This window comes from Hypanus sabinus, unplaced genomic scaffold, assembly GCF_030144855.1.
Source record: "Hypanus sabinus isolate sHypSab1 unplaced genomic scaffold, sHypSab1.hap1 scaffold_698, whole genome shotgun sequence".
Lineage (NCBI taxonomy): Eukaryota > Metazoa > Chordata > Chondrichthyes > Myliobatiformes > Dasyatidae > Hypanus > Hypanus sabinus.
The window spans coordinates 22,762-94,850 of NW_026781550.1; the positions used below are offsets into that span (position 1 = coordinate 22,762).

A 72,089-nucleotide genomic window follows, 5' to 3' on the forward strand; every position below is an offset into this window, starting at 1 on the left:
ACGCCACCTACCTAAGTATCATCTGCATGGTAGGGGATTAATTAATTTCCCATGGTAGAGGATTCTTGGACAAGAGGGCACGACTTCAGAATTGAAGGACGTCCATTTCGAACTGAGATGAGGACAAATCACTCTAGTCAGAGGATGGTAAATCTGTGGAATTTGTTGCTACAGGCAGCCATGGAGGCCAAGTCAGTGTTTGTATTTAAGGAAGAGATAGAAAGGTTCTTGATTAGTCAGGGCATCAAAGGGTATGGGGTGATTCAGGGGAGTGGAGATGACTAGAAGAATTTGATCAGCCCACTGTTGAATGGTGGAGCAGACTGGATGGCTCAAATGGCCTACTTCTGCTCCTATATCTGATGGTCTTATGGATTCACTCATCCATGTGTCTCCATCTTTTTCCGATTTTCAAAATGTATGTACATTTCAATATCTTAAACACATGGATTCCTGTAGATGCTGGAAATCCAAGGAAACACACACAGAAAATGCTGGAGAAACTCAGCAGGTCGACCAGCATTTATGAAATTAATCAACAGTCGATATATCGGGCCGAAACCTTTCTTCAGTTCTGGAAAATTACGGGGAAGACACCAGAATAAAAGGTCATGGGGAGGGGAAAAGTGACAGATGAAGCCCGGTGAGTATGAAAGGTAACGGGCTGGTGAGGAAGCAATCTGGTAAGAAGAGGCAGTGGAGCAATAGCGATAGAGTTCCTCTTGTCCTGCCCTACCAGACAATGACACTCTGCAATCAACATATTCTGCTCATGCAAGCGGGCAGTTCGCTCCACCTTGTCCATGGAGTTTCACAGCATCGATGTGTGTCGTGAGGTCTACAAAGTCCATTCTGGTGTTTCTGCCCACGCCAATCTCTTTAATTCTCTCATGTTACAGCAATGAATTTTCCTGTGATGGGGAAATATCTCTGTCTATCTGTGCTTCTGTCCATCTATCTATTTTTCTATCTTCCATCTAAGTTTCTGTCAATTTCTCCCTCAAAAAAATACATACGTTCACAGGATCACTCACACACACACACACACACACACACACACACACACACACACACACACACACACACACACACACACACACACACACACACACACACACACACACCACGGAATTTCAATTTCTTTGTCCCAATGGAACTTCATTTTTTTGGTCTTTTTGATATATTCTGTGCTTATCTTTTCACTGCTCACCGCACTTCAGGAACTCAGGAGTATTTATTGAAATTCATGCAGAAGCACCAAATGGATTTTAGTGAGAATTTTGAAAATGTTCCCCAGATTAGGCCGGGTCAGGGTTGCAGGAAGCAGAGATCCAGGGGAACTTGGCTTTGTGGATACTGAGATGACCTGACCACAGAGGCAGAGGGTGCTGGTAGAGTGAGAAGCGTATTCTCTCTGGAAGCCGGTACCCAGGACTGTTCTGAACAGATCTGTTCCGACAACCCTGTTCATTGTGATTTTTAATTCACTCGGAAAGTGATGCGTATGTGGATGCGGGTTCATTTGCAGCATTGAAGAAAAGTTTGTCTGGGTAGATGGATGAGGGAGGTATTGACATCAAGAGTCTGTATGCATGTGGACGGGTCCAGGCAGAGAATGGCACAGATTAGATGGGCCGAAAGCCCTGATTCTGTGCTGTAAGTGAATGAATTACATTGCGCGTCCCACACAAGTGCATTTCGCAGATTTAAATTATTCCAATGAAATGTTCTAAAAAAAACCCTGCAAATACAAGAAACACACAATGGATGAAGAACATCGGTGGAGACGAACGAAGTTAGTGCTTCAGCTTCAACACCTTGTGTCAGAATGGCTTCAAACAATTTCTGATGTGATTTCAGGTCTCCAGCATCCTGAGTGTTTCTTTAATTTCCAGCTGCTCACAGACAGACGACAGTGAGTGGGAATTCCCAAACATAGTGAGGATACAGAACCCAAGGTAGATAACCAACGATGCAAACACTGAACAGCTCATTCCAGGTACTAACAGCCTCTGTGTATTGAGATTACCTCGCAGGTCTATTCGTTCTGTCTGCTCTTTTCTGCCTGTGGACGTTCAGCCCCTCTAACCATCAACAAGTTGTCGGCTTTCATGTCATTGCACTCTCTATAACAAATACTCTCTAACCGTTTTGTTCATCCTCTATGGAATGAATTTCCGTCTTCTGCAGCCCGGTGTTGCCCCAAACACTCACCTCCCACCTCTGTCAGTATCTCCACCTCCCCACCTCCCACTCACCTGGATCCACCTCTCACTCCTCAGCTCTTGCCCCATCCCCACCCCTCACCTCTTTTCTCTGACTATTTCCCGTCCACTCTCAGTCCAGAGGGAAGGTCTCGGCCCGAAATGTTGACGGTCCATTCCCCTCCACAGACGCTGCCTGACCCACTGAGTTCCTCCGGCAGTTTGTTCTTTGGTCTGCATAACCCGTGTTAGTATGGGTAGCGGGATTTTACACCATATTCCAGGTACAGTCTCAACAAAACACAAATAATTGTCACTTTGTCCGGACCATTGGCCCCGCTTGCAGGGCAACAGTCTGCCGGTATTTGCCCCTCAATGTGGTGAATCCCTCTGCTCGCCACCACGGTGGGCTCAGACATTTCCACAGATGAGCTGCTCCTGTCCCCACCGGGTCAAACATCCTGTCCGCCCCCTCTCACACCATCTTCATCCTTTCAGTAAAATCCACCTCTCCCTCCCTCCCCGGGGAATCGGCATCAAACCGACGGGCCGAGCGGTCTCCTTCTACCTCTCAGAGATAAATCAGACTCTGGCCGCAGGAGACGCTTCACAAACGCCTCAACTTCCCTCGGAGGGAAATGGAAATAAATCAGAAAGCGGACATTTCCTTTGAGATTTGTTCCGCCCTGTCGAGATTCCGGTTCCGCAGCGAGAGACGAACTCAGCGGGGTAACGCCCTCTCGGCTTGTCCACTTCCGCAATTGGGTGTAACCAGTGATTGACATTCCTGCGCGCCAATGGGGACAGCGCAGCTCCTGACGCTTTGTTTTTCAGCTGTGATGGAGGGGGTGGTCACGTGATTGGTAGCTCAGCCGTTAAATGATAAATCATTGAACTCTCCAACGCGTGGGTGACGTAGACACCGCGCACGCGAGGGCAGGTCCCGATGTGGGGAGCTCATATGTGACGTCGGACTCGTGGGGGGGGGGGGGCGGAGCTGTGTGACGTCACCCGTGGCGGAGCGCTCTCTTTTAAAAACACCTGAATGGACGTTTCTGATGATTCCAGTGGGACAACAACATTAATCACGGGGTTCGTCACTGAATCCAGTGTTGTGACATGTATGTTATGTGTCCGGCTGTGCCGTGTTGTTGGTGGAGTGGGCAGCGCGTTGTTTGTCTCGATTCGGGTCACAACACCAGAATTGCCAGCGGGGTCCACACACAGTGTATTAGTCAACAGAAAACCTTTCGTACCTGCAGTCTTTGTCCCCCGGTAAACTCAACACCCTGACACTGTGGACCATAGACACCCCTTCCTCTTTAAAGTCATTTATTCACTCAGACTGCTGATCGCTGAGAGGAATTATATTTATTGTTCATTAAAGTTCCCCAGTCTCGTTTGGACGGATACGAAGTGGAGTTTGGGGTGTCACAATGAAAGGGCCGGACGGCCGAACTCTCCCCGTTGTCCAAACATCCTTCCAGGTGAGGCGACACTTCACCTGTGCATCTTCGGGGGACGCCCGTTGTGTCCGCTGCTCCCGATGTGGCCGCCTCTACATTGGTGACACCAGCTCCTCCGCAGTTGTGCGGGGCAGGGTTGTTTTTTGGGGGGCGGATCGATGTTATTGTTCCCTTTTGTGCGGGAGGGGTGGGTTTTGGGGTTGATGATCAGGATGTCGTTCTTTTTGATGCGGGGGGTGGGGTGGGAGTGTGATTTTTCTCTCTGAACGACTTTCATGCTCTTTCTTTGTTTTGTAGTTCTCTGGAGAAAAAAAAAACGCAAGAGTTGTTTATGGATACCTGCTTTGATAATAAACTGACCTTTGAACTATCCTCTCCCAGCGGGACCTCCCGGTGTCCAAACATTTTTATTCCGATTCCCATTCCCGATCCGACGTGTCAACCCATCCCCTCTTCTTGTGCCAAGTTAAAGCCACCCTCAAGGTCCAGGATCTGCACCTTGTATTCCGTCTGGGTAGCCCTCCCCCCAACCTGATGGCATGAATATCGATTTCTCCTCCCGGTGAACAAATCTTCCTCCCTCCCACTACCTCTGACTTCTCACGACTGTTGACTCTTTTCGATAGATGCTCCCGGGCCTGCTGACTTCCGCCACCATTTTGCTTGTGTTCCTCTGGATTTCCTGCATCTGCCGACCTTAAAGAGCAACCAGGAGAAAATCTGCAGATGCTGGAAATTCAAACAACACACACAGAATGCTGGTGGGACACAGCAGGCCAGGCAGCATCTATAAGGTGAAGCACTGTCGACCTTTCTGCGGTGTCCCACCAGCATTTTGTGTGTATTATCTGCAGACTTAAACGCGTTTGTGATTTGCCTCTCCGTTGTCCCTCACGCCTCCGATCACAGGAGGCGCTGCAGGGATCGCTGGCCACTCGTGGCGATGTGCAGACCTCCGGCCCCTGGTGTCGCTGTACGGACCTCCGGCCACAGGCGACGATGTGCAGACCTCCGGCCACCGGTGGTGCTGCGGAAAACCTCCTGTTAAACGCATGCGCAGAGCTGACTGCAGCTGTTGTTGGGGGTTCTCCGACTGGAGCGGAAGGTGAGTCGGGTCTGATCTTGGCGGATTTCTGTAAATTGGGGGCCGGTTGCATTGGGAAAGGGCCGGGACCGAGATCTGCAGGACGGCTGGAGCAGGGTTGCAATGCCAATCTTTTAGCTGCCGGAGCTGTACGAGCGGTGATTGATAAGTTCGTGGCCCAAGTTAGAAGACCTAAAGTTATACAGCTCTCGGTACATGTACGTGCAGTTCAACTTCCTTGCCCCATTCATGTGATGAGCACGTACACAAATTGGGTGTATGTGTGTGTATATATATAGGGCTTTTTATAATGTCAAACACTATACAAATATGAAAGAAATATATTTGAATTCCAGAGCTCCACAGAAATACGGTGATAGTTAAGACATAACAAGATTATAGCCAATCACTGCATTTCAGTATATAACTGGTACAATGAAACATATAACACTTAATTTAATAATACGATAAAGTTTGCACAGTTGCATTCACTAATAATCATAAAATATCATTCTCAAGCAAGTGGAGTAAAGAAAGTTGTTTGCTTAGAAGCCATAGGGTTGTTAATAAGAAAAAAATTACTTTTGTATTAGCAAGTAATCCACGGACCACCACAGTCACAGCTCCAGGATTTCACCAAAAACGATCAGAGATCTTAATGTTATTAGTGGCATTTCCCCCCCATCCACCAACCCCTATCCCCCAACCCCCATTTCCGTCAAATTCCCTCAATTTAATATGCAGCCGCTGTTAAATTCCGCGTTAAATTTTGACTTTTTTTTTACAGAAGTGCTGGAGTGGTGCTCCGGTGAGCTCCGGAGGTGCTCTGCACCCCTGTTTAGATCCAAGTAAAATGGACCCGGGGATCAAGCTGCCCCGGTTTATGAGGTGTTGAGCGAGTATTTCTGGTCTGGGATCAAATGTTTGTTTCTGGAGTTCCTTTGGAAGCAATGCTGCTAATCTGAGGAGAGAATGAGTTTGTATTCCATCCCTCACAAGGACAGGCTGTGAGTAAATGGGCTGTTCTGTGTTTGAACCAGTGGAAATAGACCTGGGGGGGGGGGGGGGGGTTCAGTGTTCAAACTGTGTTTGGGAATTCCTCCTCGCTGTCACCTGTCTGTCAGACAGTAGAAATCAAACAGAAACTCAAGTTGCTGGAAATCTGCACTAAAAATGATAAATTCTGAATCCATTCTGACAAATGATTGTGAACCTGAATCGTTAAATTTGTTACTCTCCCCACAGCAGTTCCTTACCTTTTTAGCGATTCTGGTGAATCCAGTTTCTTTTTATTCCATTCACTCTGGAGTGGTTTAAATTTCCTGATTGTCTGTTATACTTGGGAATGTGTTCCGTGCAGTTGTTGCTAATGAGATTCACGTGAATAATCTCAGGTATGATCGGCTTTATGTATGAGGAGCATTTGATGGTTATGGATGGGGCTGTGCTCAATGGAGTTCAGACGGGGCGAAAGGGGAGGGGGTGGTTAAGTAAACCTACCGAATGCTGAAAAGCCTGGATACAGTGGACATGAAGGGGATATTTTCCATTAGACGGAGAGTCTGTGATCTGACAGCACGGGCTCAGAATAAAGATGCTTCCCTTCAAAACTGTGATGAGAAAAATATATTCAGCCAAAAGATGTCTGATCTGTGGAATTTATTGCCGCAGAGGTTGGTTGAGGCTGCCTTTTGGGTATATTTATGGCAGAGATTAATATATTGATGATTGCTAAGTAGCTTCAGGGTTACAGAAGGAAGGCAGGAATATGGTGCTGGAATATATCTCAGCCATGGTTGAGTGGTGGGGCAGACCAGATGGATCGAATCACCGAATTCTGTTCCTGCATCTTACATCTTACCATGACAGAACGATTACTCCTTCCTATCCCATATTAGGTTTTGTGACGTGTCAGGGACAATTACAGATTTGTTCAGTGATATTGTTATATTTGTCTTGAATATTTAGATTTCAGTGAGCAGAAATATTTTGTTCTCCTTTGTATTGTTAACATGCTTCGTTATCTTTCGTGTTAAAGTTAGACCTGCGGTGAGAGATTTATTGGAAGAAAAGCCCACAAAACTGGAAGCAAACCACGACTGTAGACGAGGGAACAGCAGCGAGTGAACCAGCCCGAGGACTGAGAGCACCGACTGGAGAGAAACCCTTTTGACTCAGGGTTTCCATTGATTCAGTCAGGAGCAAGTCTGGTGAGTCTCATTTACTCAAACACTGGTCCTTTAGACATTACATGCCGTATATTCCAGAGTATAAGCCGACCCCCATTTTCAAGGTTAAAAAAGGGACTTTTTCATGTTACCTTTGTATAAGCTGTCCCCTTTTATAAAGGTTTTTGATTTAACCAGAAACAATCACAAGATCTCACATGCCTGTACTCAGCTTTGCATGATCCGGAACCTGAAAATTTTGTGAACCGGTACCTGCTAAGAAAACAGGCTTACACAGTGAAGAGCATTATAAGCAAATTCTTAATAAATAAATCAGAGAGGAAAGTTTTGGATTAGGTCTCCAATGGTGAAGAAGCCTCTGAAATGTAACCCTCGCGAAACCATTTAGCACCCATCGTAATCTCGTTAAAACATAACACGGGGTGGCGGGATCAGTACGTGCAATCAGTATTGAGTTTGCAACCGCCATGTACAAAAGATTAAAACGAATGCGATGTGATGCTGGCTTCAAGCTGAAGGTTGTTGATTTTGCTAAAGGAATGAATAATTCTGCAGCTGCTAAGAGGTTTAGTGTAAACGAGAGAGAGTGAGAGAGTGGAGAAAGGCAGAGGACACGCTGAGGGAAATGCCAAAGACGACATGTGCAAACCGCAGGAAAACACGCCAGTGGCCAGAACTGGAAGAAAAAGTTTTAGAGTGGGTGAATCACCAGCGATCATCCGGATACATTGATACCGGAGAAATGATTCGAGTTCAAGCGTTGAAATGGGCCGAAAACACTGTTTGGTCAGCGAAAATTTCAAAGCTACGCGAAGTTGGTGCACCCGATTTATGAATAGACGCGATCTTGCGTTGAGACAAAAAACACAGATTGCTCAGAAAATTCCCGTGAGGTGTTGTTGTTTACGTTCAAAATCGCTGCCGGTTGCTTGACGTGGGTTAAAGAGGTGTGGCGTCGACGTTCCGAAGGTTTCGGGAAGGAAAAGTCGCTGCTTGTCTGGGACGTGTTCAAAGCGCACTTGTCAGGTGAGACTAAAGCAGCATCAAAAGCTGAAAACAGGGACATTGCAGTCATCCCCGGTGGTTTGATCTCCGTGCTCCAGCCACTAGATGTGAGTTTAAACAAACCAAAGAATTCATGCATTGAGAGTGGAACGAATTTGACTCAAAAACAACCAATAAATGCGACCTGTCTTCCCTGTATTCATTTTTCCAAAGTTGGCACCCTCTGGATAAGCCGACCCCCTAATTTTAGGACCAAATTCTCTGCTTATACTCTGGAATTTACAGTGTCTGCCCAGGAGTATCAGTTCAGTCTGTCAGACCCAGTTGCAATAATGTACTGTCAGTGCCCGAGCTCTTTAAAGTCTCTCACATTCCCTCAGTGTTTGCTCATTTGAAGAACTTGCATCTTCTGAAGTAGCTTTTGGTCGGTTCTGAGTGTGGAGAGGGAAAGAGGGGTGTTTATATTTACTATCTTGCAAAAGGAGGTAATTGTTTACAATTACTTGCTGCAAACTCGCAACCCATACCCTGTACATTCTCAACCATATTATTGACATAGATGACAAGTAGCAATGGGTGTCACCCTGGGGAGCTCCAGGAGGCACGGGCCTTGACTCCAATAAACAGCCTCCCATCGTCACCAACACACACAAAATGGTGGAACACAGCAGGCCAGACAGCATCTATAAGGAGAAACACTGTCGACCTCTGGTGCTTCCCCTCTCCCCCTTTCTTTCTCCCTCGGCCTCCCGTCCCATGATCCTCTCCCTTCTCCAGCTCTGTATCACTTTCACCAATCACCTTTCCAGCTCTTAGCTTTATCCCACCCCCTCTGGTCTACTTCTATCATTTTGCATTCCCCCTCCCCTCACTACTTTCAAATCTCTTAGTATCTTTCCTTTCAGTTAGTCCTGACGAAGGGTCTTGGCCCAAAACGTGGATGGTGCTTCTCTCTATAGATGCTGCCTGGACTGCTGTGTTCCACCAGCATTTTGTGTGTGTTGTTTGAATTTCCAGCATCTGCAGATTTCCTCGTGTTTGCTCCCATCATCACCATCTGCTTCCTACCATCGAGCTGTTCCCAGACTCTGGGCTCTGTGACAAACACAATGTTAGCAGCAAGATTCGACAGTGATTAATATAAAGAGAGATCTGTTGCTTCTTGAAAGCTGTCTGATGCAATGGACCAGACCCTCCCTTGCTTACAACTTAATCTCCCCTCGGATCCATCCTCCTGGGTCACATTGTGTCCGACAACCCACATCCCCAACCTCCCTCCACCCCATCGGTAGCCCCACAACTTTCCCACCATTTACCCCACACCCGTACATGTGGACAGATCCTCGTCACCGACATCCACTCTCATAGCTTGGGGAACCACAACGAACTGATCCTACATTCCCGGCCCAGACGGTGCAGCCGTCGTAGCAACAGGTTGGCCAAGTAGCAACAACCACTCCGACCCTCGTCCCTCCTCGAGAACCCGTCTGGTAGGGTGTGGTTCCATGCAGCTGCCCTGTTCTTTCTCCCGGCAGCCAGGGATAGGCCCTATTTCCACAAACCCATTAAGCTCCATTTAGTGGTCCAGAGGTATCTTAAGTTTGACTCTTTGTATAGTTACTACTTCCCACTTGATAGGGTGCACTCTCATTATGGTCAAACCAACAAGTAGTACTAGCCACTGGAGATGTAACTCTTATCCCCGGCCATCGCTTGGAGGGGTCTTGTGGAGGAGATCTACGTCTCCAACCCTCAAAGCAACACCATACCCAGTCTCATCTTCCAGACCTGGATATGGTGCAATTGACAATGCTACCATTACGGCTATCAGAAAACACCGGAACTGAATTTTGCCGCTGCTTTCCGATGATGGGTGCAGTGGAACTGCTGTTTTATTGCAAGTTCTTTATAGATTTCCTCATTTATTTTGGCCCATTGTCCTGGCTTATTTCTGGAAGTCCACAGTGAGGAGTTATTTAGCAATATTTTCACAACAGTCATCGTGGTATTATGAGTTGTAGGAACAGCTCAGCCTTCTGGGCGGAGATGGCCGCTTCAAAAGAGGCCTGCTCAATTACACTGGCATGCAAAAGTTTGGGCACCCCTGGTCAAAATTTCTGTTACTGTTAAACGAGTAAATTTTGAACTGATTTCCGAAAGGCGTAAGTTAAAGATGACACATTTCTTTCATATTTTAAACAAGAAAGCTTTTTTATTTCCATTTTTTATAGTTTCAAAATAACAAAAAAGGAAGAGGGCTCGAAGCAAAAGTTTGGGCACCCTGCCTGGTCTTTATTTAGTAACACCCCCTTTGGCAAGTGTCACAGCTTGTAAACGCTTTTTGTAGCCAGCTAAGAGGCTTTCAATTCTTGTTTGGGGGATTTTCGCCCATTCTTCCTTGTAAAAGGCTTCTAGTTCTGTGGATTCTTGAGCTGTCTTGCATGCACTGATCTTTTGAGGTCTATCCACAGATTCTCGATGATGTTTTGATTGGGGGACTGTGAGGGCCTTGGCAAAACCTTCAGCTTGCACCTATTGAGGTAGTTCATTGTGGATTTTGAGTTATGTTTAGGATCATTATCTTGTTGTAAAAACCATCTTCTTTTCATCTTCGGTTTTTTTACGGACAGTATGATGTTGGCTTCCAGAATTTGCTGGTATTTAATTTAATTAATTCTTCTCTTTATCAGTAAAAGGTTCTTGCAATTAAGGGAAGTACAGTTCTCAAACCAGGCCGTGATGCAGCCAGTCAGGATGCTCTGAATTGTGTTCCTTTAGAAAGTCCTTATGATTTGGGTCCCCATCCCAATCTTCTTCAACCGTCTGAGGTGAAAGAGGCGCTGTTGTGTTTTTATCACAACACAGCCAGTATATGCAGACCATGTGAGATCCTTGGTGGCGTTTATGCCATGGAACTTAAAGTTGCTCACCCTCTCAACCCCAGATCCATTGATGTCAGTAGGGGTTAACCTGTCTCCATTCCTTCTGTCCAGATTCCACATGAGCTGAGGACAGGGAATTATGATATTCTAGCCATTGTTGGGACTTGGTTGCACCCAACAGTCTGAGCGATTTAGAGGAACAGATTTGTAGAGAGATCGCAGACCATGCCAAGAAACAAAGGTTTTAGTAAGTGATTTTAACTTTCCATATATTGACTGAGACTCCCATACTGTAAAAGGAATAGATGGGGTAAAGTTTGTCAAATGTGGCCTTAATCAGTACCTAGAATTCCTGACGTTTAAGTGTGCAATAAGCTGTTAGGAAATGATCCATGGCTGGTGACAGCAATTAGAGATCATAATGCCATGAAATTGAAAATAAATAAGGAAAAAGAGAGTTCTGGATCACGGGTTGAGATTCTCAATTGGAGAAAGGTCAATTTTGATGGTATCAGAAAGGATCTGACAAGTGTGGTTTGTGACAGGCTGTTTTCTGGCAAAGGAGTACTTGGTAAGTGGGAGGCCTTCAGAAGTGAAATTTTGAGGGTGTAGAGTTTGTATGTGTCTGTCAAAATAAAAGGTGAAAGGTAACTGATGCAGGGAACCTTGGTTCTCAATAGATATTGAAGCCCCGGATATTTTGTTCCTCTAAATGCCTCAGACTGTTGGGTGCTGCCAAGACTTATTAATGACTGACTCATTAATGATCATTCTATGTCCTCAACTGATCTGACTTGTTTTTCGGTCTTCTGTTGGTTTCTCAAAGCTTCCCAATTGTTTTTGCTCTTTTGTTTGCTCTCTCTTTGGCTTTTATGTTGGCTTTGGCTCATTTCAGCTCTGGTCGTGTCCTCCTGCCTTTCCAATGCTTCCATTTCTTTGGGATGTATCGATAACTCAGCTCCTGAATTGTTCCCAGAAACTCCAGCCATTGCTGCTGCGTTGTCACTCCTACTTTTTCCCTTCCATATATATAACCATATAACAATTCCAGCACGGAAACAGGCCACCTCGTCCCTTCTAGTCCGTGCCGATGCTAACACTCACATAGTCCCACTGGCCCGCACTCAGCCCATAACCCTCCATTCCTGTCCATATACCTATCCAATTTTACTTTAAATGACAATACCAAACCTGCCTTTACCACTTCTACTGGAAGCTCGTTCCACACTCTCTGAGTAAAGAAATTCCCCCTCGTGTTACCCTTAAACTTTTGCCCTCTAACTCTCAACTCATGTCCTCTTGTTTGAATCTCCCATACTCTCATTGGAAAAAGCCTATCCACATCAACTCGATATATCCCCATTATTTTAAATACCTCTATCAAGTCCCCCCTCAACCTTCTACGCTCCAAAGAATTAAGACCTAACTTGTTCAGCCTTTCCCTGTAACTTAGGTGCTGAAACCAGATAACATTCTAGTAAAGCTTCTCTGTACTCTCTCTGTTTTGTTGATATCTTTCCTATAATTCAGTGAACAGAACTGTACACAATACAAAAGAGCCACGAGTCAGCAACTGTCCCTTGATTGGGAGAGGACAATAGATGGAGGTTGCTTTGGACCAGAGCCAATGACCAGGTGTTAAAGGCCAGACAGATGACCTGCGGAATGCGACGTTTGAATTGATAAGGAATGGATATAAAAGTGGATGCCTTGTGGGTGCTGGGGGTGGTAACTTCGAAGAATAACCATCGCAGACACAAGCGAGAAGAACCCTGCGTGAAGCACGTGGAGAGGGCGTCGGGACCACGAGGAGCAAGGAGCGTCTGGCCAGCGTAAATTCCTCCGCCCGGGTAATACCTTTGATATTCTTTGACTATCCAGCAGAGTCAGGGGTCCTCAGCAGGTTTGCACACAAGGTATTTAGTGTATGACTTCAAGTATCAGTTAGTTTGAACAATACAGGTAATTGTCAGTAAATACAGAACTCTCTGTGCCTCACTCAGAATAATTGGAAGAGGTAGAAGCGGTATCTGTCTCTCTCTTTTTCAAACAGAATTGGCGTCCCTGGGTGGGCTCGAGGTTAAATCTCTTGTTGAGTCAGCACGGGACTCGAGCCGGACCACGTGGGTGAGAAATAGAGAAATCGGGGCGGGGTAACTGGTTGGTAGAGACCCAGGATGAAGAATTTAGGGAAATCTGCAAGTCCGAAGGACTTGGCTAGCTTTGATCGGAGGGAATTCCTCCAGAAGTACTTATTGGGGAATAGCCAAAATACGGGCTGTGTGCTGGACACACCAGCGGTAAAGGCGGCGAAGTGTTGTTTAGAATTGCCCGAGGAAAATTGTCGGACAAGGAATTTAAGCGATTACTGAAGCCAGTAGCAGTTACCTGCCTCCCTCAGGAATTAATAGGAAATCGGCAAAAAAAGCCGACGCTGAGAGAGATAAGTTAGCAGACGAAAACAAAAGAATCCGAGAGGTGAAAGGGGAAAGCCCTAATGGCTGCTCGGAATCTCCCAGTATCGCGCGATCTCTTTCCTCCATCGAGGGTCCAGTGGCTCCAAGAACTCCTGCCATTACTCGGTTCAGGCGGGTCCCTTGCCGAAATTCTCTGCTCCCCTTCTCTTTTCTTCAATTATCCATTCTGGTACTACATTCTCTCTCGAGCAAATCGCTTCCCCGTCCTTCCATTTCTCCATGTTCTATTCCCCTCTCTTATCAGATTCCTTCTTCTCCATCTGTTACTTTTTTTCAAATAACAAATACAAAGTATTTACTTCATCCCTCTTCCTCACCCACCCATCTAAACGCTCACTTGGCCACAAATATCACGTACCAGTCTCTACTCAGTATAGCCTCCCCCACCGTCTTATTCTGACATTTTCCTCCTTCTTCTCCAGTCCAATTCGCAGCTCTATTTAAAATGGCCTCGACCCGAAACGTCGACTCTTTATTCACCTCCATAGATGCTGTCTGAACTGCCGAACCCCTCCAGCATTCTGTGTGGGTTAACAAACTTTCAGGTGAGTGGACAGGCTACAAAATATGAAAGTAATATGTAGGGCTTTAATACAGATATAGTTCAAATCCCTTTTATAAAGCAATTTGTCCGCACTTAATTTCCGAGTGTCCCTCATCCGATCCAGAATATCCACTCATTCATCGCCCTCGCAGTGACGTTAGATTAGATGCGGCGAAGTTCTCATGTTTATTTCACCCTCCTCCCATCCATGGAAAGGATCTCATCTGACTTGCGGACCAGACACCACAACACCATCAGTCTTGCAGAGGTTCCCTGATCCCGTTGGTCCAACACACTGCACAGTGGTCAATTGAGTTGAGTTGCAAATAACAAAAGTTGAGTTTCAATTGGAAATGTTAACAAAAGATCATATTTAGTTTTAATTTAAGCACGTCATTTAAATAAAACAGGATCTGGAACTGTAGCAGATTTCTGATCTAATTGTTTCAATTGTTTGGCTAATTCAAATCTTTCTTTATTAGCTTCATTATTAACAATCGCAGTATATGAAATCATTTGTCCTCTAATATAGGCCTTGGAAGTATCCCATACAGTACGAATTGAAGTATCATTCTTTTTATTCTCTTCAAAAATCAAAATAATATGCCTCTTTAGAAATTAAAAAAAAATCCTTATCAGATAACAAAGATGTATTAATACGCCAAAATGTGTTTGCTTGAGGACGACCAGGGAGATTTAAAGACAGAAATACAGGAGCATGATCTGAAACAGCATTCTCTTTATATTCACAGGAAGGAACTGATGAAATCATTTGACTATCAATAAAGAGTAATCAATCCTGGAATATGTATGATGGACATGGGGAAAAACGAGTACATCCAATCTAAAGGGTGTAAGAAACGCCAAATATCAACAATACCACATTTCAATAAAAAAAATAAACAAAAAACAAAGCTGACTTATTAAGAGACGCTGGTTTAGAAGATGATCGGTTTAAACTTGGGTTTATCCAGTAGTTAAAATCTCCTCCCATCACCAAAGAAGAAAGACTCAGATCTGGTAAAGACGAAAAAAAAACGCTGAATGTATCCGGATCATCTACTTTTGGGGTATGCACAATGGCAATACGATTACTTTATTACTTAGTTTTACTGAAACTATAACAAAACGTCCAATCGTATCAGACACTACTTCATGTTCGACAAAGGAAAATGTATTGCCTATAAGAATCAAATTCCGCTAGATTTGTCCTGAAAAGACGAATGAAAACAAAGGCCGTTCCAACGGCTAAAAAACGTAGATGATCGCATTTGCAGATGTGAGTTTCTTACTAAAATATAATAGGTTCTTTAAATGCCCCAATATATGCAAAAATCTTATTACGTTTAACAGGGTGATTTAACCCCTCACGTTAAATCTAAGTAAATTAGAAGTTTGGTTCATTTTTATTTTATTTAAAGGAAAGTTTAAAATGTAAGTTAAACCAATCCATAAACCTTGAGAAATGGCAAGCAAGCAACAAATTAGCTAACAAAAAATCGAAAAAAACGTATAAGAAAAATAATCATGCCCCGCCCACCTCCCAAGAAAGAAGACCGACCAACAGATGGCCAGCATCTACTACTACTGACAACCCTCCCAAAAAAACCTTGTGATGGCTCCAATTAGTTTCAATGTTTTTTAAAATATATTTCAAACTTGACGAAAGAATATCCAAACAATTATCGTATAACAAAAATACAGTATTAAAAATACAAAAGGAAATTAGTTACAAATGTTTACCAAAAGTAAACCCTAGAATTCTTCAGACAGAAAGTCATTGAACATTTAAACTTTTATCTCCATGGGAAAACAGGCTAAGCAGTTAGCTTTCAAATTAAAAAAAAATCTTTCTGCTGCGATTCTCGAACTAAACCATTCGAAGGATCGATCTTTAGTGAGATTCTCAGTCAAACTGGGCAGCCATGGGACGGGTTAAAACCCTTGTTAAAAAATTCCAACAAAGCTGCTTACACTTAGCACGTTCCTGCATAAACTCAAGCAAATCGTCTTCGAGAATCTTAATATTCCAACATATAACGAATCATGCCCCTACGACGGCATTTGAGAATTAATATTTTCTCATTTAATCTTGACACTTCATGTAAGGACAAACTAAACAGCTAGCGTTCGGATTTAAAGAAGAAAAAAAACACCTTTGTGTTTCAGCACTCGAACGAAACGATCCCAAAGATCCATTTTTGTGTGATTCTGAGTCGAGTTGGGTAGCGAAGGGAATCCTTGTTAAAAGCCTTCCACAATTCTATCCACAATTCTAATCTTACCTTCTTACCAAGGTAGACAATCATGCCTCATCGTCGAGAATCACATGTTAACAGTTCCTTTGTTGTAAACTCATGAAAACAGATTATTACTGATCTTGGTATATCTCTGTTATGAGTTCTAAACACGGGATACCTATGAACTTGATCAATCATAGGCAAAGACGCCAACATTTCCGGAAGGAGTACTCGTCGAAAGTTTGCAAAGAATTTTTTAGGACGATTACCTTCTGTTAATTCTTCGAGACCCAGAACCGGTAGGCTGTACCTTCTAGTTCTATTTTCCATGTTGACAATCTTCTGTCTTAACTTTCGTTGGACGTCGATTACTTTTCATAAATCTTTTGCAGTTCATCCACTTCCGTTTGCAGAAACGAAAACATTGCTTCTTTACTTTTATGCGTTTATCGTGTTCATTAACAGATGGTTGAATAGAATTCAATTTACCATCCATTACTTTAAATTCACAGCTGAACTGTTGAAACTTCTCAGAGGCTCCTCGTTTATTATTTGCAGCAAATCCACAATAGAATCCAGCGAAGCTGCGGATCATCCTTTTTACTACCTCTGTCACTCGTTGTAGCCATAATGAAAAAAATATCACACATAAAAAAGAAGTTTCAGGACAGGTTGGAAATAGTATGATAACTAGATTTAGAGCATCAACAGATTGCTGTTACTCCATCAGCCACCACCAGGAAATCAGAAACTGCTGATTTAATGGGATTCTCACGCACGACGGTCTGTTTAGAGTTTATCGAGAAGGGTGAGATAAAAACCATCCAGTTCTGTGGGTGAAAATGACTTGTAGGGTGAGAGGTCATAGGAACATTGGGACTACTTGGTGAAAGAGGTGTATGCAGTTCTGGTCGCCCATTGCATTAAAGATGTCGAGGCTTTGCAGAGGGTGTAGAGGAGATATACCAGAAAGCTGCCTGTATTAGAGAGCATCGTCTACTACGAGAGGTTGAATACACTTGGTTTATTTTCACTGGGGTGGTGGGATGACGTTTAGAAGATAAAGAAAGGCATGGGTAATCCGTGTGTTTCCCAGGATTGTAATGTCTGATACCAGAGGACGTCCATTTAAAGTGGGAGGGCGTCATTCCGAAGGATATAGAAAGCCCAGGTTAATTGCACAGACAGTGGTGTGTGCCTGGCACAGGCTGCCCGGAATGGTGGTAATTGTAGATAGGTTAGAAAACTTTAAGAGATGATTAGACAGGTAGAATCAGCATAAAGGCAGGATATCTCCATTGTGTAGGCGGAGGGTATTTGGTTAATTGACCATTTATTGACTGACTGAATTGGTACGGTACATTGTTGAGCGAGAGGTCTGTGTTCTATATTCTAAGAGATTAAAATAAGAGTGTAGTAAAGACTCCACTGCCGACCATAACTGCATTCGACTGTCCACTGTGTCGGTAGTCAGGGGATATCAGTCGGACGTCTAGCCGCGAGGAACTCCCTCAGACATTCGTATTTGAGGCGAGGTTGGGGGTTTGGGGCTGGGTCTCCGATTCCAGCCTCTGCTCGGCCAAGGCCAGATGAAGCGAAGTGAGGATGGAGCGCCTGAAGACCTGGTGGAATTCGCGGCCAACGAAGACATAGAGAAGCGGGTTGAGGGCGCTGTTGAAGGAGGCCAGGGCAACAGTGAATAATGACAGGTCCGGTGGAATCGGTTTCACGATTGCAACGAGGTTGCAGACAGTGTTCGGGATCCAACAGATCATAAAGGTGATGACAACGGTGATGATGAGGCAGACAGACTTCTTAGATTTTACGAACCTGTTCTCTTGCAGCCTACAACCAACCAGGGAGTAGCTGGTGATCATAATTAGAAGGGGAAGACCGAAGATGAAAACAAACCAAAATGGCTGCAAGACAGTCAATTCCTTCTTCCAATCCTGAAGCAGGAGGACGGGCTTGCACATGGCGAAGGCTAGGATCCAGATTGCGAAGCAAGCCCCACGAGCCCATGTGAGGCTCAGTTGTTGCTGGAACCACGAAGGCCGAGTAATAGCCAGGCAGCGGCAGATGCTGATCAGACATAACAGATAAATGCTGGCGGTTGCGTTGAGGAACGTCAACGTCCTAATAAACTCCATGGAAAAGTAGGCGTTGTCCCCAAAGCAGATCAGGGAGATGTTTGCCATTCTGAAGGGAAGGGTGAGGCAATAGATCAGGTCAGCCAGAGCCAGGTTCAGGAAACACACCGTGTGGACCTTACTCTTCATCTTGAAGCCCGTCACCCAGATGACTGCGCCATTGCCCGGGACGCCCAGTAGGACGGTGAGGGTGAAGATGACCATTGACACGACGGAAGGTGCTCCCCACTCCATTCTGTTTCCATCGGCCATGGAATTGTGAGAGGAGAGATTCCCAGCGAGCGTCGAACTGGTCATTCCTTCGGAGAACGACATTGTCGGATCTGGTAGATGAGATATCGTGGAAGTGAGAGGGGTGCAGAATGGAGAGGTGGCGAATTCAGGAGGAGGTGTGAGAGCGAAGAGGGGACGAGAGGATGAGGAGCAGAGATGGGATGTAACACGGAAGAGAAACCTGACAGAGCGCAACGGCAGTGAGGCTGGCGGAAGTCTGCTGCAGCGCAGAGACCACAGTCGTCTCGCATTCCAGGCCACTTAACCCTGACCGGCATGTCCCCGATCTGTCAACGACCATGTGATGTATGGCCGTACATTAGAGAAAGTCGCGCGCGGCCGATCTCCATTAAGGAAATGCACCCGACCACTGACGTATTGTGGATCTTGCATCGGCCTCTACAGCCCGCCGAGGACCCAAGGATGACAATTCCTTAGAAGAACATTCTACTGGACTGGAGCGATCAAGCTACTACCAGTACTAGTTCTTGCTCCCGTGAACGTGCCGGATTCCCGCGGGTGCTTCGCTTTCCTCCCACATTCCAAAAACGCTCTGGCTCTTAGGTGAATTGACCTTATTGATCTTTCCTGTAGTTAGGCTCGGGTCAACCAGGTAAGTTGCTGGGCACTGCGACTCGTTGGGCCGGAAGGATCTATTACTGCACGGTACTTTAGTAAATTGATGTATTGCACTGTCGCCAAAGGACAAAATTATTTCATAATATACTGTTTGTGAGTGACGATACACCTGACTCTCATATGGGTTGTGGACCGAAACTGATAAGGGGGCAGGGAGAAGGGAATCATGCTTGGAGGAAAGGGGAAGTGAATGCGAGGAAGCGGAAAGCACCAAAGGGCGATTCTGTAAGGACAACAAACTATTTGAAAATCAAATGACCTTCCCTGTTGTCTCAGGTCAGCGCGTGTTTACATCCGTGCTAGCAACCGCTCCCAATACCGAACCTGGCCATCCTTCTCTGGTACCAGTCCCAACTCCCTCCCGCGGCTCATCACCCTCGCCATTCCCAGCATCCTTTACTTCCGCCCGCCGCTCTCCGGTCTACGTTGACGACTATAGTACCCTGGAAAGTTCGAAGTCACCTTCACTACAGAAATGTGCACAGGACGTTTGCACGAACATAGAAGAATCCAGCACAAGAATACTCCACAATATTGTACCAAATCAATTAAGTAAGTAAGCACATGGCCTACGTAACTAATGGCGTCTGCTAACACAATGCCCATTTCCCTCACATTCACGTTCCCATCCAAGCGGCTCTTACCATTCTCAATGTATCTGCCTCCACCACCACTCTTTCAGCACATTCCAGGCACCCACCGCTCTATGAAAAAAAAACTTACCTGCACGTCTCCTTTCATCTTATCCCCTCTTACCTTAAAGGCACGCCTTCTGGTACTGGCCAATTCAACAGTTGAAAAATAGCGATACTGACTGTCTACTTCATCTTTTCCTCTCATCATCATATAAAGGATTTCTACCACTATCACCGTTACTACCATCACTAGCACATCACTAGCAAATATTACTACTATTACTATTGCTACAAGATCACTACAGCAACAGGTCCTTGGCCTAGAAGGCCATGCCTCCCATTTCCCCGTTTACACCAATCCATATGATGTTTGTCAACTCCACTGGCAGCCACGTTCAAAGTGTCAGTTCATAATGGACAGCATGGTAGCGCAGTGATTAACATGACTCTGATGCAGTGCCAACAAGCCGAGTTCATCTCCCGCCGCTGTCTGAAGGGAGTTTAGAATTTGTCCCCGCTATTGCGTGGGTTTATTCTGGGTGCTCCAGTTTCCTCACACATAAGATTATAATTCCGTAAGATATAGGAGTAGAACTAGTCCATTTGGCTCATTGAATTTGCTCCGCCATTTTGTTTTTCAGTCCCAGTCTCTTCCCTTCCACTTGTTTCCGAGCAGGCACGGACCAATCAAGAACCTATCACCTACATCTTAAAATGTACATAAATGAATGTCACAGATTCACCAATCACTGGCTACAGTAATTAATCCGAATCTCCTGTTTAAAAGGTCAGCCCTCCCTTCTGAGCCTCCTAGCCTCCCACAACATAGGAAACACCTACTCCACATCGACTGCATTGAGGCCTTTCAACAGTCCTCAGGTTTCAATACAGTCACCTCTCATTCTTCTGAATTTCGGTGAGTAGAAGAGCCGCACCATAACACGTTCCTTACGTGATAAGCCTTTCAAACCCAGAAGGCCTGCGACTCTGGAGTGTCAATTGATCACACGGGTGTAATTGGGCGGGGCGTTCTCGAAGAGCCGGAGAGGTTTGTCCACGTGGTGTATCTCGGAATCGAATTGGCAATTAGAACAAACTGTTAAAAAACTATCCCTTATATTCGACTTAATTCTCCTTTCCTCAAGATAAATACATGCCTTTCTGTTAACGTTGCTCCTACCGTGGGAAAGCGATTCTGTACACACTATCTCTGCATCTGTTATCTTAATTTATTTTGTCAGGTCATCGGTCAGCGTCCTTCGAACACATAAAAAGACAAGCACAGCCTCTGTAATCTCTGAAGTTCTCCTCATTGAACTGCATATTGACAATCCCACTGTCCTGCCTTCACTGGATAACTGAGTTATCTCTGAAAAAAACACCCGAAAGTAGGAAGTCCATGTTAATTCCGGAACACAGCCACGCTGAAGAACCGTGATCAGACGCCACTCTTCCAAATTAATATAAAACCCATGGAAATTCATCTCACCTTTCCCTGGAATCTCCTGCTCCGTCACCGGTCCTTAGTGGTATAGAATACTTGCGCTCAGACCTTAAATTCGACGGTGGGATTTCCTGCGTGCTCCAGGTACATCAGGGAGTTGTGTCTTGTGGGGAATTTGGATGCTAATTTAGCAATGGTGGCGGTCTTAATTCCGAATGAGCCGAATAGATGAGTTAGTCCACCTCGGTAGAAGTTCCAAGAGGCTCGATATGAGGAAGTTGTGCTGATAGCATCAGGAGATAATACTCTGCTCAGAGAGCTGTGAAGAAACAACCATTTCCTTTTATTTTTGAGAAGTAAAGTAGATAAGGAGGCCACGTGGTTAACTTCTGAAGTTAACCCTATGAGGTCCATGTGACTTACCTATGTTCTGAACTTTGAAGTTCAACGAAGCTTTCTCCCGAGGAATAGTGAATCAACTCACTTCATGCTGGTGTCTTTCACAGTGAACGCTGATGCAAAATACTTGTACAGGTGTTCCGCCGTTTCCATATCCCCCATTGGTATCTCTCCAGTACCTTTTTAGAGCGATCCAATATTACCTCTCTCGCTTTATGGCTCTAAATAAACATTTAACATCCTCTTTAATATTATTGGCTAGCTTACCTTCCTATTCCATTTAGAGGTTCTGAACTGCTATTTAGTTGTTCCAATTAGTTTTTAAAAGCTTGTTAATCATGTAAAATCTACCAATTCTTTTTGTAATATATAGTCCATTATTGGGTTTATGTTGGCTCTAACTTCTCTTCTTGGCCGGTTCGCCTTTAGAATACTTTTCCTGTTTGTGATCTAGATATGCTGTGCCTTCAGTTGCTTCCAGAAATTTCAGCATTTGCTGCTCTGCCATCATCTCTTCCAGTGTTCTTTTCCAATCAGTTCTCGCCAACTCCTCTCTCAATACTCTAAATCCCTTTCTCTGCTGTAATATTGATACATCTGCGTTCAGCATCTTCTTCTCCGACTAAAATCTTTTATATTATGATTACTTCCACTTTGGGGTCTTTTACCTTAAGCTTTCCAGTCAATTCCACAACTACTTCAACCAGGGCCTCTTGCACTTGCAGGTCCATAGTTCTATCCGCAATGATTTCAATTCACTTGTTTTTTTTTTTGCCAACAGAGTAACGCCTCTCCTCTGCTTTCCTTCCTGACCTTTCGACATATAGTGCCTATTCTTGGACTTTATCTCCCAGCTGCAATCTTCATTTTTCCACGATTCATTAATGTCCACACCAGCATACATGCCAATCTGTAACTGTGCTACAATACATGTTCATCTACCTGATTCCCCACGCTGTGTTAATTAAAATATAATACCTTCACCCTCTATTCAACGTTCTCGATTTTGTCCACCTTTTACTTTGTGACTCATCGTGTTGACAGAATTATTTGCTGTCATTAGCCTCTCCTTGTTAGGAGCCTCAATATACATTAGTATTAGTAAACTAACTGCCTCATATTCAGCACGATCTCTCTTGTTCCCACTGCCCTGCCAGAAACATTCCCGAACAGCTTCAGCGAACCCGCCCACCTGGATATTCAGGTTTAATCCGCCCCTTTTGTACAGGCCTTACGTTCTCCAGAGTGGATCCCGATGATCTTTAAATCTGAATCCTTGCCTGCTCCCTACAACAACTCAGCAGCAACACATTTATCTGGCAATTCTTCCTATCCTCACCATCACTGGCACATGCCAGAGCCAGCGATTAGTACCCTGGTGGTCACGATTCTCAGCTTCCTACTGCGCTGACTAAAATCTGTTCAGGACTTCCTCACGTTCTCTCCTTAGTCCACGGGCAGCATTCATGTTCAAGGACCCTTGCCATCCAGGCCATGCTCTCTTCCTCTGCAACCATCGGGCAGGAGGCAGGAGAGCCTTCGGTAGCGCACCACCTGTTCAGGAGCAGCTATGACCCGTCGGCCATCCCAGACTGCTGAACGAGAGAAGGTAACTTCTCTCACCCAACACTGAAAAGATCTCACAACCTACAGACTCACTTTCAAAAACTCGATACTCAAATTGTCAATATTTATTTTTCTTTTTCAAGCTTTTTATTAGTTTTCAAACAAACATAAAAAGAAAAATATCGAATACAGAGAAGTTGAGAGTACATAATTGATAGGCTAGAATACAAATGCAATCAGTTAATAATTCAAATATATTAACCTCCCAAACTTATAGTATGTTACAAAACTGGAAAGAAAAAACAAAAAAAAAAACTAACCTCAGCGACATGGATTATTGTATCATATGAAATATACACAGTAATGTCAATAAATCTGCACCTCTATCCAAATAATTAAAGATGATAAGAATAAGGTTTGGTAAAGGTCAGATTAACTCATAAGAAAATGTTGAATAATTGGTCTCCAGGTTTCTTCAAATTTGAGCAAGACGTAAAAAATGACATTTTTATTTTTTTTCTAAACTCAAGCAAGAAATAGTTTGGGAAAACCATTGAAATGTAGTTGGGGGATAACTTTCTTTCCAGTTCAACAGAAAAGATCTTCCAGCCATCAATGTGACAAATGCAATCATTCGCCGAGCTGAGGGGGTAACCGACTGTTATCCACTATTGCTAAGCCGAAAATTGCAGTAATAGAATGAGGTTGCAATTCAATATTCAAAACTGTTGAAATAATGCCAAAAATATCTTTTCCGGTAATTTTGAAAACAAGGGTAAGACCAAAACATCTGAGTCAATGATGCAACTTCAGAATGACATCTGTCACAGTTTGGATTAACATGAGAAAAATATCGAGCAAGTTTGTCCTTGGACATATGAGCCCTATGTACAACCTTGAATTGTATTAAGGCATGTTTGACACAAATAGAAGAGGAGTTAAATAACTGTAGAATTTTATCCCACTGCTCTGTAGGTAAAGAGCAATGAAGTTCTCTTTCCCATTCCTTCTTCATTTTATCTGACATCCATGGTTGTATTTTCATCATCATATTATAAATGACGGCTACTAAACCCTTCTGACAGAGACTCAAACCTAGAATTTTTCGTAATATCAGTTGGGTATAAATTCGGAACGGACTGTAACATATAATACAAAAAAAAATATTTGTAAGAATTTAAAAATGTGTTCTAGACAAATTGTATTTATTGGACAACTGTTCAAAGGACATAAATCAATTACCTAAAAATGAATCACGAACACATGTTATACCTCGGGTTTTTTATAGTTCAAAGGCTTGGTCCATAAAAGACGGCTGAAAAAAAAAGTTATCTATAATAGGGCTTCATAGGATGAACTTTTGCAAACCAAAAAATTTACGAAATTGAAACCATATTCGTAATTTATATTTAATTATAGTTAGTTATTTGTTTATTCAGTTTAGAAAAAAAAACAAAGGGAAGCGAAGATCCTAAAATAGAGAACAGTGAAAAGCCTTGTACAAATTTACACTCCAAATTTACACATTCTGGACTTTGTAATGTCTCCGATTCCTGTTTCCAGAATATTAAATATCGCATGTTGACTGCCCAGTAGTAAAATGCCTTTGTCAAACCACCTTCTTTCTTAGACTTCTGTAAGTATATTTTACTTTATCTACGATTTTTGTTCTGCCACACATCCAAGGATATTTTGAAATAAATAATATCAAAAAAGATTTAGGAATAAAAATTGGTAGTGCCTGAAATAAATATAAATATTTAGGTAAAACTGTCATCTTAATAGCATTGATTCGATTAACCAATGAGAAAGACAATGTTGACCATCTACTAACAAGTTGCTTGATTTGGTCAATTAAAGGTGAAAAGTTAAGTTTAAATAAGCTTTTATGTTTCTTGGTGATTTTAATACCAAATAAGTAAAGATATCTGTAACTACTTTAAATGGTAGATTGTTATATATTAGAACTTGCATATTTAATAGGAATAATTCACTTATTAAAATTCACTTTATAGACAGAAAAGCTAAAATAACAGGAATACATCTCTCAGGATCAGAGATGTATAATAACAAATCATCAACATATAGTGATAGCTTATATGGCCCTTCCACATGGGTAATATCAATAACTGTTGCGCTTCTCTTCCTGACGAACTTAACGTATTCCACACAAGTTTCGAACAGAATAGGAGCGTCCCGCCCCCTCTGGATGAACCAGATCTGGTGGCTTCAAGATTCATCGTCACCGGGGAAGACGTTAGAAGAACCTTCATGAAAATAAATCCAAGGAAGGCAATGGGCCGAATGGCGTCCCGGGACGGGTTCTCCGGGCCTGTGCAAGCGAGCTCGCTGGAGTGTTTTCTGACATCTTCAACTTCCCCTGCTTCAGTCCAAGTTTCCCTCGTGTTTGAAGAATGCAACGGTAATCCCGCTGCCGAAGAAAAGCAAGGTAGCATGCCTAATTGACTAACGACCTGTGGCTCTAGCGTCAATTGCTATGAAGTGCTTCGAGCGATTGGTTAAGTTACACATCAACCATAACCGAACTGTCAACATGGACACTTTGCAATTCGCTTACCGGACCAACAGGACAACGGCAGATGCCATTTCTCTGGCACGGTGTTCCTCCTTCGAACACCTAGAGAATAAAGACGCAAATGTAAGGTTCATTTTCATTGACTAAACCTCTGCCTTTAATACCATCATTCCAAATAAACTGATTCTTAGGCTCCGGAACCTGTGTCTTAGCAATCAGATCTGCAGCTGGATCCACAACTTCCTCACGGACAGGACCCAGGCTGTAAAATTAGGGGACAAGGTCTCCTCTACAATAAATGTGAGCACCAGTGCCCCACAGGGCTGTGTACTCAGCCCCCTGCTGTACTCACTATACACCCAGGATTGTATCGCCAAGTTTCCATCAAACTCAATATATAGGTTTTCCGGTGACACCACAATTGTAGGCCGTGTCTTGGGTAATGATGATTCTGAGTACCGAAAAGAAATTAAGAACCTGGTGGCATGGTGCGAAGACAATAATCTATTCCTCAACGTCAGCAAGACGAAGGAATTGATTGTTGACCAGAAGGTGTAGCGGACCTCACGACCCCATCTATATCGGTGGTGCGCAGGTGGAACAAATCGAAAGCTTTAAGTTCCTCGGGGTGAATATCACAAATGACGTGACTTGGTCTAACCAGGCAAAGTCCACTGCCAAGAAGGCCCGTCAGCACCTTTACTTCCTGAGAAAGCTGAAGAAATTTGGCCTGTCCCCTAAAATCCTCACCATTTTTATAGGTGCAGAGTAGAAAATATTCTTCTAGGGTGATTCACAACCTGGTACGGAGATTGTGCAGTCCAAGACCGGAAGAAGCCGCAGAAGATCGTGAACATAGCCCAGGACATCACACAAACCATCCTTGGACTTACTTTACACCACACTCTGTCGGAGCAGTGCTACCAGGATAATCAAGGACACGACCCACCCAGCCAACACACTTTTTATCCATCTTCCCTCCGGGAGAAGGTTCTGCAGCATGAAGATTCGTACGGTCAGATTTGGGAACAGCTTCTTCCTAACTGTGATAAGACTGCTGAAGAGATCCTGACACGGATCTGGGCCCGACCTTCCAAATATTCGGACCTGACTTGCACTACCTTACTTTCCCTTTTCTATTTTGTAATTATGACATATAATTTAATTTTATATTATATTTAATTCGATTTGTCCTTCAGGGAGCGCAAATCGCAGAATCAAATATCGCTGTAATAATTGTATGCTCTACTATCAATTATTTGGTGACAATAAAGTGAAGTAAAGTAAAGAACCAAAAATGTTGAATGAGTAGAAATGGCTAGGGGTTCTAAAGCAATATGAAATAGTAGAGGACTAAAAGAAAAGTCTTGACTCGTGCCACGAAACATCTGAGAAAAGGGAGATATTTGTTTGTCTGTAAGAACCGAAGACAAAGGGTTATTATATATTAATTTAATCCATGATATACATGTCGGGCTGAAGTTAAAATTCTGCGGAGTATGGAATAAATATTGCCATTCAACTCTGTCAAACGCTTTTTAAGCATCTAAGGAAATGACGCATTCTGGGTTTCTAGATGTAGGAGTGTGAGCTATATTAATTAATTTTCTAAAAGATGAATAACGATTTTTAATAAATCCCATTTGGTCCTCAGATATACTTTGAGGTAATAGGTTTTCCAATCTACTAGCCAAAAGTTTGGTAAAAATCTTAGAATCCATATTCAGCAAGGATATTGGCCGATATGATGCACATTCAGTAGGGTCTATCTTTTTTTTAAGAAGTAAAGACATGGAGGCGTCATAAAAAGATTGCGGTGGTTTACCTGCAGTTAACGCATCCTTAAAAATCCATTATGAAAGAATCATCGGAAAATTCTGATTGATATAGAGAGTTATAAATCTTGAAATGCTTTATTTATCTGTTTATAATCAATCGTCAAAGTGCCATCTCGTTAACGAATCTTAATGATCTGCCGTTTAACTAAAAGAGTTTTCAATTGATTAGCCAATAATTTATCAGATATTTCCCCATGATTACAAATTGAGTCCTAGATTTAACTAACTGATTTTCAGTCGAAGAGGATGTCAGCAAACTGTGCTCCATTTGAAGTTCAACTCTCTTTTTACAGTGTTCTTGACTAGGGGTCACATTACTAGTCTTATTAATTTCTTTAATTTTATCAACCAACATATGTATTTCAGTGTTAATTCGTTTTCTGACTCCAGCAGAGTATGAAATAATTTGTCAACGGATAAAAGCTTTAAAAGTATTCCATAACATTCCACTAGAAGTTTCTTCTGTAAAGTTTGTTGAAAAAAAACAAATCAATTTGTTGTTTAATAAAGTTCAGAAAGTCTCATCACTGATGTGGAGTTGAACCTCCATGATTTAACAATTGAGGATGAATCCGTTGTCTTAATAGATTGCTTCAAAGGTGTATGATCAGAGATAGTAATAGAGTCGTAGTTACAATCAATAACGTCCGCAAGGAAACGATGATCAATAAAGAAATAGTCAATACCGGAGTAATTATTATAAACATGCGAAAACATTGAAATTTTTTATCCTTGGGATGTAGAAATTGCCAAATTTCAGAGATTCCAGAAATAACCATAAAGGAGTGGATGAGAGAGGCCGATTTATTCGGAAGAACCTGAATGAACATAGATCTGTCCATCGAGGGATTAAACATTTTAAAAATTTGGGACAGTCAATATTCGAAGCATAAGCATTAACTAAAACAATTTTTTGGATGAAAAGTAAATCAGTAAGGAGCAAAAATCTACCTTGTGGATCTGAAATTGTTTCATATCGTTTAAAAGAGGTTGAGGAATCTATAAAAATAAAAACGCCTCTTACTTTAGCTTGAGAATTCGAAAGATACTGTTGTCACTTCAAAAACCTAAATAATGCTGACAATCCTCCTTCCTCACATGAATTTCTTGTGCAAAGATAATATTAGCATTCATTCCGTGGAATACTTCAAATACTTTATCCGTTTAATCGGATGATTTAAACCATTCGTTTTCCAAGAAACAAAGTTAATAATCTTATGCATGTTGCTCATATATATCGTAGTAAATGCACAAGTTTAAGCAGAAAATAAACTCATTAATGTGGAAGAGGGGAGCAGGTTCAAAGAGGAACCGAAGTTACGATGCGTCTGCCATTTTGGTAGTATCAAGTTAGCCCATGAAGGTAAAATAAAGCGAAAAGCAAAAGCAAAATAGAACCCACTCCCCCACCCACGAAAACACAAATAAAGGCCAGAGAGAGGCGAGCAGGCAAACTAACACTAATTTTACTCACATCTCACAGAAAAAAAAAAGATATAAAAAAGACATAAACCACCCATATTCAAAAAAGGTAAAGGGTTAGTATAACAGTAATAAGACGATAAAATTAATATTACTAAAAAAAATAAACAATTAAGAAAGATAGAAGGGAAAAAAAACTAAACCGTTGAATCCTAAAACAGGATAGCTTTTTACTAATATTTCGAAAGAAGACCAGCAATCTTGTTCAGACACAACCGATCGGATGTGAAGTGTTCAAGAACTGAGGTCTTATGGGAAGAAGAAACGACATCTTGGAAAAAGAAATTAAAAAAGACTAAATACTTCAGCACACAAGATACAAGGGAGAAGCGTATTCAAACTTAAATAACATTTAATTAGCAGCTTTGAACATCAAAAGAATAATAGTCAATATTTATTTTTAATTCTTTGTTGTTACTTTGTTCTCCTTTTTTGTATTTGCACAATTTGTTGTCTTTTCCACATTGGTTGTTTGTCCGACTGTATTGGTAAACAATTTTCCATTGATTGTATGTTATTTCTTTGTATTTACTGTGATAGGTCTGAAAAAAAAATATCTCAGAGCTGTTTCGGTGACGTGTACTTTGATAATAAATTTACTTTGAAATTTGAACTTGGTAGGTTTTAGACAGAACTAATTTTCCCACAGACGACGGACTGTCCGTGTGTCGGGGTGCCCTTCTGGAAAAAGCTGCACAAACACTGGCGTTCAGAGTCCTATTGCTTGTGACAGCTTAAACAGATTTGGACAAAAATTGAGTTTGGCTCATGGGTAAATTTGAGATGACATTTACAAATTAAATAAAGAATCGGTGTCACTGAATTGTTGCGAATATTGTCAATATTGTCACGGGATTCACCAGAATATAAATGAATTGAAAATATTAGCATGAAAATTGTTATGAGGTTCATCCAGTTCAGTGTCCTGTGTCTGTTGGGTCAAATATCTGACATGTGCACCCTTAAAAAGGACCAGAATCTCGACGTGGGGTTTCGATGGTTGTGTACCTCAATGGCCCAAAGAACTATGTTGGTTTGTGTTAGGCCTCAACGCTTTGGGTGAAGACACTATAGCTTGATAGGGTAGAGACTTTCTGGATGTGAAGTTCGCAGAAGCTCAATTAGAAGAAGCTGAGCTGTTGGCATCAGGAAATAATACTTTACTCAGAGAGATGTGACGAAACAACCATTTCCTTTTATTTTTGAGAAGTAAAGTAGAGAAGGAGGCCACGTGGTTAATTTCGGAAGTTAACCCCATCCGGTACATGGGATTTATCTACGTTCAGACCTTTGACATTCCACGCACTTCATGCTAGTGTCTTGCACAATTAACATTAATGCAAAATACTTGTTCAGGTGCTCCGTCGTTTCCATATCCCCCATTAGGATCTCTCCAGCACATTTTTACAGCGGTCCAATACTCCCTCTCTCGCTTCGACCTAGCACCTTATGTCTCTCAAGAAACATTTAGTATCCTCTTTTATATTATTGGCTAGCTTACCTTCCTATTCAATTTTGAGGATTTTAATGGCTTTTTTGTTTTTCCAAATAGTTTTTAAAACCTTGCTGATCCCCTAAAATCTAGCAATTCTTGATGCACTATATAGCCAGTGTTTGGGTGTATGTTGGCTCTAACTTCTCTTCTTGGCCAATTTCCCTTTAGAATAGTTCTTCCTGTTTGCGATTTATAAATGTTGTGCCTTCAGAAATGCTTCCAGAAATTCCAGCCATTGCTGCTCTGCCATCGTCCCTTCCAGTGTTCTTTTCCAATCAGTACTCGCCAAATCCTTTCTCATGACTCCAAATCCTTTTTCTCTGCTGTAATACTGATACAACTGCGTTTAGCATCTTCTCCGAGTAAATTATTTTATATTATGATTACTTCCGGTATGGAGTCTTTTACCTTAAGCTTTCCAGACAATTCGCCAATTACTGCAACCCGTACTTATTGCACTTGCAGTTCCATAGTTCTATCCGCAATTATTTCATTCCATTTATTTTTTTACCAACAGAGTAACGCCTCCTGTCTGCTTCACTGCCTGACCTTTCAACATATTGTGTATTCATGGACCTTAAGCTCCGAGCTACAATCTTCTGTCAGCTACGATTCAGTAATGTCAACACGATTAAACATGCCAATCTTTAACTGTGCTACAGTGCAGGTTTATCTACCTGATTCCCTATGCTGTGTGAATTAAAATATTATAACTTCAGTCCTCTGTTCAACATTTTCGATTTTGTCCGCCTTTTACTTCGTGACTCATAGTGTTGTCTGATATATTTCCTGTCGTTAGCCTTTCCTTGCCAGGTGCCTCAATATACATTAGCTCTATTTGTAAACGAACTGCCTCATATTGAGCACTAACTCTCTTGTTCCCACTGCCCTGCCAAAAATATTCTCGAACAGCTTCAGCGAAGCCGCGAACATTGATATTCAGGTGTAATCCGCCCCTTATGTAATCCGCCACACGTTCTCCAGAGGAGATTTCGATGATCTCTAAATCTGAATCCTTGCCTGCTCCCTACAACAACTCATCAGCCACACACTTACCTGGCAATTCTTCCTATTCTCACCATCACTGGCACATGCCAGAGCCAGCAAAGCAGCGATTACTACCCGGGTGGTCGCGATTCTGAGCTATCTACGGAGCTCCCTAAAATCTATTCGTTGTCTCATTAGATCAGCCGGCAGCATTCATCAACAGGGACTCTTGCCATCCAGGCCATGCTCTCTTCTCTCTGCAGCCATCGGACAGGAGGCATCAGAGCCTTCAGCAGCGTACCACCGGGTTCAGGAACAGTTATGACACGTCGACCATCCCAGGCTGCTGAAACAGAGAAGCTAACTTCTCTCACCCCAACACTGTACAGATCTCACAACCTAGAGACTCGCTTTCAAGAACTCGATACTCAAGTTGTCAATATTTATTTTAAATCTTTTTATCAGTTTTCAGACAAACATAAGAAGAAAAACATTGATTGCAGAGAGTTTGAGAGTACATAATAGTTAGGGTAGAATACAGATACGAACAGTTAATAATTCAAATATAATAACCATCCAAAGTCATAGTATGTTACAAAAAAATAGCAAAATAGACAAAACCCGCCCAAAAAATAATTTTAAAAAATAAATTAACTGGCATGTGTTATTTACTGCTATTTATAGTATTATTTTGGTAGTTAGAACCTTTACGTTTCATGAGGCCACTTTATAAGGTAAGCCTGTATACTTGCTCTTTAATATAAACATCTAATCAGCCAATCATATGGTGGCAACGCAATGTATAGAAAGAGGCAGACATGGTCAAGCAATTCAGTTGTTGTTCAGAGCAAACATCAGAAATGGGGAACAAACGTGAGCTAAGTGGCTTTGACGACAGTTAACAGTTCACGCCAGACGGATCGTTTAGAGTATTTCAGAAACTGATGATTTAATGGTTTTTTACGCACGACAGTCTGTAGAGTTTACAGAGAAGGGTGGGATACAAATCAACCTGTTCTGTGGGTGAAAATGACTTGTAAGTAGAGAGGACAGAGGAACGTGGAGACTACTTGGTGAAAGGTGTGCACAGTTCTGGTCTTCCATTGCAGGAAAGATGTCGAGAGGTTGCAGAGTGTGCAGATATACTAGAATGCTGCCCGTATTAGAGAGCATTGTCTTCTACGAGAGGTTGAACACACTTAGTTTATTTTCACTGGGGTGACGGGATGAGGTTTAGAAAATTATGAAAGGCATGGACGTTCAGTATGATTCCCAGGGTTGAAATGTCTGACACCAGAGGACGCGCATTTAAAGTGAGAGGTCATCATTCCAAAGGAGATGAGAAAGGCATGTTACTGCACAGACAGTGGTGTGTGCCTGGTATACGCTGCCTGGAATTGTGGTATGTGTAGATAGGTTAGAGACCTTTAAAATATGATTAGACAGGTATAATCAGCATAAAGGAAGGATATCTCCATTGTGCAGGCGGAAGGTATTTAGTTAATTGGCCATTTATTGACAGATTGATTTGATACGGTACATTGTAGGCCGAGTGGTCTATGTTCTATGTTCTGAGAGATTAAAATATGAGTGTAGCAAAGCCTCCACTGCCGATCATCACTGCAACCGACTGTCCACTGTGTCTGTAGTCAGGGGATATCGGTTGGACGGCTGGCCGCGAAGAACTCCCTCAGACATTTATATTTGAGGTGAGGTTGGGCGTTTGGGACTGGGTCTCCAGATGGATCGAGGCGAGGAGGGAGCGCCTGAAGACCTGGCAGAATTCACGGACAGCAAAGACACAGAGAAGGGGGTTGAGGGCGCTGTTGAAGGAGGCCAGGGCGACAGTGAATAATGACCAGTCCTGGGAAATCGGTGTGGTGAAAGTCGATAGGAGGTCGCACACAGCGTTGGGGATCCAACAGATCATAAAGACCACGATCACGGTGATGATGAGGCGGACAGGTTTCTTCGATTTGGCGAACCTGTTCCCTTGCAGTCTCCAACCTATCAGGAAGTAGCAGATGATCATAATTAGAAAGGGGAGGCCGAAGGTGAAAACAAATCAAACTGGCTCCCAGACGGTCGATTCCTTCTTCAAATCCCGAAGCAGGAGGACAGGCAGGCACATGACGAAGGCTAGGATCCAGACTCCGAAGGAGGACGCACGAATCCACGTGAGGCTCAGATGTTGCAGGAACCAAGTGGGCCGAGTAATAGCCAGGCAGCGGCAGCTGCTGATCAGACATAACAGACTCGTGCTGGCGGATGCGTCGAGGAACATCAAGATTCCAATAAACTTACAGGAAAACTAGGCGTTGGCCATGCGGAAGGGAAGGGTCAGGCAATCGATCAGGTCAGTCAGAGCCAGAGTCAGGAAACACTCCATGTGGACATTACTCTTCATCTTGAAGCCAATCACCCAGATGACTGTGACGTTACCCGGGACCCCCAGTAGGAATGTGAGGGCGAAGATGACCATTGACGTGATGGAAGGTGCTCTCCACTGCATGTTTCCAACTGCCGTGAAATTCCCAGCGAGCGTCAAATTGCACACTTCCTCGGATAAGAACATCGTGTGATCTGGTGGGGAAGATATTGTGGAAGTGAGAATGATACAGAATGGAGGGGCGGCGAATTCAGGAGGCAAGCCGAGAGCGAAGAGGGTACGAGAGGACGTGGAGTAGAGATGGGGCGTAGCACGGTACAGAAACCTAACACAACGCAACGGCAGTGAAGGCGGCGGAAGTCTGCTGAGAGACCAGAGTCATCTCTCATTCCAAGCCACTGGACCCTGACCGTCACGTCCCCGATCTGTTAAGGACCATCTGATGTATGACCATGCATTAGCTTCCCCAAATTAGACAGTCACGCGCGGCCGATCTCCATTAAGGGAATAAACCCTAACACTGCCGTTATGTGAATCCTGGATCGGCCTCTTCAGCCAGCCGAGGACCCACGGATGACAATCCCTTAGAAGAACATTCTACTGGATTGATAAAACTACTGCGAGCACTAATTCTAGCTCCCGTGAACTTGCGGGATTCCTGCGGGTACTTCGCTTTCCTCCCACATTCCAAAAACGCTCTGTCTCTTATGTTAATTGACCTGTGTAAACTTTTCTGTTGTTTGGCTCGGGTTACCTAGGTGCGTTGATGGGCAGTGCGGATCGTTGGGTACTTTAGTACTTTAGTAACTTGATGTATGGCACTATCACCAAAAGATAAACTTATTTTAGTGATATATACGAGTGACGATACAGCTGGTTCTGATATGGATCTTTGTTGTGCACTGAGACAGGGAAAGGGGCTGAGAGAAGGGAATCATGATTGGGAAAAGGGGAATGGAGATGGGAGGAAGCGGGAAGCACCATTCTGCAATAATGAATAAATGACCTTCCCTGGTGTCTCAGGTCCGCGCATGTTTGCATCAGCGCCAGCAACCGCTCCCAACACCCACCCTGGCACTCCTTCTCTGGTACCTGTCCCACATCCCTCCCGTGGCGCTTCACCTTCGCCATTCCCAGCATCCCTTGCTGCCGCGCGACGCTTTCCGGTCTATGCTGATAAATACAGTACAGTGGAAAGGTCGAAGCCACCGTCTCTACCGAAATGGGCCCAGGACGTTTGCAAAGTCCTGCAAGAACGCAGAAGAATCCAGCACAGGAATACTCCACAATTTTGTACCGAAACAATCAAATCGGTCATCACATGCCTGCGTAACTAATGGCGTCTGCTGACACAATGTCAATTTCCCTCACATTCATGTTCCCATCCAAGAGGCTCTCAACCACCACTCTTTCAGCGCATTCCAGGCACCCAACGCTCTCTGTGAAAGAAGGCGGACAAGAAGTTCAATGAAAACATAACTGATTTTAAATTATTTGAGGATATAGACATTTTTACTACATTCCCCAGGTGCCTCCAGACAGTGCGCATGCGTACTTCACGAAGTTCGAAGCAACTGCTCCCGTCGTGTTTTTGTCTGCCGATTGTTTTCCCGGCGTGTGGATCCGCCTTTGTCCCACCCTGCGCGCAGCTTTTTGATGTCCTCCCCCGCCCCGAGGCAGGCGGTCGAGGTTAGAAACGCAAACGGTTGTCGCCGTCGGTCACCCTCTTCTCCCGCCATCATATTTGGGTTGGAAGGGCGGGCGCGGTCTTTGAGGGAAGGGGCGATGGGTTTGGGTGGGAGCGGTGGCGGTAGATACCGTTAGTCAGAAGGGTGCTCTTCGGACTTGCCATGGAGGAGAGAAGGTACAGACTGGCGGAAAAATAAATTACTTTCTAGAGCGAGGTCGGTTGGATCGTGGCGTCAGATGTTGGTGGACCCACGTCTTTGCCCTGTGCTCCCCCTAGAACAGACGGCAGAGATCGCCTCTGCGTGAAATTGTCACGTGACTTGCTGAGTGTGGATCTTTATGCTACTGTACCGCCTCTCCCGGAGGAACTCAGTGGGTCGGGCAGAATCTGTGGAGGGGAATGGACCGTCAACATTTCGGGCCGAGACCATCCCTCTGGACTGAGAGTGGACGGTAAATAGTCAGAGAAATGAGGTGAGGGGTGGGGATAGGGCAAGAGCTGGGGAGTGAGAGGTGGATTCAGGTGAGGGGGAGGTGGGAAGGTGGAGATAGTGACGGGGGTGGGAGGTGAGGGGTTGGGGCAACACGGGGCTGCAGAAGATGGAAATTAATTCAGTAGAAGGTTAACAAAGTGGTAAGAGAGTATTTGTTATAGAGAGTGCAAGGAAATGGAAGCTGCCAACTTGTTGATGGTTAGAGGGGCTGAATGACCACAGAACGAAAAGATCGGAGAGAGGGAATAGACCTGCGAGGTAATCTCAATACACAGAGGCAGTGAGTACCTGGAATGAGCTGTTCAGTGTTTGCATCGTTGGTTATTTACCTCGGGTTCAGTGTCCTCACCGTGTTTGGGAATTCCCACTCACTGTCGTCTGTCTGTGAGCAGCTGGAAACTAAACAAACACTCAAGATGCTGGAGACCTGAAATCACATCAGAAATTGTTTGAAGCCATTCAAGCACAGGGTGTTGGAGCTGAAACATTAACTTTTCTACGAGTCTGTGGTGGCCAGTGCTGTTGAGTGCTGGGGCAGCAGGCTGAGGGTAGCAGACACCAACAGAATCAACAAACTCATTCGTAAGGCCAGTGGTGTTGTGGGGGTGGAACTGGACTCTCTGACGATGGTGTCTGAAAAGAGGGTGCTGTCCAAGTTGCATGCCATCTTGGACAATGTCTCCCATCCACTCCATTATGTACTGGTTAGGCACAGGAGTACGTTCAGCCAGAGACTCATTCCACCGAAATGTAACACTGAGCATCATAGGAAGTCATTCCTACCTGTGGCCATCAAACTTTACAACTCCTCCCTCGGAGTGTCAGACACCCTGAGCCAATAGGCTGGTCCTGGACTTATTTCCACTTGGCATGATTAACATTATTATTTAATTATTCATGGTTTTCTATTGCTATATTTCTTCACTATTCTTGGTCGGCGCGGCTGTAATGAAAAGTTTCCCTCGGGATCAGTAAAGTATGTCTGTCTGTCTGCCTGTCTTTGTTCGTCTCCACAGATATTCTTCATCCATTGAGTGTTTCTTCTTTTTGCAGATTTTTAGGACATTTCGTTGGAATGATTTAAGTCTCCTGGGAAATTGGCTTCTACAGGACGCACAATGTATTTCATTCTCTTGCAGCACAGAAACACGGCTTTCGGCCCATCTAGTCTGTGCAATTCTCTGCATGGACCAATCCACGTGCACCCAGACTCTAGATGTCAATACTTTCCCCATCCATGTACCCAGACAAACTTCACTTAAATGCTGCAATTGAACCCGCATCCACGTTTGCATCACCTTCTGACTGAAGTAAAAATCACAACGAACAGGGTTGTCGGAACAGATCTGTTCAGAACAGTCCTGGGTACCGGCTTCCAGACAGAATACGCTTCTCACTCTACCAGCACCCTCTGCCTCTGTGGTCAGGTCAGCTCAGTATCCACAAAGCCAAGTTCCCCTGGATTTCTGCTTCCTGCCACCCTGACCCGGCCTAATCTGGGGAACATTTTCAAAATTCTCACTAAAATCCATTTGGCGCTTCTGCATGAATTTCAATAGACAGCAGACAGTAGGTGCAAGAGTAGGCCATTCGGCCCTTCTAGCCGGTACAGCCATTCACTGTGATCATGGTTGATCATACACAATAAGTATCCCGTTCCTGCCCTCTCCCCATATCCCTTGACCACGCTATCTATAAGCTAATATAATATACAATTTCAATAAATACTCCCGAGTACCTTAAATTCAGTGAACATTGAAAAGATAAGCGCAGAATATATGAAAAAGACCGAAAAAATGAAGTTCCATTGGGGCAAAGAAATTGAAATTCCGTGAAATTGAAACTCTAGTTGTGTGTGTGTGTGTGTGTGTGTGTGTGTGTGTGTGTGTGTGTGTGTGTCTGTGTGTGTGTGTGTGTGTGTGTCTGTGTGTGTGTGAGAGAATGTGTGTGTCTGTGTGTGTGTGTGTGTGTCTGTCTGTCTGTCTGTCTGTTTGTGTGTGTGTGTGTGTGTGTGTGTGTGTCTGTGTGTGTGTGTGTGTGTCTGTGTGTGTGTGAGAGAATGTGTGTGTCTGTGTGTGTGTGTGTGTGTCTGTCTGTCTGTCTGTCTGTTTGTGTGTGTGTGTGTGTGTGTGTCTGTGAGTGTGTGTCTGTGAGTGTGTCTCTGTGTGTGTCTTCTGTGTGTGTGTGTGTGTGTGTGTGTGTGTGTGTGTGTGTGTGTGTGTGTGAGTGTGTGTATGTGTGCGTTTGTGTGTGTGTGAGTGTGAGTGTGTGTATGTGTGCGTTTGTGTGTGTGACTGTGTGTCTCTCTGTGTGGGTCTCTGTGAGTGTGTTTGTGTGTCTGTGTGTGTGTGTGTGTGTGTGTGTGTATTTTGTGTGGGAGAAATGAACAGAAACTTAAATGGAAGATAGAAAAATAGATAGATAGACAGAAGCACAGATAGACAGAGATATTTCCCCATCACAGGAAAATTCATTACTGCAACATGAGAGAATTAAAGAGATCGGCGTGGGCAGAAACACCAGAATGGACTTTGTAGACCTCACTACACACATCGATGCTGTGAAACTCCATGGACAAGGTGGAGCGAACTGCCCGCTTGCATGAGCAGAATATGTTGGTTGCAGAGGGGCAGTGTGTGGTAGGCAGTGCAAGAGGAACTCTATCACTATTAGGGCAGCCAGAAGATCAGGTGAGCGTGGCTGGCCTGTATCCATTTTAAATGGACGCTACAAACAAACATATCACTGCCTCCCATACCCATCACTCCGCAGGGAACGCTCCCTCCGTGATTCCTCTTTTCATCTGTCCCTCACTACTGATCTTCCACCCGGCACTTTTCCCTGCAAGTGGACAAAGTACTCCACCTGTCCACTCAGCTCTCGTCAGGGCCCCAGTCATTTCTCCCAGGTGAGGCACCACTTCAGCTTCCAAACTGCTGTGGAAGTCTGTTGTGTTTCCTGCTCCCGATGCGGGCTTCTGTACATTGGGGAGACCCGTGATGAACTGGGGTTGATTTCATTGAGCACCACCACGCCATCGGTGATAAGATCAGCTTTCCGGCGTCCAAACATTTTAACTCCGATTTTCATTCCCATTTTGGCTCCATTGCTTCCTCTCCGGTCACGGTGCAAGAGCAACAACTTACTTTCCGTCGAGTTTGTCTCCAAACTGATGTCATGAATGTCGGTAAAAAATAATCCCTCACCCGTCCCTTTTCCTTCTATTCACCTCTCTGGTCCCTTGCCTATGTTCACCCGCCTATCACTTCACACGGCGTCTTGACCTGCTTCCGTTCTCCCTGTGCTCCACTATCCCCTCTTACCAGATCCTCTCCAGCCCCTGACCTTTCATACTCACCTGGCTTCACCTGTCACTTTCCCCTCCCCACGATATTTTAGCCTGGAGTCTTCCTCCTAACTTTCCAGAACTGAAGGAAGGTCTCGGCCTGAATCGTAGACTGTTGATTCATGTCAGAAATGCTGCCCGACCTGCTGAGTTCCTCCAGCGTTTTGTGTACGGTGCTTTGGATTTCCAGCATCTGCAGAAATCCATGTGTTTAAGATATTGAAATGTACATACTTTGTGAAAATTTGAAATGGATGGAGATACACGGACGAGTAAATCTATAAGACCATCAGATACAGGAACAGAGATAGGTCATTCAACCCATTGATTTTGATCCACCAGTAAATCATGGTCTGATCCGATTCTTCCTGTCTTCCCCACTCCCCTGGTTTCACACCATACCCTTTCGTGCCCTCTGACTGAAGTAATTACTCCTCACCTCAGTTCTAAACAGACGTCCTTCAATTCTGAAGGTTTCTAAGAACTCCAGGGAATCCAGCCCAAGAGATGCTGGACGTTCGTCATACGGTAAATCTTTCATTCCTGAAATCATCCTCATGAATCTTCTCTGAAACCTCTCCTACATCAGTATATCCTTTCTAAAATAAGACCAAACTGCACACAATACTCAAAGTGTGGTCCCCCGACAGCCTCACCATCGTGTCTCTGCTCTTGTATTCTGTACCTCTAAAAATGAATGCCAACATTGCATTTGCCTTCTTCACCACCGACTCAACCTGGAAGTTAACATTTCGGGTATCCTGCACAAGGACTCCCAAGACCACTTGCATCTCTGCATTTTGAATTCTCTCCCCAACTAAATAATTGTCTGTCCACCGAAGTGCATAATCATACACTTTCCAACTTGGTATTTCATTTGCCACCTCTTTGCCCATTCCCATAAACTATCTAAGTCTCTCTGTCGGGTCTCTGTTTCCTCAACACTACCCGCTCCTCCACCTATCTTTGTATCATCGGCAAATTTAGCCACAAATCCATTAATACCATTGTCCGTATCATTGACATACATCGTAAAAAGCAGCGGTCCGGACACCGACCCCTGTGGAACTCATAACCGGCAGCCAGCCAGAATAGAAACCCTTTATTCCCACTCGCTTTCTGCTGACCAGCCAATGCTCCACCCATGCTAGTAACTTCCCTGTAATTCCATGGCCTATTCTCCTGCTAAGCAGCATCATATGCAGCACCTTGTCAAAGTCTTCTGAAGATCCAATTACACTATATCTACTGCATCGCCTTTGTGTACCCTGCTGATAATTTCCTCAAAGATTCACAGTGGGTTTCTCAGGCAGGATTTTCCTTTCAGGAATCCATGCTGGCTTTGGCATCTCTTGTCATGTGTCTCAGGTACTCCGTAATCTCATCCCGAACAATCGATTCCAACAACTTCTCAAACCACTGATGTCAGGCTAACACGTCTATAGTTTCCTTTCTGCTGCCGCCCACCCTTCTTAAATAGCGGGGTAACATTTCCAATTTTCCAGTCACCTGGTACAATGCCACAAATCTAACAATTCTTGAAAGATCATCGTTAATGCCTCTGCAATCTCTCCGGCTGCTCCCTTCAGAATACAAGGAAGCATTCCATAAGGTCCATGAGATTTATCCAACCTCAGACCATTGAGCTTCCTGAGCACCTTCTCAGTCATAATTTTCACTGCACAAACTTCACTTCCGTGACACTCTTGAATGTCCGATATACTGCAGATGTCTTCGAATAATTCAGTTCCACTGCCTTCTCTTTATATTCTTAACAAAAAAGCTTTTAATACCTTCTTTGATATTTGTTGCCAGCTTCCTCCCATAATTCCTCTTTTCCTTTTCATCTGTGGCCGCGAGTATATTCGAACCCTTTGGGTTCAGGTGTAACCCTTTCTTTTCGTACTGGTCGTACCTCCCCCGGAAGTGGCCCCAGTGATCCAGGAATCTGAAGCCCTGACCCCTAGACAAGTCTCTCAGCCACACATTAATACGCCTGACAATGATATTCTTTCATCGTTAGCAGGGGCACAGGCACCAATTCTGAGATTGTTACCCCAGAGGTCCACAGGGGTCTGGTTAGCAACGTTTCTTTTTCTGTTCTATGTCAATGCATCGGATGACAGTATTGATGGCCGTGGTCAAATTTACAGATGAAGTCGGATATTGAAAGGTCAGGATAGAGAGCTCGTGGAGGGGTAAAGTATCAGGTTATCACAATGCCATACATACAACTTAAATATACAAATGATAGGCTTACTCCGCAGCTTGAGATTCTTAATTGGAGAATGGCGCTTTATTCACAAAATCCTCATAGCCCACGTGACTGTGCACTGATCCCAGCAATGGATCCCGCCACTGCAGCCCCACAGTGCACTATGTACTGATTGCAAAGCTACGAAATTGCATGTGAATAGCCTCACCTTCCCCAACTCCACTCTTTCTGCGTCACCGGCAGTCTGGGACATCTGACATCTCGCTGCCTCCGCCAGGACATTAAACTGTGACCATCTGTGGTCAGGGACTGATCTCTGGGGAACTCCAAACGCTTCCTCCTTCCAGTCTGAAAATGAACAACTCATCCAGCTGCACACTACCCGCAGTTTATCGATCTCCAACGAAAAAGCCTAATTACCTACTTACTCCTGAGGATCAATAGCATTGCTGACTCTGAGTTTACCACTGTCAGATGCCATGAGGGACACAATAATCAGAAAGTTTCTCGTCGCGTCCGTGTAAATAAAATGTGGCCTTAGTGGGTGTGTGGCGCATGCTCAGAATGCGAAGGAGATAGACAACCTGAGCAAAGTCACTGACTGATGAAGGTGAGGAATGATCCATTTTAATACAGAGGGAAGCGGAGAGTTTGATATTGTGCCTGATGCCGGAACTGTAGACAGTTAGAAGATGAAATCTTGTTCCTCCAAATTGTTTTGTGCTGTAACAGTGTTTTTCTCTGAAGGCACCAAGGAGATTAAAATTACCTGAGTTGAAATGTTCTCCTTCACCCACTGACGTGGTCTGTAAACTTTTAACAGTGTAGAAATGTCAAAAGATCTGTGTGTGGGAATCACAAACACAACAGAACGATAGCTCCGCTGTATCTGTCAGTTCACCAGCGTTTGAATGCCAGTGATCCTTGAATGTCGAGGCCGAGATGCTGGAGAAGACAGCGCCCCACTCGCTGCCAGGAGAGCCCGATCACGTGTCCATGTCTGTGATCTGATTGGATACAATGCCGTGACGTTACAGCAGTTTGACGTCATACTCTGGCTCTCATTTTCGGAAGGGAATCAGTCAGCCATTGCAGATATACCAACAGCTTCGCACTGCGAAGCGGCCGTTCACCTGCTCCGTGTGTGTGAAGAGTTAACCCACCTTGTGATGCTCCGGTGAGTTCACAATAAATAGAGGCCACATTTCTGTCCGGAGTGAGCAATGAGCTGCAGCACCAGCAACTGCACGTCAGGGAGGAAGATCAAATCAGCTCCGTGTTAAATGTTTAACCACCACGGTGACTGAAAGCCGCTGCAGGTTCATGAGGGACTGTTACTGTCAGATTCTGCAGTTCTTGTGAACCCTGGTCACTGAGCATTGGGGGACTCTGTTCTGCTGATGTTAGCCTTAAACTAGACTGATGTTTATTACTGTGTTCCGTGAAAGATAAATCAGTTCTGTATCAAATCCCCTGTCTCTACCACACTCACTAATTTCAAAGGACTGTGCCTCAGACAGCTGGGTTGTTGTAATGCGCCTCTAAAGCCTGACAGCAGACTAGCGAGTGAATCTTCGGTGGAGCCAAGTCAGAATCCAAAGAGTTGCCAGCACCAATCAGGGCTCTCGGTCTCCGGAAAGAGACGGGGTCTGGAGCTTACAAGGAGGAGGAGGAAGAGGAACCAGACCAGCAGGGTGTGGCTATGAATGAAAGATGAGTAACATTTGGAAACTGGTCAATTGAAAAACAAAATGGTTAATGTCTACAAAACATTGCAGGTAATCTGCAGATCAGGCAACAAATGTGGAGAGGAATAAATGGACAGCATTTAGGCCGAGCCCTTTCAGCATGTCTGGACTGTGTACTCCTCTGCTTAGTTGTTGCTTGAACTGCAGAGCTCCTTCAGCATTGTGTGTGTGTGCGTCGCTGTTTTCCAGCAACTGCAGAATCTCTTCTGTTTCATATCTGCATTTGTAAGAGGATTGTACTTTGGCATTAAATAAACGAAATGCCTGTTGATATTGAGTGTATCGTTTATGGGAGCCGCTTTCTTGGTTAAAAAAAAAACTGCTGATTTTTCTACATACAAAACAAACTGAGGTATAGGCATGAAACCAGTGCTTGCAGAAAACGTTCATGGCGCCGGGATTACCCATAAAGCGCTGCGTATAAAATTTCGCTGTCCCTTGAAGTACCGATCAAATGCGCAGGCGTCAAGCTTGCCGCTGTCTTGGATAACTCCGCATGCGCGCAGTACACAAAATGTCGGGAGGACCGGCAGAGGTAAGAGCGGGTGCTGGGTGGGTTTTAATTGAGTGACAAATGCTGTGAACAGTAAACACCGTGGCCCGCAAACTCGGCACTGGCCAGGTCTTTTTCCTCTCTCTCAGCCCCACGAACCGTACACGGGCCCCGGGAGCTTCCGGCTGATCAGGGAAAGGGAGCAAATAGATCTCACAGACAGAGCTGAGCTCCAGAAAACTAAATGCAGGGATCAGGAAAGGGAACAAAATCTTTCTATCAGCTGTTGAGACAGTCACCTTTGTTTCGCCTCCAACCGCAGCTGCCGGCAATCCAGGCAACTCACAAAATGCCGGAGGAACTCAGCATTAGTACTCTTTTCTATCGATGCTGCCTGGCCTGCTGAGTTCCTCCGGCATTTTGTGTGTGTTGCTTGTTCTGCCTGCTCTTGTTCTGGCGTTTTCTACCGGTGAGGACATGCTTTGACCCATTCTGTCTGGGTACGTACTGATATCAAACACCTTTGCCCTGGGCAACAAGTAGCTTTCACATCACAAATGTGCCAGACTCCAGTGAGACAGACTGCTGCCCTTCCCTTCATATTCTTTGGCATTGCCATCACCGAGTTTCACCACTGTCAGTCACCTGGAAGGGGGTGGGGGTTCAGAGGAAATATTTATGTACAATACAGAAACTGGTGTTACCTGTGTGTATTGTGGCGACGCAATAGTTGCTGGATAATTTGCAAGTGCAAGTATCATTTAGCAGGAAAATCACATACAGTGACAAGCAAAAGTTTGGTCATCCCTGGTCAAAATTTCTGTTGCTGTGAATAGCAATATAGTGAATAAAAGACGACCTGAGTTCCAAAAGGCATAAAGTTAAAGATTTTAATATTTTTAATATTTTAAGCTCGATTACTTTTTCTTTTCCAACTTTTACAGTTTCAAAATAACAAAAAAGGAAAAGGGTCTGAAGCAAAAGTTTGGGCACCCTGCATGATCAGTACTTAGTAACAACCCTTTGGCAAGTATCACAGCTTGTAAATGCTTTCTGCAGCCAGCTAAGAATCTTTCAATTCATGTTTGGGGATTGTTGCACATTCTTCCTTGCAAAAAGCTTCCAGTTCTGTGAGATTCTTGAGCCGTCTTGCATGCACTGCTCTTCTGAGGTCTATCCATAGATTTTCAATGATGTTTAGGTTGGGGGAATGTGAGAGCCATGGCAAAACCTTCAGCTTGCACCTATTGAGGTAGTCCATTGTGAATTTTGAGGTGTGTTTAGGATCATCATCCTTTTGTTGAAACCATCCCGTTTTCACCTTTAGCTTTTTTTACAGATGGTGTGATGTTTATTTCCAGAATTTGTAGTACTTATTGGAATTAATTCTTTCCTCTACCAGTGAAATGTTTCCTGTGCCACTGGCTGCAACACAAGCCCAAAGCATGATTGATCCATCCTCATGCTTAACAGTTGTAGAGGTGTTCTTTTCATGAAATTTTGCACCCTTTTTTCTCCAAACACACCTTTGCTCATTGCAGCCAAAAAGTTCTATTTTAACTTCCGCAGTCCACAGGACTTGTTTCCAAAATGCATCAGGCTTGTTTAGATGTTCCTTTGCAAACTTCTGATGCTGAATTTTGTGATGAAGATGGAGGAAAGGTTTTCTTCTGATGACTCTTCCATGAAGGTCATATTTGTGCAGATGTTGCTGCACAGTAGAACAGTGCACTACCACTCCAGACCTTAATCTTCGTTAAGGTCTTTTGCAGTCAAATGGAGGTTTTGATTTGCCTTTCTAGCAATCCTACAAGCAGTTCTGTGGGAAAGATTTCTTGGACGACTTCTGCCATTCCTGTTAACTGCCATTTCTTAATTATGTTACGAACTGAGGAAGCGGCGACATGAAAATGCTTTGCTATCTTCTTATAGCCTCCTCCTGCTTTGTGGCCATCAATTATTTTAATTTTCAGAGTGCTTGGCAGCTCCTTAGAGGAGCCCATGGCTGCTGATGCTGGGAGAAGGTTTGAGGAGTCAGGGTATTTATAAAGCTTTGAAATTTTCATCACCTGGACTTTCCTGACAAAGATTATGAACAAGCCATAGCACTAACAATCTCATAAAGGTCTGAGACCTTGGTAAATGTTATCTGAGAGCTTAAATCTCTTAGGGTCCCCAAACTTTTGCATGCTGTTCCTTTTATTTTTTTTCACTCTAAAATTACACAAAACAAAAATGTTCCTTAAAATGTTGAATAGGGTGTTTCATCTTTAACTTTAACTTTTGGAGATCAGTTCATCTTCTACTCACTTAACTATTCACAGTTCTTGATCCAGGTAAAATGGACCCGGGGATCGAGCTGCTTGGGCTTATGAGGTGTTGAGTGAGTATTTCTGGTCTGGGATCAGCAGTTTGTTTCTGGAGTTCCTTTGGAAGCAAAGACTGCTAATCTGAGGAGAGGATGATTTCCCATTTCATCTCTCACAGGGAGAGGCTATGAGTAAATGGGCAGTTCCGTGTTTACAACAGTAGAAATAGACCCTTGAGTTTGGTGTTGAACTGTGTTTGGAAATCACCCCCCCCCCCCCCCCCCACCACCCACTGTCACCTGTCTGTCACTCGGCAGAAATCAAGCAGAATCTCAAGTTGCTGGAGATAGGCACTTAAAACTGAAAATGTTTGAAGTCATTCTGATGAAATATATTAACCTGAATTGTAAAGTTTGTCCTCTCAACACAGCTGTTCCATACGTGCTGAGTGTTTCTGGTAATTCCAGTTTCTGTTTATTACATTCACCCTGGAATGGTTTATATTTCCTGAAATGGACCTGTTTTAACCTGGAAATGGAAATGGGTCATTCTGTGATAGTAGAGCAGTAAAGAAAGCACAACTTTTCTCTGTAAATTATCCTGGTACCTGTTTGTGTTCAGTACAGTTGTTGCTGACAAGATTTACAAGAATAATCACAGGAAAGATCGGCTTTATGTGTGAGGAGCATTTGGTGGTTGTGGACCTGTGCTCAATGGAGTTCAGAGGGACGGTGGGGGTGGTGGAGGGATGTGTGGTTAAGTAAATCTACCGAATGCTGAAAAGCCTGGATACAGTGGACATGGAGAGCATGTTTCCATTAGACAGAGAGTCTGTGATCTGACAGCACAGGCTCAGAATAAAGATGCTTCCCTTTAAAACTGAGATGAGGAAAAAAAAGTGGCCAAACGATGTCTGATCTGTGGAATTTTCTGCCGCAGAGGTTGGTTAAGGGTGCCATATGGGTATATTTATGACAGAGATTAATATACTCATGATTGCTGAGTAACTTCGGGATTACAGGAGGAAGGCAGGAATATAGTGTTGGAATAAAAATCAGCCATGGTTGAATGGTGGGCAAACCAGATGGATCGAAACACCTAATTCTGTTCCTGTGTCTTATGTCTTACCATGACTGAATGATGGCTCCTTCTTATCCCATATCGTTTTGTGATGTGTGAGGGACAATAAAAGATTGTTCACTTGAGATCATTATATCTGACTTCAACATTTAAGTTTCAGTGAGTTTTGTTCTTAGTAACATTAAGAAGAAATGTGTGGTTCTCCTTTTTAATGTTAATGCACTTCTTTATGTTTCATGTTAAAGTTAGACCTGCGGTGAGAGATTTATTGGAAGAAAAACCCCAACTGGAAGCAAACCACGACTGAAGACGAGGGAACAGCAACAAGTGAACCAGCCCGAGGACTGAGAGCATAAACTGTAGAGAACCCATCTGATTCAGAGAATCCAGTGATTCAGTCAGGAGAAAGTTTGGTGAGACTCATTTACTCAAACACTGGTCCTTTAGACATTACATACCTGTAAAAGGAAGTTAGGGAATAGTTGGAGTGAGACTGAATGTGCCCAGAAGAACCAGTTATGCCTCTGTCAGACCTAGTTGGAATCACTCCAGGTCTGGTAATGTGCTTCCAGCAGCCCAGCCCTTTAAACGCTATCCCATTCTGTCAAAGTCACTCAGAGACCGTATAAGCACAAACTCTTTATTCCAAGCACCGTGGGCTTACTCAGTTAGTCGCTCAGACAGGAAGAGTCTGTGACTGTTCCCCCACAATCCACTAACTGACTAACAATTCCCCTTACACCACAGATATATCTGTTCAGATACCCACCACATAAGACAGGCTGGAGTCAAAGTTATTTACTACATGACAGCCCCTAAAGACAAATTACAGAATAGTCATAATGCCTTAGAACAGACTGAAGTTGTCCTATTTCTACACGTGAGTGCACAAGGAGATGAGCATCCTGGAACCCGAGCTAGCTTCTCTCAAGAAGAAATATGGCTCAGCATGGCTTAGAGCATCTGGTGCTCATCAGCAGTCTCTTTCAGAAAAATAGGCTGCTATTGTTTAACCAAGTGTTAACCCTTTTGCATACTTTATCACTCCCTCCTTTTGATCATTAAATGATCAACAAAGCAGTAGTTTTTTACAGAGAAAGCAACTCAGTACAGCATTGACATATCAGTGAGTAAAAACAGCATTCAACAGTAATTATAACAATCATATGCACAACTATTAGGCCATAATGCAATATCACGCCCCACATATTAACAAACAGGCCTTCAAATGCCACCATTTCGAACCTTCAGTGTACCGGTGTAAATCCTGCCCTAGTTTCTTGATGCTGTCAATATCCTTGGCAGTGTGCTCAGAGAGGGATGTAACGTTAGTAGACTCATCAGGGATATAAGTGCAGCATTCTGTGTCAATATTAGCACAGGTTCCCCCTTTCTCAGCTAGGATAAAATCTAAAGCCATATAATTCTGTAGGATTGTTTGCCAGATTGCAATCATTTCAGTGGATATTTCTGTTACTTGGGCCTATGTTTCTGTCAGGGCCCCTGCAGTATTGTGGCCAGCTCCTCAAGTGCTGTTGCCAAATTGATTATCTTTGGTGAATTCCTGGCTACTCCATAGGAGAGAAAAGTGATCGTCCAAAATCACTCAGTCTCAGTTGTTCCTCTCCTGCAAGTATGGTCAGGATGCATGTTTCCCAGTCTAGGAAGTTGCATTTGGTGGGAGCCTGAGATACCATCCCTCAGAACACTGACAGCCACAGTCATCTCTGATAATACCGCATTTCCTCACCTCACTTTCCCGGGTGTTGTTTGAGAAAGCCCAGGCTGAGAGTTCCTCACTCTGGTTGAGCAGGATTATTGACATTGGAATCATAGTTTTACCATGCTGCGGAATTTCAGCACAAACCCAGCAGGCCCCTAGTTCTACCTGTTTGGCATCGGTGTGACAGAGACACAGAAATGTGTTAACGTGAGGGCCCCCGGATGCTGGGGTGAGCCCTGTCAAAGACACAAGCATGAACACCACTATCAGAAAATACATTTTCCTTTAGTCTGAGAGAGTCCTTCTACTCAGTTCCTTCAGTAACATGTCTGTAGTCTATTCGATGTATCCACCGAGATTGCCCCTTCAGTTTCACAGCCGTGGGAGTGGTCAGTAACACCTGATATGCTCCTCTCCACCGAGATCTGAGTTTCCCTCAATCCCAGTTCTTGATCAGGACAATATTCCCCGGTTCTGTGGTGGGATAATCACTTCTCTGTGAGGAGGAGTGAAAATTCTCTTCCTTGTAAGCCTGTCGTACTTGTATATGTAATGCTTGGAGAATTTTGGTTATTTCCCATCTCTTCCCCAAGGGTATCAATTTTGAATTTTGCTGGTAGAATTTCTGGGAGCAATGGACACAAGGTGGTCCCCAGGGTGTCCTTATGGACCGTCCATACATCACTTCAGCTGGTGATGACCCTGTTTTCCCCCGTGGGGTAACCTTCATGTGGAATAGGGCTAACGGTAGGTCCTTCAACCAAGTGAGGTCAGTCTCCACCGTTACTTTGGCAATTTAATCTTCAGAGTGCCATTGGCTCTTTCCACTATGGCAGCAACCCGTGGGTGGTGTACGGTAGAATTATTGCCTGATATCTGGTTTGTTACATACCTCTTTGTTCACTTTCACCACAAAGTGTGGGCGCTTGTCAGAGCTCAGCATCTCCGGCAGGCCATACCTGGGAATTATTTCCTGTAATAATACCTTCACAATAGTCATAACAGTATTATTGGGAGTTGGAATAGCTTCAGTCCATCTACTAAACACATGTATAATAACTAAGCATTATCTATAGCAATGTACTCTAGGCAATTCAATAAAATCAACTTGTAGACACGAAAAAGGTCCACCTGTCAGGGGAATCATACCCGGTTTGCTGGTTACAAGTTACCACCCATTCCCTCCTTTCCCAGGTGTGTACACTTCTGTATATAATCAACCAATATTGGTAAGAACTGTGCAGGAACACAAACCTGTCCCACTGGCGTGATCCAAAATCCTAGTTCGGGGTCTTTCTGGCACCCCATCTGGGACCACAGCTTGCACTCCTCCTCAGAGGCGTCCCCCTGAAAAATACGTACCTCCCACATGTCTGGCAAACCCGTTCTGCTTGAGTCACGGAGGATTGCTTGACGGGAACCTGAGAGGACTACAACTATTGAGGATTGTGCAGCAATTTTCGCTGTGTAATCTGCTAAAGGATTACGTTTAGTGACCCAGTCTGACTGGCGGGTGTGGGCCGCACATTTAATAATAGTCAAATCTCGAGGTAGCTGTAGAGCGGTGAGTAAGTTGTTTACAAAGGTAACATTACTAATGGGGTGGCCAGAGAAAGTCAGGAATCCCCATGTTCCCGAAGTCATGTACAATTCCAAATGCATAACGGGAGTCTATGTGAACGTTCACACTTTAGTCTGTTGCTAGGATACAGGCAGGAGTCCGAGCAAACAGCTCAGCCTTCTGGGTGGAGTCAGCTGCTTCAAAAGAAGCCTGCTCAGTTGTTTCACTGTCCGTCACTATCGCATAGCCAGAATATTGTTTCCCGGCTGGATCCACAAAAGAGCTTCCATCCTCACAAAACGTTGCCTCAGGTTAGAGGGCGTATTGAGGTATGGATGGGAGAATCTATCACCGTGATCCAGACGGGGCAGTTGGTGCGGCCAACTTCATGGCCTGAGGTTGCCCAGAGACGGGGTAAAATGTCTAGGGTTCGGTCAATATTAATAGAGTGTCTTACCAGATATCCCGTCTTCACCTCAGACTCCTTCCAGTATTGGAGTTGTCCCACGACCAAGTTTTGCCAGTCTCCCTCGTTGCTGGAGGCTTGTTACATCAAAATGTAGGCAAGGAACCCTAGGGTCTTTGGTTTGAACCCAAGGCAAACCCTAAAGGTGGCGTGGGGAACAACCAGTCCTGTGTGTCACCAAAGGAAATCTGGAACTTCGGCCAGAAATACACTGCCCTCATTTCCTTTAACCTCCCCAATCACCGTGACTGGGAAATTCTGTCCCTCGAGGGGAGCATAACACTGGCTTTGCTCAGTTGAGCACCCCGGAGGGTCACAGCACAGAGTCACATGAGAGCCAGCCGGGGGCAGAAGGGGTTCAAACACATTGGAATCCAGATTAAGTGCCACCACTGGGAGTTCAGAAACTGGGGAAGCTGTTCAATAGTCCCAGGGTGATACCCTTGTCCATGCATAGAATCTCAACTTCCAATGGACAGAGCAAGTCTCTCTCTGCAAAACTACACCCCCGACTGGTGGTGACTGTAACTGAAACCTCACACTGGTTCCCCGGGAATTCCAACTGCAGTGGCTGGGTAAGTGGATACGTACAATCCATTCATTCAAACCCAAACAGAGTGATTGTCGCGTCTGATAGCTGAAATCCCTTTTCTGATACTATTTCCTGATTGAGAGTGGTTGTGGTTGCCCCCATATCAATCTTAAACGGAACAGGAATTCCAGCAACTTGCAATATTACATTGGGCTCTTCCTGAGGGGTGGTACTCATGGTAGGAAGCATCTTTGATTGTCAATTTCTAAACAGGTTGTTGTCCCCACCTGTCCCTTGGTAGGTGTTTGTTCCCATTTCTTATCCCCAGATACAGCACACAATGTCAGGTCCCAATAATATGTCAAAGCTCACCGCATTCGATTTCGATCATTGTCAGGCCAATCCATATTATTTGTTTTAATCACGTTGGCTATCTCAGTTGGTAAGCATTGGAGCAGTAAGGTGTTAAACTGGGGAACAGATTCCCATCATTAAAGACTCGGTCTCCTGCGAAAGTGCCGTAGCAGGCCACAAATCACTCCCAATAGTCTATTCCCGATTCCCCAGGCTTAGGTTTGCATTCAAGAACTTCAGTGATGTTTACAGGTTGCTAGAGAGCCCTTTCCAAGGCTTGAATAATCCAGTCTGTCTGTTCATTCTCATTATGGTTTCCTGCCTGTAACTCCTGATAGGTTTGTATCTCAATTCTGCCTTCCATTTCCGCCCCTCATCAGCTGAAAGAGTCACCCATCAGAGTCCGAATAAATCTTGCAGAGTCACATTAAACATTTGGATAGTACTGCGGACACACTGAGCAAACTCTGCTGGTTTTTCTTTTCTACCTGGGACCTGCTTCATGATCATTATCATTTCTTGCGGCTTCCAGGGTGCATACACAGGAATCACTGAGGACAGTCCCTCCTCCAGCTGGTGGACTGGGCAGCATTCGGGTGGGCAATTGCCTTCAGAACCATAGAACATTACAGCACAGAAACAGGCCTTTTAGCCCTTCTTGGCTGTGCCGAACCATTTTAGTCACACTGACCTGCACCTGGGCCATATCCCTCCGTACCCCTCTCATCCATGTACCTGTCCAAGTTTCTCTTAAATGTCAAAAGTGAGCCCACATTCACCACTTCATCTGGCAGCTCATTCCACACTCGCCCCACTCCCTGCCTGTAGAAGACCCCCATTGATGTTCCCTTTAAACTTTTTCCCCCTTCACCCTTAATCCATGACCTCTAGTTTTTTTTTTCCGCCTGTCCTCAGTGGAAAAAGCCTGCCAGCATTCACTCTATCTATACCCATCATAATTTTATACACTTCTATCAAATCACCCCTAATTCCAGTATGCTCCAGGGAATAAACTCCTAACCTATTCAACCTTTCACAATAACTTGGTTTCTCAAGTCCCGGAAACATCCTTGCAAACCTTCTGTGCACTATTTCAATCTTATTAATACACCTCCTGTAATTAGGTGACCAAAACTGCACTGAATACTCCAAATTCTGTCTCACCAATGTCTTATACAACCTCACCATTACATTCCAACTCTTATACTCAATACTTTGATTTATAAAGGCCAATGTACCAAAAGCTCTCTTTACAGCTTGTGACGCCACTTTTAGGGAATTATGTATCAAATAACAAATAACAATGGACCCAGCACTGATCCCTGTGGCACACCACTAGTCACAGGCCTCCACTCAGAGTAGCAATCCTCCACTACCACTCTCTGGCTTCTTCCATTGAGCCAATGTCTTTGTGGAGCCATTAACTCTGGGGTTCTATTGGATCCTTCCCTCCCCGTCTCGGAATAGTCATCGGTATTCCCTTTCTGAATCTCAGGGTATAGGGACCTCCCCCTTCCCTGCCGCCACTGTTTTACCCGAGCAGCCACCGTATCTGAGTACTGGGAGGATTGGGGTTCGGGAGCACCGGGTGCACTCAGCTCCTGGTAGGGTGTTGGGGCGGGGTGTACGGTGGGTGCCCACACCTCAGTCACTGTCCTCAAACAGGGTAAGTATGCCAGACGTGGGTTCAGGATCTCTTGTTTCCCTATCAGTTCGAACTTCAGACTGACATTCCTGCCATTCTGTCCTATCTCGGCTGGGCACGGTTTGCTTATGTTGTTTTCCCTGCTCTTGTTTTCTGCGTCTATCCACCCATTCACGCTCTGCTTTTAGCGTCTCCAAACCTTTGGCGTTCCTCCTGCTGTACGTACCTCTACCCTTTGTCACATGCATTATTCCTCCAACTTGCTAATAACGTACCATTCACCTCTGCATCTGCCTTATCCTTCCATTCCCTTTCCAACAATTTCCACTTCTTTCCACTGTTCTTATTCCATATCAAATTTACTGCTTGTTCTCATGAGGTAATATCCCAGGTTCCCCCCCAGTGGCCAGATTTTGTACCCCAATTTCTTATTCAGCGCTGCAATCTTTTTCCTTGTCTGGAAAACTCTCACACATTGTGTCGGGCTGCTCCTGGCCCACTCGTATCAATCGACTGCAATTGACCCATGTTCTCTAAGTAATTTACCCGGCACAAAGCCTCCTGCTTAAGTAACAAACAGATAAATTTACCCGGCTGGCACCTCCTGTCCACTTAATAAATTTACCCGGCTGGCACTTCATGCTCATTTAATAAATTTACCCGGCTGGCACTTCATGCTCATTTAATTAATTTACCTGGCACGTCTGCCTCCTGCCCACTTAGTAAAATTTAGCCTCCCTTAGAAGCGTCTCCCAACAGATTCTTTCCCAATCCCTTCAAGGTATGTGATCACCTTGGGCGAGGGTCCGTACCAGGAACTAATGGAGAGCGACGAAAGGTAAAATACCTATTAGGTGCCCGGTCGATCTCCACATTCCCCAGAGTGGTCCAGCCACTTACTCAGCCTCTCTGCTTGGCACTCCCTATATTGGGATCCTGTTCATGATGCCAAATGTTAAAGTTGAATCTGAATAAAACTTGGGAGACTAGGTTCTTATCGTCACCACGGTTGATTGCGCATTCTCCTGCAGGAGTTTGAGACGCACGTCGAAGGGAAGGTACGTAAGCACTGCCATCATCTGGCAAGTGGACTGACTTAGTCAGGTTACAGCCGTGTATTTATACATGAACCCAGACATTTATACATAGTAAGCCCCATACATTACTATTTGCAAGATGTTATTTGAACTGGTATGCCCACCAGGTCTGTTGGCGCAAAACTTAATTACGTAGATAAGAGAGTTCACTAAATAAAGGTTTTAATTACAGATGGATATACTGTCCAGACCTTATCAGTTATTCCCTTTGCAAGGCCCTGACTTAATTACAGACAGATGTTCATTCCTGTCCTTTTCAGCCAGTCCTCCTTCCTTGACACAAACGAGGGTACAATGTATAATGTTATCAGCTAACGAGGATACAATGCATAATATTATCAGCTCTCAGTGAGTCTCTCTGCATGCCACAGAAAACTGGTAATGAGCCTGTCTTAGCAAACCACTAAACACAGAGTTTACTTCAGTTCAAAAATTCCTATTCAGTCCCTAATATTCTTTTAGCCAGAGGTTACATAGGTTCAAAATATTTTTTTTATATATATCCTTAATTCCTCGGGAGGGTTCACGGGAAATATTTATGTCCATTATAGAAACTGGTGTTCCCTGTGTGTATTGTGGTGATGCAAAAGTTGCTGGAGAATTTACAAGAGGGAAGAAGTGGAGTGATATTTGGAACTCCGACTTTTTAAACCGTAATTTAGCAAACAATCCACTTATGGACAATATGCAAGAGCTTTGGTGAGAAAACCCTTCATTACCCATTACAGGCCTGCTATAGAGTGTGAGAGAGCAGATGAACTCAGTCGAACCTGTTACGTATCCCGTAACTGGATAACTTACCAGCAAAGATAGAGAGGTCCGTTGAAGTCTGATGTCACTATTTTCAAACATTTTTATTTATAAAGCGGCACAAAAGTAAGGTTAATACAAACATTCAGATAATGCACGTCGTCAATACTCAATCTAAAGCGCGGGTGTAGTAATAATCATCATTAAAAAGTAATCTAGACTGTTGCCTAGGGGATAATATATTGTCTGTTGCAAATATAAAAGTCACTCAGAAGTCTGCAGACTTTAGCCTTTCGGGCTTTCACATGTTTTAGAGGGATCGGTGAAAAACGAAAAAAAAACTTGCCCGGGTCTTTATGAAGTCACTCCGTAAAATCAGGGGAACGTGGTTTCCCCGTTGTTAGTTCAAAGTCCTTCTCGGTATTATCAGCCACCCGCTCCCCAGGCAAAGGAGTTAGGAGCGCACATGGCATTGAGTGACTTCCAGCTATTATGGGAGCCTTGAGCGAGGGTGTCCTTCTGGTGCGTCGCTGGGGTACTGCCTCCTGCAGTCCCCTTTTATCTTGACTTGCAGAGTTGTAGATGTCCATCAAAGTAGGGTGATGCAATCCCCACCCCCACATTGCCCGAGGGTGTCCATATCCATGGTAACTGTCACGTAGCAGGGACATGCACGTCACACAGGTGCCTCTAAGAACAATGGCCAAAACCGTTGCATTGTCTCTCACTTCCTGGGTCCGAGACCCGAATTAATAGCAATCTTGCGATTCTCCGGAAGGAAGGGGCTGCTCCCGCCCCTTCGGCCCCTCAGAGCTGTGGTACATTCATAACAAACCCAGAGGAGGTCAAAGTTCTTATTGACAGTGATTTGCTAGCTGTTAAAATGAATACCTCAGTACATAATAATCACGATGCACATTATGCAGGAACAGTTTGTGGTTGTGATGAATTGCGTCCCCAATATCGTTTGGACCCCTTTTAAACACCTGTCACTGAAAATGCCCTGACTCATGGGAAGTTCACATCTACAGATGCACTGGGCTGTCTGCATCACTCTCTGCAGGTTCCTGAGATTGAAGGAAGTACAGTTCACATATCAGGCAGTGATGCAGTCAGTCAGGATGCTCTCAATTGTCTCCCTGTAGAAAGCACTTAGGATTTGGGGCCCATAACAAACTTCTTCAACCATCTGAGGTGTAAAAGGGGCTCCTGTGCGCTTTTCACAACACAGCCGGTATGAACAGACCATGTGAGATCCTTGTTGATGTTTGTACTCAGGAACTTAAAGCTGTTCACCCTCTCAACCCCAGATCCATTGATGTCAATAGGGGCTAGCCTTTCTCCATTCCTTCTGTAATCCACAATCAGCTCCTTTGGTTTTGTGACAATCAGGGAAAGGTTGTTTTCTTGACACCAGTCAGATATTGTTCAGACCTCAGATAAGAGTCAGCAATCAAATGGTCAAGCATGGTATGAATGTGCTGAGCTGCATTTATCACAATTCAAGAAGCATCGTAGGAAAGCCAGATGAGCTGAGGACAGGGAATTATGATATTGTACCCATTATTGGGACTTGGTTGCACCCAACAGTCTGAGGGATTTAGAGGAACAAATTTCCAGATTAGAGGAACAAATTTTGCTGTTTTCTGGCCAAGGAGTACTTGGTAAGTGGGAGGCCTTCAGAAGTGTAACTTTGAGGGTGTAGAGTTTGTACGTGCCTTACAAAATAAAAGTTGAAAGGTGACTGGGGCAGGAAACCTTGGTTTTCAAGAGGTATTGAGGCCCCGGATATTTTGTTCCTCTAAATGCCTCAGACTGTTGGGTGCTACCAAGACTCATTAATGACTAAAATATCATGATTCCACGCACTGAGCTCATCTGAATTTCTTTACTTGTCTTCAGTTGGTTTCTAAAAGCTTCCCAATAGTTTTTGCTCTTTCGTTTGCCCTCTGTTTTGCTTTTTTGTTTGCTTTGGCTTCTCATCTCAGCCACAGTTGTGTCCTCCTGCCTTTCCAATGCTTTCACTTCTTTGGGATGTATCAATCACTCAGCTCCCAAATTGCTCCCAGGAACTCCAGCCATTGCTGCTCCGTTGTCACTCCTACCGTTTCCCTTCCAAACAAGTTTGGCCAGCTTCTCTGTCACAGAAATGTGGAGAAGTTCAGTACGGAAACAGGCTACTTGGCCCATCTAGTCAATGCTGAAAAAACATTTAAGCTGTCAAATGCAACTATCTGCACCGGGACAATCACTCTCCATACCCCTACCATCCAGGCTCCCATCCAAACTTTTTTAAAATGCTGAAAACGAGCTCATATTCACCGATTGTGCTGACATCTCATTCCAGTCTCACACAACCATTTCAGTGAAGTCTATTTCCACACGCTCCCATTAAATTTTTACCTTCACCACTTACATCGCCACACCCAACCTCAGTGAAAATGCTGCTCGTGTTTACCCTATCTGTACACAAATAATTTTGTATACTTTGAACAAAACCTGAAAGCAATGTATGGTTCCCTTGTTTATGTTCAGAGCGTATTTCAGATGAAAAGATGATGAGGGGCATTGATTGCATGGATAGTCAGAGGCTATTTCCCAGGTTTAAAATGGCTAACATGAGGGGCATAGTTTTAAGGTGCTTGGAAATGGATGCTGCGGGGCTGTCGGGTAATTTTTTTTACACAGAGGGTGATGGGTGCGTGGAATGCACTGCCAGATGTTTGTGTGATAGTGTTTCAGTTACTGTGGGGTCGGGTACCCATGCAGCTCAGTGGGAACAGGGAATAATATCAATGGAGAGAGTCAGACTGAGCCAGGTCACAGATTGGAGATGGCAGAAATGCCCCATTCTTGCAGAGACAGGAAAAGCATCAGAGAATTTGCTGGTCATTCCAGATACCAGCACTGTGCCCAGTTAGAAGATGATTTCTCTCTCCAACTTGGGTTGAACTTCACTGTAACAGTGTGATGCCAGATCACTCCTTGACAAATCGGTGATCTCATTTGAAATGTTGTACTTCACCCATTGATGGATTTTGTAAATTTTTTTACAGGTTAAAAATGACAAGGAATTTGTCTACGGGAATCTCAAACAGATCACGTCAGGTTTGCTGTCTCTATCCAGATATTTAAGACGAGGAGCAAGGGATTCATTCAACCTTCCTTCCTGCTCAGACTGTGTGGAGGGATTCATTTGCTCATCTGACTGACTGGCACACCCGTTATTTTACACAAGAGAGAGTCCGTTCATATTCTCAGACTGTGGGAAGGGATTCACTCGGTCATCTCAACTGAAGGAACATCAGCGGGTTCACACTGGGCAAGGCCATTCATCTGTTTTGTGGGTGAGAAGGGATTCAGTCACTCTTCCCAGCTGTGGAGACACCAGTCAGTTCACACTGGGCAGAGGCTGGTCATCTGCTGAATTTGTGGAGAAGGATTCATTCGGTCATCTGATCTAATGGCTCATCAGCGAGTTCGCACTGGTGAGAGGCCATTCACCTGCTCGGACTGTGGGAAGGGATTCAAATACTCATCTAAACTGAAGGAACACCAGCGAGTTCACACTGGAGAGAAGCCGTTCAGCTGCTCAGACTGTGGGAAGGGATTCACTCGGTCATCCAACCTACTGACACACAGGTCAGTTCACACTGGGGAGAGGCCGTTCACCTGCTCGGACTGTGGGAAGGGATTCACTTGGTCATCGGACCTACTGGTACACCAGCGAGTTCACACTGGAGAGAGGCCGTTCACCTGCTCAGACTGCGGGAAGGGATTCACTTGCTCATCCCAACTGAAGGTACATCAGAGAGTTCACACTGGGGAGAGGCCGTTCACCTGCTCAGATTGTGGGAAGAGATTCACTCGGTCATCTGAACTACTGGTACACAAGTCAGTTCACACTGGGGTCAGGCTGTTCACCTGCTCGGACTGCGGGAAAGGATTCACTCGGTCATCCACCCTAACGGCACACCAGCGATTTCACACCGGGGAGCGGCCATTCACGTGCTCAGACTGTGGAAAGGGATTCCCTTGCTCATCTAACCTGAAGGAGCATCAGCGAATTCACACTGGAGAGAGGCCGTTCTCTTGCTTAGACTGTGGGAAGGCATTCATTTCGTCATCTAAACTGAAGGTACATCAGCGAATTCACACTGGGGAGAGGCCATTCACCTGCTCAGACTGCGGGAAGGGATTCACTCAGTCATCTGACCTACTGGTACACCAGTCAGTTCACACTGGAGAGAGGCCGTTCACCTGCTCAGACTGCGGGAAGGGATTCACTCGGTCATCCAAACTACTGGTACACCAGTGAATTCACACTGGGGAGAAGCCGTTCAACTGTTCAGTCTGTGGGATGAGATTCAGTCAGTCATCCACCCTACAGAGACATCAGCGAGTTCACACTGGGGAGAAGTCGTTCACCTGCTCAGTCTGTGGGAGGAGATTCACTCGGTCGTCCCACCTACTAAGTCATCAGCGAGTTCACACGGGAGAGACTGTTCACCTGCTGTGAATGTGGGAAAGAATTCATATGGTCATCTTGACTACAGAGACACCAGCAAGTTCACACCAGTGGTAGAGTCTGTTCACCTGCTCAGACACTGGGAGGAGTTTCTCTCAGCCTTCTCAATCAAATGTGCATGATTGAGTTCAGGCTGGGTACAGGCCGTTAACCTGCTGTGAATGTGAGAAGGGATTCACTCAGTAACCTAACCTTGTGACTACACTACTGGGTTCACACTGGGGAGAAAGTTTCAGTAAGCTTCATGCTGGAGATTTGTCCATCACCATTGCTGAATGCAATTTCTTCTGGATATTCACCTTTAATGGGACTAGAGTTTACAATCTGGATCTGGGAAAAATAAATCAGTTCAATTTTAAACTGTGTCTCTGGTACTTAGTGAATGTATAGCACACCTAGTGTACAGTAGAGAAGTTATAACAGTGTACAGTAGAGAGTCAACTCAGGCCAGCTGTGCCCTGCCAGTGATTCTATTCCATGACAGTTTGTTTCAATCCTCCCCTGTTGTTCATCTCTCGCTCTCCTTGTGGTAATGGGTTTCAAACAGTCACCACTCCGTGGGTGAAGATGTTCCCGTTGAATTCTCTGTAGACCGAAGAAGTCGAGTTGACTGCAGTTCTATCTGACAATTTCCTCATCCTTCAAATCTCTGGGCTGAGGAGGAATGATATTGGTAGTTAACCCCCTTATTCATGCCTCATTTCCACATTATGGGTTATTTTTCCTGCTTCTAAAGGGTTAAGGTAGAAACATTGAAAACTTACAGCACAATACAAGCCCTTTGATCCACAAAGTTGTGCCGAACATGTTCCTACCCAAGAAATTACTAGGGTTACCCATAGCCCTCTATTTTTCCAAGCTCCATGTACCTATCCAGGTGTCTCCTAAAAGACCCTATTGTATCCACCTCCACCACCGTTGCCAGCATGCACTATGCACTCACTGTGTTAAAAAAAAAAATACCCCTGACATCTCCTCTGTACATACTTCCAAGCATCTTAAACCTGTGCTATCTTGTGGCAGCCATTTCATGCCCTGGGAAAAAGCCTCTGATTATCTGCATGATCAATGCCTCTCATCATCTTATACACCTCCAATAGGTTACCTCTCATCCTCCGTCTCTCCAATGAGAAAAGGCCAAGTTCCCTCAACCTGTTTTCACAAGGAATGCTCCCCACTCCAGGCAACATCCTTGTAAATCTCCTCGGCACTTTCTATGATTCCTACATCCTCCCTGTAGTGAGGCAACTAGAACTGAGCACAGTACTCGTGTGGTCTGACCAGGGTCCTATATAGCTGCAACATTACCTTTCGGCTCCTAAATTCAATCCCATGATTGATGAAGGCCAATACACTGTATGCCTTCTTAACCACAAAGTCAACCTGCACAGCTGCTTTGAGCTTCCCATGGACTCGGACCCCATGATCCTTCTGATCCTCCACACTGCCAAGAGTCTTACCATTAGTACTATATTCTGTCATCGTGTTTGACCTACCAAAATGAACCATCACACTTCACACTTCACCACTCCGTCTGCCACTTCTCAGCCCAGTTTTGCATCCTATCAATGTCCCGGAGCCCTCCGCGCTATGCACAACACCCCCAACCTTTGTCATCAGCAAACATACTACCTATCCCTCCACTTTACCATATAGATAATTTCTAAAAATCACCAAGAGTAAGGGTCTGAACAGATACCTGAGTCACTCCACTGGTCAACGACCTCCTGGTTGTGTCCAGCTGGGCATCAGCATTTCTGGATTTGGTATGGTGCAATGAACCGAATTACAGCACTTAAGGGAAAAGAACCCTGAGGGACAAGTGACCTTAATATAACAGAATTCACCCTGAAATTTGAGAAGCAGAAGCCAAAGTGAGATGTATTAGTATAACCGTGGAATAAGGACAATTGCAGAGGCATGAGAGAGGAACTTGCCAAATTTGATAGGGAAAAAAACACTGGCAGGGATGATGGCGAAGCATCTATAGCTGTAATTACGGGAAGCAATTCGGAAGACTCAGACTATATACATTCCAAAAAGGAAGAGCTATTCGAACGACAACATCATACAACCACAGCTAATGAGAAGGCCATGCCAACATAAAAGCCAAAAGGAGAGCAGAAAACAGTGCAAAAATTGGTGGGAAGTTAGATTATTGAGAAGCTTTTCTAAACAATGAAGAGGCAACCAAAAAACTAATTAAGAAAGAAAAGATGGAACATGAAGCTAGCTAATTAGATTAAAGATGGCACCAAATGTTTCTTCAGATTCATAAAGTGTTAAAGAGAGGCAAGAGTGGACATCAGGCCAGAGGAAAACGATGCCAGGGGAGGGTGGGGTGGGTAGTAATAGCGAACAAGGAGATAGCGGGTGAACTGAATAAGTATTTCATATGTCTTCATTGTGGAAACAACCAGCAGGATGGTGGAAGTGCAGATGTGAGTGGTCAGATTGTGTGTGAAGTTGCCGTTACTCGAGAGAAAGATCCTGGGAAACAGAATGGTGTGAAGGTAAATAGATCATCTGGACCAAATGGTGTACATCCCAGAGTTCTGGAAGAGGTGGCTGAACAGATTGTGGAAGTATTAGTAATGATATTTTAAGAATCAGTGAAGTCTCGTATGGTTGCAGAAGACTGCAAATTTGGAAATGCCACTCTGCTATTCAAGAAGGGAGAGAGAAGAATGGAAATTTTAGGACAGTTACTTTGACCTCACAGGTTGTGGAGATATTGGAGTCGGTTGTTGCGGAGGTGTTTTTCAGGGCACTTGGAGGCACATGATAAAATCGGCCTGAAGAACGTTTGCCTCAAGGGAAAACCTTGCCTGAAAAAGTGTGTTGACATTCCTTCAATTCATTGGCGTGGTAATAAGCAAGATAGACAAAGGAGAACCGGTTGATAATGTGCACCTGGACTTTCAGAAGACCTTTGACAACGTGTCAGTCATGAGGCTGGTTAACAATATATGAGCCCATGATATTACAGGAAAGATTATTGCATGGATAAAACAGCGGCTGATTGGCAGGACGCAAAGGACAGTAATAAAGGGGAGGTTTTCTGGTTGGCTGCCGGTGACTAGTGATGTTCCACAGGACTTGGATGACAGAATGGATAGCTCTATTGCAAAGTTTGCTGATGATCTCAAGTTAGCTGGAGGGCCAGGTAGTTTTGAGGAAGCAGAGAGGCTATGAAAGGACTTTGGCGATTAGAGGAATGGGTGTAAATGAAGCAGATGGAATATCGTGTAGGGAAGTGTGTAGCCTTGCATATTGAGAAGAAAATACCGTGTGTAACCCCCTGGGTCGCCTCAGGCTCGCTCAGCTCGTTCTCGTCTAGGGGGAGCAGCCTTCGGCCCCGCCAAACTGGGTAATCAGCTGGTGTGGATGCTGTGTGATGTCCCCGCCTCGCCCAAAAACAGACAGTACACCATATGCGATTAAATGAGTACAATTTATAAAGGTTACTATAACTAAGTGATTAATAACAATACAGTATATATGAAGGAAAAAAAATAAAGAAAAGGCACCAAACTTATCAAAGTCCAAACCACTTCGTGCACAACCGTTGGAGCTCAATAACTGAAGTCTTCTGGCCACCATTCGATCCCCTCCGAACTCCTCGAGTCGCAGCTTAGGACCATCCTAAGTGGTCAACCAAGCACATCTAGCTTCATCTCTTCTCCTCGGAGTACTTCGTGGCCTCGGACCCCCGCTTGGGGCCCGTTCCTCGCACAGCTTACAGCTTCGCGTCCTCTCTCTCTCACCCCTCGCGCCGATCTCCCCAAAAGCCCGTCAACAATAGCTTACAGACTCAGAAGAAAAAAACAACATTAATCCCAATTGGTTTACAAAGGAAAACAATTCTCGTTATCAGTAAATTTTAACCCAAACAAGTTTCAGCACTCTCTCGCAACAAAAAAACATTCCTCCTTTTAACAAAACAAAGAAGCCATTTTGATTACATACACAGTAACAAAGAAAAAAGAAGAAACCCCCTTTACACTCTCCCCTCACCAAATAAAAGTCATGTCCTCATGATTATTAAATAACTCGCCACCTTTCCTGCCAACACACCGTATCCCAAGCACAAGCAGTGACATCTCCTCCCCACACAGTAAACCTCACGCGCTGTTCCTCAGGCGCTACATAGCCAACTATCTGGGAGTTCCCTAACCCTTCTGAGAGCTCCCTACCCCCTCATCTAATCCCTTCAGGCTAGGACACAACTGGGGATACCTTGGACCCACTACCAACTCCTCTCTCAACCTCTCACTCATGCCCCCCACTGCACACAGCTACCTTCCCCGCTGCACCTGACTCAGTGGGAGAAGGGCCAAAGGTCTCTTCCTCAATCGAGGGAAAGTCAGCAAAAGGCAGCATGTACGACACATCCAGCACATCATCCATCGAATCTGTATTCTTCCTCATTCCTGTGATCGGTAGCTGCTGTTTGATCTTCTCCAAATGGAAACATGTGGCCTGCACTGCTCCTGCAATCTCTTCAGCCTCCTGCAAGTGAGATATCAGCATCTTCTCTGGCCCCTGCAACTCTCGCCACAGGCTCAGCAGTTCTGACTCACGCATCCCGGCCATCTCAATCTGGGACACAGTTACTCCAACAGCTTCTTCCACCCCGACCCGAAAAGCAACCGTTAAAGATTGGCCAGCCTCCAGTTCAGTATTCACAGCACTTCTCTTCCTCCTGTCTTCTTCCAGATCAACTTTCAGGTTTTGCACTTCATTTGAACTGTCGATGGTCATCTTCAGGTTCCCTTCAAGCTTCCGCTACCCTCTTCCGCGATTTGTCTGTAATTTCTTCACCTCAGCAAACTCCCCTCTCCAGGTTCTCAGTTTGCTGTTGCCCTCAGTCAGACAACTTTCTTCGTTCTCTCCAACTTGTAAGTCGTCCAAATGGTTCCAGATCACTTTCTCCAGTTTCTCCGTCTTCATTTCAAACTTGATTCCGTAGAGACAGTCACTCAGGAGCTGCGACCTTCGCCAGCCCTGGCACGTGTCCAGAAAACACTTTAACTCTGTAGTTCTCAGCCGCTCCTGACGTCCTCAGCCTCTCATCATATTCTCCCGAGGAATCTTCGCCTCCTGCCGATAGACAGGGAGACAGTGCAGTCCGAGAAGCTCAGGGTTCCGATGCAGGGAGTATGATCCATTTGGAGAGATGGAGCGAGGGTCACATCGGAGTGTAGTAAAGGTGTCGCGGAGGCGGGAAGAAGTGCAGGGGCAGGATGTGAAACTCTCCATCAGATCGATTACGATGAAGTGGCTGTTGCGCATGCGGCGGTTTGATAGCGCGGTGTGTATCGATTTGATCTCTTGCGCGTATGAAGCGCTGCCTCCGCGCGGGCTATCCGGTGTCCATGTTTTTCGGCTCGGGTGGGTTTGGTTTGTAGCTCCCACACTGTAAATTGCCCACAGTGTTCCGTTACTAACCTGACTCAGTATATGAGCTTCATCATTCTACTCTGCGCGTTCGTTACAGCAGCAGTCCGTTGTGGTCATAGGGACGGGGAGTGAGGATGAATATCGCGAAGAACGGTTGAAGAAAGTGAAATCACGGATACGGTGTGGGAAGTACACGGTTCAAGCGGGCGGGGTGGGAGAGATCAGCGAGATGACACTGGTTGCTTGTTTCAGAGGGATTTTAGAATGGAAGCACTATAATCCCAGAATGCCCTGCAGGAGGGAAAGTCCTGTAATCGCTCAGTGCATTTATGCATTTTCTGACTCACACTTCCCTACCTCATCCCAGTCTCTCTCACTCTCTCTTTCTCTCTCTCAACCCTCAATGCCTATTTCCCTCTCCAACTCTCCCGCCTCTCCGTATCCACCAGTCCATTCAACCCCTCCGTCCACCAGGACCTAATCCTGCCTCTCTCTCCCTCCATTGACTCCCCAGTCCTGGTCTCTCCCTTCCACCTCTCCTTGTCAGGAATTTCTCTCCCTTCCCACCGTCACTCCTACCCTACCCATCACGCGCCACCATCTGGGGGCCTCCGCTTCCGAGGTCTGTTCTAATCTCTTTCCTGAGTCCGATTCCCAAATATCTCTCCTCACCTCAGATCTCTCGACTTCGGCGGATCACCACCCCCTCGTCTTTCTCCAACTCATCGATCTCTCTGTATTTCACCGGTCTCACTTCCGGACTCTCCCCCAGTCCCTCCGTCACAATTCTCTGCCTTATCTCTCTAACCTAGCTCTGTCATACAATTCTCCCTATACCCCGCCCCCCTCTCTCGCTCAGTTTCCGTCTCCCTCTGCCGTTTCTCCTCTCATAGAATCTCGGCAGCGTCTCTCACTCTCTCTTTCCCGTTCCACTCTTCTCAGACTCTCGCCGTCGATTCAGTCACTTTGCACCCCCCACCCCACCCGTATCGCACATTCTATCTATCCGATCCCTCCGTAACCGCGGCCTTTTTTTCCCTACCCCTCTCTCTACTAGCTCCAAACCCTCGCGCTCCTCCGGACTTTCCTTCCGCCATTCTGTTTCTCAGCCAGTCACTTCCTCGGGCCCCGGTCTCTGCACCGCTCCACTCTCCGCCGGTTTTCTCTCTCCCGGCTATCCCTCTCCCGCTTTCTCCCGACACCAAACTCCCGACTCCGATCTCTCTCCATATCTAATGTCACTCTCCTACCCCCGATCTCTCTCCACACCAGATCCCTCGACTTCCCCGGCGTTTCTCTACCCTCCTCTTTCTCTCGCTACCTCACCAGTCTCTGTCCCCGTCTCTTTCTCCCCAGTCCTTCTCTCCCGTCTCTCTGGCCAGCGTCGACTCCTTACCCGGATAATAACTTTCCTCTTCATTGACTGCTCATGGAATGTCATGGAGTGAAGATAGCGTCCGAACCTACGCGTTTTAGAGTTGATATAATAAAAAAAAGATTCTGCAAATGCAGATTCTCTGTACCTCACTGATCATTAATGCAAGGGATGATTGTTGTAAAAGCGGCGCCCATCATTAAAGTAGTCCCCCCCCCCAAAGGACTCGTCATTTACACAGTGTTACCATCGGGAGGGAGATTAATTGTACTGCTACCGTAAAGTTAACAAATTTCACGACGTATGCCTGTGATATTGTATCTGTTTCCAATTATGATTCAGTGGCAGCGGGGATGTGTCAGTTTTTTAATTAGTTAAAAGTATCTCAGAATCTCGTGAGACGAAGGGCTGTGCTGTACAGTAATACTCTATTATCTATGCTCTATTTAGTGCACAGTACCTCATTATTTAAGTCCAGTTAATTAATTATTTAAAGCTATGACGCCTTCCTTTCCGTACTACTCTCAATGCTCCTGATAATATTGCAGCATCATTTCACAACAATTGGCCATAAATATTAGTGACAGCCACAGGATGAATCGATAGTTTTGTTTGAAAGGGACTCGTCAAATACTACGTAATGAGTAATTGTCCTCGGTGTTCAGACTACGCTGGTCATGGGGTATGAAGGGAAGTATCTGGACAGTCAGGAACATTGGCGATAGTCAATATGGGCCAGCGCGTAGAATGTCATGTCTAACCAAACTTACAAAGCTTTACGACGTAGTTACTAGGAATGGTGTTGACGGCAAGGCAGTGGATGCCGTCTACAGGGACTAAATCAATGAGTTTGCAAGCGTCTGTATGGGAGGATGCTCGGGAAGGTTCTGTCGCTTGGCTTTAACGATGAGGTAGTAAACTGGATTAGCCTTTGGCAGTGTTGGGGAAGTGATTGGAGGCCAGTGACGAGAGGATTGCCGCAGGGATCCTTGTTGTGTACGTTGATATTTGCAATCTATATCAACGATCTCGATAATAATGTCGTTAACTGGATCAGCAAATTTCCCGAAGAACCAACACTATGGGTGTAGTTGACAGCGTGGAAAACTACCGGGCATCAGGCGGCATCTGGACAAGTTGGAGAGATCGGCTGAACAATGGTAGATCGGATTTAGCCCAGACAAGTGTTAGGTTTTGCACTTTGGCAGGACCAGCCAGGGTTGGTCTGACACAATGAGAAATAAGGCACCGAGGAGTACGATGGAACAAACGAATCTTGGAAGACAGGGTCGTGGAAAAAGAAGCTTTTGACTTCATAGGCCAAAGTACTGAGTACGCGAGGTAGGACGTTCTGTTGATACTGTTTAAGATTTTACTGGGGCTTAATTTGGAATATTGTATGCTGTGGGCCTCAACTACCTGCAGGGATGATGTAAATAAATTTGAAAGAATATAGAAAAAATATTACACGGCTATTGCCGGGACTGGTTTTTTTGAATTGAAAGGAAAAATTACACATGTTAGCACTTTAATCCGAGCGGGTAGAAGACTGAGGGGAGATTCAATAGAGGGGGTGGAGTTTCAAGATGGCGACGTAAACATCTGCCTTTTAGGAGCTCTTCACTTTTCTAACTATAATCACTCTTTAATCAAATCTTTTCGAATTTAATCAAATGAGTTGATATTTTCGATTGACTTTTTTTTCTCTTAAAACTATATTTGATCTAACTTTGCCGAACTTAAAATGGCTACAAGTAAGAAATCGTCTAAGGAGCCTTTATCTATCGATGCAATTTCTAATCTTCTGGACACTAAACTTGCAAGTTTGGATAGCAAGCTGGAAAGTAAAATGGCAAGTTTGGAAAACACGTTTACCACGAAAATGTCTGAACTTGAAGGAGCTGTTAAATCGCTTGATACTAAGTTTCAGTCGCAGGCAACGGATATTCAGCGGCATGAAGATAAGTTGGAGACTCTTGAAAAATTAATTGTTGAAAAAGCATGTACACTTGAGGAGTTGGATAAGAAGGTACAATCGACTCTTAAAGTTGTAAATCAGCATAAGTTTAAAATTACTGATCTCGAAAATCGATCTCGCAGACAGAATTTGCGTATTATCGGGTTTTCCGAAAAAGTTGAGTCCGGTGATTTAACTGAATTTTTCTCTAAATTACTGTGGGAAATTTTCGGTGCTGAAGGTTTGCAATCGAAACCTGTTATTGACCGCGCTCATAGAGTTGCGAGGTTTTCGTCTATGAATGATAAACCACGAGCGGTGATTGTTCGCCTTCATTATCCCCGTGATAAAGAGCTTTTAATTCGTTTAGCTCGTAAAAAAGGTATGATTTCTTACAATAACTTCCAATTTCGAATTGTTGAGGATTATTCTTATGAGGTTATGAGAGCCAGAATCGCTTTTAAAACAGTGATGGCAGAGATTCACTCGATTGGACTTAAACAAGCTTTAATGTATCCAGCGAAGCTTAGAATTGTGCTGGACGACAACAGTCAACGATTTTTCAACACTCCGGAAGAAGCGAAGAAATTTGTTGAAGAATTTCGATCTTCTACTGCAACTAGAACTATGTATTATGTGGAAGATTTTTCGGAGAGAGGATATCTTTCTATTTTAAGTTTTAACCTATGAAGCTGGATTATAACTTTTTATTTTTTGATCTATGGGTCGGGTTTTTTTTTACTATCATCATTGTTTATAGATGTTCTTTTTAATTTTCATAATATCGTTTTCTTTTCTTTCTGTTTTGGTTATATACGTTTATATTTTGCAATAATGATTTACCTTTTTTTAAGATGTCGTTTCTTTTTCCCGTAAGGTTCTGTTTTTTGCAAGCATTTATCTGTTTGCCTGTACTCAGATATGGGACGAATGTTCTGGATTTTTGGTTTTTTTTATATATATTGTACTGTTTATTATATCCCTTTTTTAAAAAATTTATTTTGTCTTTTAACAGATTGCTGAACTCACATTTGTATTTAGTAATATGGCTTTTTCAAAATGGCGTTTCTTCTTCCCATAAGCCTTTGCTTTTGAAACGTCATCTTGTATTTGAACACCGGATTTTTTTTTAAAGGTATATTACACTTTTAAATTTTGACGTTTATACTTTTTTTATTAATGATTGTTTGTTGTATTATATTAGTTTTCTTTTATTCTGAAAGATATATATATATATATATATATATATTTGCAACTCTATATCTTAATTTGGGTGTTATATAGTTTTCTTTTAATCTTTTTTATAGAGCTGCCATCTTGAAATGGGGGTAATATTAGTATTAGATTATGCGCCTGCCGCTTGGCTTTTTTTCGAAGGGTGGGGGGAGGGGGTAGGGATCTTTTTTCACGCTTTTGCTTTTCATTTTTTTTGCTTTGAGTTTATGGGCCGACTTTAAACTATTAATATTGTTGAGGTGTCATGTTCTCCGGTTGCTCCTGAATCAATTTTCCTCCTTCCTGAATTGTGGGTTATGTGTCTTTCTAACCTTTTATGATACACACAATTAATATTGGTATGATGGATAAATCTGTTAACTTTATCTCCTGGAATACTAATGGTTTAAATCATCCGATTAAACGTAAAAAAATATTTAAAGTATTCCATAGACTGAATGCTAATATTATCTTTGCACAGGAGACCCATATCAGGAGGGAGGATAATCAACGTTTTTTTAGGTTCTGGAAGGGTCAACAATTTCACTCGAATTGTACCGCTAAAATTAGGGGTGTGTCTATTTTTATAGATCCCTCAATATCGTTTACACATCATGAAATTATCTCTGACCCACAGGGTAGATTTTTGTTGATAACTGGCTTACTTTTCCATCGGAAAGTTGTTCTAGTTAATATTTATGCTCCAAACTTTGACTGCCCTGAATTTTTTAAAAGTTTATTTACTTCCCTTCCTAATCTAAATGAATATATGCTGATAATGGGTGGAGATTTTAATTGTTGTTTGAATCCTTCGATGGATAGATCTAAACCTATTCGTACTCTTCCGAACAGATCAGCCCTCCTTATTAATTCATTTATGGTTGACTCGGGAATTACAGAAATATGGCGGTTTTTGAACCCTAAAGATAAAGAATTTTCATTTTTTTCACATGTATATCATAGCTATTCTAGAATTGACTATTTTCTTATTGATCATCGGTTATTAACGGATGTTATTGATTGTAAATATGATTCTATTACTATTTCGGATCATGCACCTTTGAAGTTATCTATTAAGATTTCGGACTGTTCCAATAATATCAGATCTTGGAGGCTTAACGCTACTTTGCTTAAAGACCCAGAATTTATTACTTACATAAAACAGCAAATTGACTTGTTCTTCTCAACAAACTGTACTGAAGAAATCGACAGAGGAATACTTTGGGACTCTTTTAAGGCTTTTATTCGTGGACAAATTATCTCATATTCTGCTGGTAAAAGAAAACAAAGGTATTTAGATATTGCTTTACTAGTGGATAAAATCAAGGAAATTGATAAGATTTATTCCGTGACTCCTACCAAAGAACTTTATAAGAAGAGAGTTGAGCTTCAAATGGAACATAGTTTACTATTATCTTCTTCAAATGAAAATCAATTAATTAGGACCAGGGCTCAATTTTATATTCATAGTGATCGTACTGGTAAACTGTTAGCTAATCAATTAAAGGCTATCTCGACTAAGCGACAAATTATTAAAATTCGCAAACAAGACGGTAATTTAACTACTGATCATAAAGAAATTAATAATACCTTTCAAGATTTTTATAAATCATTATATCATTCAGAATTTGATGGTGACCAGTCCATGATAGATAATTTTTTTAACAATTTGAATATTCCTAAACTGATTGATGAAGACCATGGCCTGTTAGATGCTCCTATTTCTATGGTGGAAATAGGAGAGGCTATCTCATTAATGAATTCAGGGAAAGCTCCTGGTCCTGATGGTTATATAGTAGAATTTTTTAAAACTTTTTCTTCTTTGCTCTCTCCTTGGTTATGTGAAATTTTTAATGATGTTTGCTAAGAAGAGATTACCTCAATCTTTTTATGAAGCTAACATTTCTCTAATTCTTAAAAAAGATAAAGATCCTACTTTATGTACATCTTATCGCCCTATATCACTATTAAATGTAGATTCTAAGATTCTTACAAAAATTTTAGCTATTAGATTAGAAAAAGTACTATCTCAGATTATTTCAGAAGATCAAACTGGTTTTATGAGGAATCGGTATTCCTTTTTTAATGTTAGAAAATTGATTAATAATTCATACTTCACCACCCACAGTCCCAGAATGTGTTATTTCATTAGATGCTGAAAAAGCTTTTGATAGAGTTGAATGGA

General features: G+C 44.0%; 2 protein-coding genes and 1 long non-coding RNA gene across 6 annotated transcripts; 2 read left to right on the plus strand and 1 right to left on the minus strand.

The window, feature by feature from the left end:
• Positions 1 to 4,731: 4,731 nt before the first annotated feature.
• Positions 4,732 to 14,735, plus strand: LOC132389902 (uncharacterized). Of its 2 annotated transcripts, XR_009510722.1 has the most exons (6): positions 4,732 to 4,775; positions 5,542 to 5,761; positions 6,793 to 6,964; positions 12,361 to 12,680; positions 13,730 to 13,852; positions 14,604 to 14,735. It is a non-coding gene; the product is annotated as an uncharacterized LOC132389902 (long non-coding RNA). The 2 variants fall into 2 exon arrangements; XR_009510721.1 differs by having other exon boundaries at positions 12,361 to 13,852.
• Positions 14,736 to 17,602: 2,867 nt separating this feature from the next.
• LOC132389900 (C3a anaphylatoxin chemotactic receptor-like) lies at positions 17,603 to 18,556 on the minus strand. The gene has a single exon (XM_059962462.1). The coding sequence runs from the start codon at positions 18,554 to 18,556 to the stop codon at positions 17,603 to 17,605; it is 954 nt and encodes a 317-aa protein (XP_059818445.1).
• A 25,357-nt stretch (positions 18,557 to 43,913) lies between these two features.
• Positions 43,914 to 60,283, plus strand: LOC132389901 (zinc finger protein 551-like). 3 transcript variants are annotated; one of them, XM_059962464.1, is made up of 3 exons: positions 43,914 to 43,951; positions 47,544 to 47,711; positions 58,483 to 60,283. In XM_059962464.1, the coding sequence occupies exon 3, from the start codon at positions 58,890 to 58,892 to the stop codon at positions 59,742 to 59,744; it is 855 nt and encodes a 284-aa protein (XP_059818447.1). In that variant the 5' UTR covers positions 43,914 to 43,951; positions 47,544 to 47,711; positions 58,483 to 58,889; the 3' UTR covers positions 59,745 to 60,283. The 3 variants fall into 3 exon arrangements, with proteins under 3 accessions (XP_059818447.1, XP_059818448.1, XP_059818446.1); XM_059962465.1 differs by having other exon boundaries at positions 43,928 to 43,951; positions 47,548 to 47,711; XM_059962463.1 differs by lacking the exon at positions 43,914 to 43,951 and adding an exon at positions 44,315 to 44,409.
• The last annotated feature ends 11,806 nt before the right edge of the window (positions 60,284 to 72,089 follow it).

What these genes read in the sequence shown, in the direction of transcription:
- LOC132389900 (XM_059962462.1), bottom strand. Translation starts at nt 18,556, where the DNA reads ATGTCGTTCTCCGAAGGAATGACCAGTTCGACGCTCGCTGGGAATCTC.
- LOC132389901 (XM_059962464.1), top strand. Translation starts at nt 58,890, where the DNA reads ATGGCTCATCAGCGAGTTCGCACTGGTGAGAGGCCATTCACCTGCTCG.